The sequence below is a fragment of the Aethalodelphis obliquidens genome, unplaced genomic scaffold (assembly GCF_003676395.1).
Source record: "Aethalodelphis obliquidens isolate GAN/ISIS:26980383/991018 unplaced genomic scaffold, ASM367639v1 scaffold28, whole genome shotgun sequence".
NCBI lineage: Eukaryota > Metazoa > Chordata > Mammalia > Artiodactyla > Delphinidae > Aethalodelphis > Aethalodelphis obliquidens.
In genome coordinates, this window is record NW_020837972.1 from 7,825,248 (window position 1) to 7,894,680 (window position 69,433).

Consider the following 69,433-nt stretch of genomic DNA (forward strand, 5'->3'; position numbering starts at 1 on the left):
GGTCCATAAAATGGAAAGACCAACGAACAATCTTTCCAATGTTTATTATTCAGAGTAGTCTAGCATATGTTTCTCAAGACTGGTCTGCCAATCCCTCTCATAGAAATCACCAGAGAAGTTTGGTCAAATAGATTCTCAGTATCCATATCAGATTTACTGATCCGAAATCTCTGGTATTTGGGGCCCGGAAATGTGCACTTTAAGATCATGCCAAGTGATTCTTTATGCACGCCAAGGATTGCGAGAATTGAACCCGTAGTATTAGCCTTTTACCACACTGTACCTCCGTTTGCCCTCTTCTGCACCAGAAAACAAGAGTTACTCAATATCTTGGAAGTTAGTAGTACGGGTTGGCAAGATGCAGAGACGTGGCCTCTGAGAAGTGATTGGGGGTTCTCCCTAGGGTCCGCTCATTCCTGGTGAATTCTATATTCAATTTGGAGAGAGAAAGAGAAAGGGATTTCGGGTATTCAAAGACTAAATAGCCTCAGAACCCCAGGGATCCTGCAGAACTCCTTAATATCAGGTTTCAGGACGCCTTCAGCTAATAATGTCTCTGGCCGGCCGCCGTCAGCCATCTAGTGAGGCAACGCGACATCCTGTCTGGCGGCGGTCACGCGACTGTCAAGATGGCGGCCCCCAGGAGCTGGGTTTTATGGAGCTTCTGCTGCCGTGGGTCGTCGCGGGTGTTGCTGGGCTGCAGGCTTCCCGGGCTTCGTAGCTCCTGGCCCAGGGGCCCGCTGGGTGCGCGGCCCTTGTCCCAAGAGAAGCGGGCAACCGAAACGCACTTCGGGTTTGAGACTGTGTCGGAAGAGGAGAAGGGGGGCAAAGGTGAAAAGAGTGAGAGGGTGGAGGGGGGGAAATCTGACCGTCTGCGATCTAGTTTCTTCCGCCCATATTAAGAGTTGATTTAACGTCCTGTCGGCTCTGATGCATTATCTTCTTTATCTTCTGCAGTCCTGACCTCCAAGGAGTAGCCCCAGCCTAACCCTGCCAAACTGAGACGCTACCTCTTTTTAAGTAATTATCACAAAACCCCATCAGTTGAGCGTTTATGATGTGCCAGGCAGTGTGCAGACCTTGTTTACAATCTCATTTCAACTTCCCGATGATGAATATTGCTATCCCATGTTACGTAAGAGGAAATTGAGGCTTAAAGGTTAAGCAAAAACTTGCCCAGTTTAATATAGCTAGTGAGTGGTGGAACTAGTATTCCAACCCAGTTTGGCCCGACTACAGAGCCCAAGTTCTTAATCTCTTGCTAAAGGGATAGGCCATCTTTTATACAAAGAAAGAAGGAAACTATTTTCTGTGTGCTTCAGCTTCCAAATTTGCCCGATAGGAATAATAGTAACTTTTTTCATAGAGTTCTTGTGAAGATTAGATTACTTCATACACTGAAGAATTTTGAATAATGCCAGGCACTTCATAATTGCTCAGTAAATGTTAGATATTTTTGAGCAGTTTTTTGTGTTCACCATAAGCATGGGAAAGGAAAAGAACTTTTTTAAAACTCCAACTGTACCATTTGTAATGGGGAAGGTATTATGCCCATATTACAGATGGATAAGGTGAGACTCTGAGAGGTTCCTTAACTTGGCCTATGTTCACCCAGGAAATAAGAGAAAGAGCCTACAACTGAATTTCCATCCTCTTACAGACTAGCACGTTGTATTACCTCTCACCTGAATCTTAACTAAATATTATACATAGCTCTACTGTAACTCTGATTGTTTTGTTTTGTTTTTTGCGCTACGCGGGCCTCTCACTGTTGTGGCCTCTCCCGTTGCGGAGCACAGGCTCTGGACGCGCAAGCTCAGCGGCCACGGCCCACGGGCCCAGCCGCTCCGCGGCATGTGGGATCTTCCTGGACCGGGGCACGAACCCGTGTCGCCTGCATTGGCAGGCAGACTCTCAACCACTGCGCCACCAGGGAAGCCCTTGTAACTCTTTGAATACTGAATTTAAATTAACAGTTATTTCACTGTGAATCCCCAGAAAGCTAGGATGGTGGCTCATTCACGTCTGTATCCTCAGCACCTGATGCACATTGGGAGCTTGATAACTGATTGTGGAGTGAAATAAATGGAGCCAAGTAAAACGGTAGCAAACTTTTATTGAGGCCCTGAAACCTTTTAAAAATATTTTACATTAATTCTTATAAATACAAGCGTATGAGGTAGGAACTCTTATCCTGTTTGTATAGATGAATAAACTGCTGATAAGTGGCATAGCTGGAATTTGAATACACATGGGTTGCTTCCAAAATAATAATAATGCTTAACCTCTGTATTGTGCTTTACAATGTATAAACAACATTTCACACAATGACGGGGGAAGAGTTACCCACTAAGCTAAATACGACTTCCAGATTGGGACCCAAGATTGAAGTACAGGCAATCTTTGCACAATGATGCAGGACAGTAAAAATGTCCATGCAAGCTGAAATCATGACAATGATCTTAAAGATCAATGGGGAAAATTGCGATTGTTCCAGAACCTTTAAAAATTATCAAACGTCAAAAACTCTCTTAATGTCAGTTATAAATATATAAGGAAATGAAAAAATAGTAAAGTTGATATTTATTTAGCACACTGTCATTTAAAATTAAATTTAATTAATACAATTAGAATTTTTAATTTTTTAAATTTAAAATTAAATTAAAATCTAACAAAAAATTAGAAAGATTGAAAATTAAGTTGTTTTAGTCCTTTGTAAAAAATTTACCACGAGTAGTTTAAACAGTATTTGCATCCTTTTTGTCATATATTTTACAGTAGGGAGTGAGCACCTTCTCCATGCCTCAGCAAACGGCCAGACGTGTTTCTAAGGTTCAGTCAGCTTCTAACATTTTATCCTTTCACTTTCAATGTCATGAAATATAGCCAAGAATTCCTTTAATGTGAAATTTTTTGCTGGCATCATTTTCTCTGGGACATCTTCAACCTTTTCATCACAACCACATTCTCATTTACATCCATAAGTTCATTTTCCCAAAGTTCCTCTGGCTGCATATCTAAAACCTCTCGAGGGGCAGCAGTATCAACATTCCCATGGTCATGTTTCTCCTGTAACTCCACTGATGTATTCAAATTTCACTTCCAGGGTTTATCACTTTTCATTATTTTGTTGCACTTTCATTTCCATTGGCCAGTTTCCTCTTTCAGTTATCTAGTTTTGTAAAATGCCCCAGAGATTTACAGCTGAGATAAGAAGATAACACAACTACATGCTTTGTTGTCTGCATGTGAACTGAATAACTGATGTATAGTGACCAACCAGCTACAAACTGTAAGAGAAGTGACATTGTTGGCTTCTGATCATGATGCATATCTGTTATTTATGTATGATTTGTGGACTGAAGAACTACTAGCAAAATGTGTACTTTATGTAATTAGTCACAGTTAATATACCACTGGATTTGAATGATGTTGCTAGAGGACTGGCATTATTGAACTAAACCACAGTAACTGAAATTCTTGTATATTAGAACCATATAAAGCAAGAAGGGCTTATACTTAGTGGGTTGAGCCTTAGTGTCCCTCTAAGTACCCCAAAAGATGTTCAAAAGCAAAAAGCAAGCTTATAGGATCCCAAGGTTGAGAATAGACATTCAAGATTGAGTTAAAGGAGGGGGCTCTATAGTCTGCTGATTCAGCAGAGGACAGTAATATTTTGGGTCTAAGCAGCACATTTTATCTGAGGAACTCAACGTGTCTCCCCTTCATTACCTAATTCAGCCTTACGGCAGGCAAGTAGGGGGCTGGCGCTGATATTCTCATCTCATGGGCAGAAATTGAGGTGCAAAGAAGTTAAATGTAGCCTGTACTTTAAAGTGTATTGGATAATAAATTCCTTAACTCTTCAGCTAGCCCAGATTCCACATTCTGCCTTAATCCTATGTTGGGTCATGAGGACCCTCTACAGTGTGACTTGGCCCTGATTCACATCCTGCCATCCATCTGCCCACCAAATTGTACATGAGGTTTTTCTCAGTGATGCTGGCAGAGATGAGCTGAGGTCTTCCCATCCATTTGTCGTGTCTTCCTAAAGGATTTTGTTGTCTTTTATTATAATAATATTAGAAACATTCCAACCCCCTCCCTGCCCCTTCCTCTAAGAAACAGAAACTGGGGAATTCCCTGACGGTCCAGTGGTTAGGACACAGCGCTTTCACTGCTGAGGGCGCAGGTTCTATCTCTGGTCAGGGAACTAAGATCCTGCAAGCCAAGACGTGTGGCAAAAAAGAAAAAGAAAAACAGAAACCTATTTAGTACTTAAGTATGTGCATGACATTATTACAAGGTAATGGCCCTAGGTAAAGCTAACTAAGATAACATAAAAGAGGTTGACTTCTTTCTTACATGATGTAATTTAAGCTTTTTTTAGAAGGGGTAATGTTAAGGTGAAGATTTGGGCATCAAGCATTATGACTTGGCTCCACCTTGCAGACAGTTAATTTCATGGGGGGGAAGCTTTCTCCTCTTTCATTTAGGACTTTTCCAGGTTAATCTTATGAATAGTCCAATCATGTTGTATTTCTCTGAAGTCTATCAGGTGTTTGAAAGTGTGGCCAAGAAGTATGATGTGATGAATGATATGATGAGTCTTGGTATCCACCGTATTTGGAAGGATTTGCTGCTCTGGAAGATGCGCCCGTTTCCGGGGACCCAGCTGCTGGATGTTGCTGGAGGCACAGGTAACATACAGTTCTGTATCCTGGGGTACCACTAAGCTCCTTTTATAAAACTTAGTGTCTCTTGGGACTTCCCTGGCGGTCCAGTGGTTAAGACTCTGCACTTCCGCTGCAGGGGGCACAGGTTAGATCCCTGGTCGGGGAACTGAGACCCCGCAGCCTCGCAGTGTGGTCAAAATAAATAAATAAGTAAAAAATAAAAATAAAATAGTTTAAAAAAATTAGTGTCTCTTGTTAGAATGAGCTAGCTCACCTACCATTAGCCTGAAAATAGTAATTGACAATCAGTACACTTCTCAGAAAGATTTATTCTTTCCTTTTTTAACTGAATGTCAGTCAAAAGCACAGAATATCAGCTTTGTGCCTGTCACTTTTCTAAAATTCAGAGGATTACAAAGTAAAACGACCAATTTTTAACTCTAGTGGTATTTCCCCATCTAAACAACCGTTTTACCTTCTATTTAACCTTTATCCCACTTTCCCTCTTTCTTTGGTGTGGGAAAGGGGGAGAGCTTTTATCATGTTATGTAAGCTTTCTAGGCAGACTTTTCTGCCTAATCTACTATGATACCAGATATCAAAAGCTCATTTATTTGTGCATGGTCCTTTGTTATTTGGTACACACTAGGCATTTGGAGAGAAAAATGTCACAATGTGTAATATAATGTAATAATGTCATAATCTATCCTAATAGGATAATGTATAATAATAAATTACAGTAGAATAATGTCCATGTTTGAAACATGTTTATGTGTGGCTTTGTTGGTGTGGCCCTCTACCCAAAAGGAAGCACAGAGGGCAGTATGGTGGAGGACAGTTTAGCAGAATCTATCAAAATCTAAAATGCTTACAGTCTAGGATCCCACAGTTCCAATTCCAGACATCTAGTCTGAAAACAAAAACAAAAACAAAAACTTGCACAGAGAGATAGCTACAGAAGGGGGTCAGTTAGAGCTGCTTCCATCTCCAATGTACCCCAGCCAGTAACATTACCACATGCTGGCAACTGCCCATTTAGAAAATGCAATTGAAAAGTAATCCCATATATTTAAAAAGACATTGAAAAAGTAGAGCTACAAATATGCTCACTGCATAATTTTTAGTCATAGTGAAAAATTGGAAATAACCTATTTCTACCTCAATAAAGAAATGGCTTTAGGGACTTCCCTGGTGGTGCAGTGGTTAAGAATCTGCCTGCCAATGCAGGGGGCACGGGTTCAATCCCTGGTCTGGGAAGATCCCACATGCCGCGGAGCAACTAAGCCTGTGCGCCACAACTACTAAGCCTGCACTCTAAAACCTGCAAGCCACAACTGCTGAGCCTGCGTGCCACAACTACTGAGCCTACGTGCCACAACTAGTGAAGCCCACGAGCCTAGAGCCCATGCTCCGCAACAAGAGAAGCCACCGCAATGAGAAGCCTGTGCACCGCAATGAAGAGTAGACCCCATTCGCCACAACTAAAGAGAAAAGCCCACACACAGCAACGAAGACCCAACACAGTCAAAAAATAAATAAATATATTTTTTTAAAAAAGAAATGGCTTTAAATTAAGATACATCAATACTATAAAATATTAGGTAGCTATTTAAAAGAATGAGGAAAGCCTAGAAATACCAATGGAATGGCCTCAAGGACATATTAAGTGGGAAGAAAAAGAAAAGTTGTATACAATGCATATAATATGATCCCCATTTATGTTTTTAAGTTGTTTTATATGAGTACATATAATTATATTTAAATATATAGGAAAGTGACTAGAGAATACCGAATTGGATGGAGAAAATGGAAAAACTTAAGGATATATTTCTTACAGTGTAAGAAAAAAACAAAACAAAGACAAGGAAACCGCATTGTAAAAAGGGAAATGTGATCCCGGAAAGCGCTGGCTTTGCCCAAACAATATTTACCTGGTCACAATAATGTACACACTTGATTTTCAGCTTTTAGACTCAAACCATCAACAAAGCACAGAAGACATAGCTATAGAACAAATAAAATGTTATCAGGCTTGACGGAATAAAAATATATATATGATGGAACGCTGAAGGGAGTCAAAAGAGATACTGTCTGTAGTTGGTGGAATAAGAAATAAAATACTGGGGTGGAGGGATAAATTTGGAATTGGGATTAACAGATGTATACTACTATATATAAAATAAACAACAAGGACCTACTGTATAGCACAGGGAACTGTATTCAATATCTTGTAATAACCTATAATGGAAAAGAATATGAAAAAGAAAAAAATGTATATATATGTAAAACTGAACCACTTTGCTGTACACTTGAAACATTGTAAATCAACTATACTTCAATAAAAAAGTTAAAATTAAAAAAAATATATTGATTAGTTTATTACTTTAGGTTACAAAGGTATCTGTGAGGAATTATGAAAAGTGATAAAATATATTGGGAGGATAAAAGCAAGCAGAGATGGGGGTGAGTAAAGAAGTAGCTGTAACCAACAGAATAAACAGCTAAAGGAGTTGGGAAGGATGGTCTGTGGGGAACTGAACCGGGAGTAGGAAGTGGTGTGGCAGGGAACTGTTGCTTGTGACTGTACCTTTATGTTACTGTCATAAAAATTATTAGAAAAAGGCTAGAAGGATGCACACTAAGCTCTTAACACTTGTTATGTCTGGAGAGTGTGGACAGAGAATGCAACTTTCATGTTTTATTCTACATGTTTAGGTATTGAGTCTTATAGTAAGAATGTGTCCATGCATTACATATGCAATTTTTTAAAGGTTTTTTTTTTTTTTTTTGAGGTATGCAGGCCTCTCACTGCTGTGGCCTCTCCTGTTGTGGAGCACAGGCTCCGGATGCGCAGGCTCAGTGGCCATGGCTCACGGGCCCAGCCGCTCCACAGCATGTGGGATCTTCCTGGACCGGGGCACAAACCCGTGTCCCCTGCATCAGTAGGCGGACCCCCAACCACTGCGCCACCAGGGAAGCCTGAGGTTTTTTTTAAAAAAATAATTAATTAATTTATAAATAAATTAATTTATTTTAAATTAAATTAATATAAATTAATTAATAAAATAAATTTATTTATTTATTTTTGGGTCTTCATTGCTGTGCACAGGCTTTCTCTAGTTGTGGCAAGTGGGGGCTACTCTTCGTTGTGTTGCACGGGCTTCTCACTGCGGTGGCTTCTCTTGTTGTGGAGCATGGGCTTCAGTAGTTGTGCCACGTGGCCTCAGTAGCTGTGGCGCACGGGCTTAGTTGCTCCGCGGCATGTGGAGTCATCCTGGAGCAGGGCTTGAACCCGTGTCCCCTGCATTGGCAGGCGGATTCTTAACCACTGAGCCATCAGGGAAGTCCAGGTTTTTTAAAGAATCTTAGACGTTAGAAATTTACTGTTAAAATAAAAAGTTACTGGGCTTCCCTGGTGGCACAGTGGTTAAGAATCCGCCTGCCAATGCAGGGGACATGGGTTCAAGCCCTGGTCCCCGAAGGTCCCACGTGCCGTGGAACAACTAAGCCCGTGCACCACAGCTACTGAGCCTGCGCTCTAGAGCCCACTAGCCACAACTACTGAAGGCTGAACACCTAGAGCCCGTGCTCCGCAACAAGAGAAGCCACCGCAATGAGAAGCCTGTGCACCACAGTGAAGAGTAGCCCCCGTTCACCGCAACTAGAGAAAGCCGGCGCACAGCCAGGAAGACCCAACGCAGCCAAAAATAAATAAAATAAATAAATAAAAATAAAAATTAAAAAAATAGTTACTGTTGAGATGAGTACAAAATTCAATTTTCATACACTCCTCAACCCCTGTACCTTTGTTGCTCCTTTGGGGTTTAAGAAATGCTGGGTTTTTGTTTTTGTTTGTGTTTGATCTTTCCTCCTGTTGGCTTCCCACAGGTGACATTGCATTCCGGTTCCTTAATTATGTTCAGGCACAGCATCAGAGAAAGGAGAAGAGGCAATTAAGGGCCCAACAAAATTTATCCTGGGAAGAAATTGCCAAAAAGTACCAGAATGAGGAGGATTCTTTGGACGGTTCTCATGTCATGGTCTGTGACATCAACAAGGAGATGCTAAAGATTGGAAAACAGAAAGCCCGTGCTCGAGGATACAAAGCTGGTAAGTCCTGCAGAAAATGGACCCAGAGGAGATGTTTATATGTTTATAAAATAAAATGGAATATGTACAATGCTGAAATGCTTTCTTTCCAGGTTTCAAAAACTTACAGGTAGGTAGGAGTGGAAGATAATTTGTGTGGCTGCGTCCAGCATGTGTGCTGTTATGTACATTATTTCAGCAACCCAGGGAGTTAGATTATCAGCCACATGTGACAGGGGAGATAACCCAAACCCAAAGAGGTTAAGTATCTGCTTCAGCTAACACAATTTAAATGGCAGATCCGGAATGGGGGCTGACTCTTTGGATCTCAGCTCTTGGACACTGAGACAAGTTTGGCTTTTAATTCCCAGCAGCTCCCCAGTGACCCCCATGCCCTGTTCTTGAGCCATTTCATCCCCCTCCCAAAACTAAGCTCTGCTTCAGCTTTCAAACCAGGGGGCTCCTGGGGCCTGGACATTTCCCACGTGGGGCTCTTTTCACAGGCAGTCTTTGCTCCAGAGCACCTCCACCCCACCCCCGCCACTGGGTGGGCTGAGACTTTCTCAGATCTTCATCCAGGTCTAATGGCTTTGTTTTTTGGGGGAGCGGGGGGGGGGGCGCGGGGTTGTGATTTATTTATTTATTTTTTTAATACATCTTTATTGGAATATAATTGCTTCACAATACTGTGTTAATTTCTATTGTACAACAAAGTGAATCAGCCATGTACACACATACATCCCCATATTCCCTCTTGAGGCTCCCTCCCACCCTCCCTATCCCACCCCTCTAGGTCATCGCAAAGCACCGAGCTGACCTCCCTGTGCTATGCTGCTGCTTCCCACTAGCTATCTCTCTTACATTTGGTTGTGTATATGTATGTCAATGCTACTCTCACTTCGCCCCTCACCCGCTGTGTCCTCAAGTCCATTCTCTACGTCTGCGTCTTTATTCCTGTCCTGCCACTAGGTTCATCAGTACCTTTTTTTTTTTTTGATTCCAAATACATGCGTTAGCATACGGCATTTGTTTTTCTCTTTCTGACTTACTTCACTCTGTGTGACAGACTCTAGGTCCATCCACCTCACTGCAAATAACTCAATTTCGTTTCTTTTTATGGCTGAGTAATATTCCATTGTAGGTCTAATGGCTTTTCCCACACAGCCTTGCTTCCTCTCCTTTTTATTTTTTCCAGGTGTCTCCTCTCACCCCCTGCCCCCAAAAAAGAAAAAAACCCTTTTGCCCTCCTACCTCTATTTCATCGTGGGTTTCTCAGAGGGCCCAACTGATGCAGTTGAAGAATCACCCGTAAATGGTACTCCTCAAATTTCCCTAGCACGGTACTCTCAACAGCCAATGGGAGAATGCCTGGGTATCTCCAGGAACCTGTTGCAGCCTCCAAATAGACAGTTTCTGCTCTAGCTTAGAGATATACATTTTGCATTTGGCTTTCTGTTTGTTTTCATATTTTGAAATACTTTTGCCCCCAGTTTTATGCCCCAGTAGTAGTACTGATCTGGCAGCTGCAGCATGTTTACCCAGCTCTTCAGAGCCGCTGCACTGCCCTCTTCCACGCTGGCCGAGCACTGCAGGCAGCCCCCATGAGAGGCAGCGGTGCACAGCAAAGGAAGCCAAGTCCCTTGGGTCCATGTCAGCACTTCTCCCCTCCCCCACCCCCACCATGAGTGTCTATGGTTATTTTAGCTCAATTCTGCTTCCTCCTCCTCCTCCCACCCGCAGAATGAGCTGCCTAGACGAACTGCAGCCCACTTGGCCCCCCAAATGAAGGGCTCTTTTGTTAACCATCAACACTGATCAGAAGGCTGACAATCACTAGTGTTTCTAGACAAAGGCACCGTGTTCTTACTCCTACTGAGAAACGTGTTTCCCTTCTCTCTGGTGCTTAGCCACGAAGACTGGAGAACAAAGATGGAAATGATGGGTAATGTTCCACCTCTTGAATCATCTCTTCCATAGCACAGCTTGCCCTTCAGGCTCTCCTAACAGCCAAGAAATCCACCTGCATAGGAATCATTACATGCTGCATAGTATGGTTTTATCTTTCCTCCTTGCTTTATCAATCTCCAATAATAATGCCTTTGCAAAAAATATCATGCAAAAAAAATTTGAAACTAAGTAGGAAGATCCTAGAAATGATTTAATAGTTTAAAAAATTAATGTGTAAAGGCATTTTTTGTGTGTAGTACTATTATGTGTTTTACTTACATGTAGCACTTCCTCCCAAAATGGAAGCTTGGAGGGCAGGAACCTTAAAAAGATTATTTGATGGTTTATAAAAGTGATATATTTGGGAAAATTTTGGATATTAGAAATCAAAAATTTGAAAAGGTATTAAGAAGTAAATATTAACCAGAGTTTCAGCATCCAGAGATGACCCTCAATATATTTCCTTCCTAGCTTTTTCCTAATCATGTTCTTTTTATAAAATTGAGAACATCTTATGTATATAATTTAGTATCCTGCTTTATTTAATTCAGCATTGTATCATGAGATTTTCCCATGTTATTAAAAACTCCTGGGAATTCCCTGGCGGTCCAGTGATTAGGACTCCACACTCTAACTGCTGAGGGCTCAGGTTCGATCCACGGTCAAGGAACTAATATCCCACAAGCTGCATGGTGCGGCCAAAAAAAAAAAAAAATTTCCTTAAAATCATTTTTTATGATATTCTCTCATATGGATGTTTTATGATTTGCATAACCAATTTATGTAACTAGTTGATCTTTCATTTTTTTCTGATGTTTTTGCACGTAGCACAATGTTGTGACATCCTTATTTGTAAATTTTTGCATGCATCATTATTTTCTTTTTACTGACAATATATTTGGACAAGTGTTCAGGCTCTCTAGATCTCAATTACCTTATCTATAAAATGTAGAAAATAATAACCCTTCTCACAGTAGGAGGTACTATCCCATAACTGTTAAAAACACAGGCTCTGGAATAAAACTTACTGAGTTCTAATCCATCTGTGTGACCTTAGGCAAGGTACTTCAATCTTTCTGATACTCAATTTTGTTCACCTGAAACATGAAGATGATAGTACGGCTGTCTCAGAGTCGGTATGAGGATGTGAGAAGATAGTGTATGTAAAGTGATAAAACAGACCCTGCCATCATGGGCTTAGTAAGCAGTAGCTTTGATGATGATGTCATTAATGTCCTCCTCCTAAAATTCAAATAGCTGGGTCAAAGGATATACTTATTACTAAGGCTCTTGTTAAATACTGCTGGCATGCTTTCCAGGAGGGTTATTTCCATTTACCTTCCCCTATAGTGCCTTCCTTCTATATCATACTTTTTTTTTTTTAAGTTCCATTGAGACACCGAACGTGACAGTGCTTTTATTTAATTTATTTATTTATTTAAGGAAGCCAAGTGTTTTATTTTATTTTAAATGTATTTATTTATTTATGGCTGCATTGGGTCTTTGTTGCTGCGCGCGGGCTTTCTCTAGTTGCAGTGAGCGTCGGCTACTCTTCATTGCAGTGCACGGGCTTCTCATTGCGGTTGTTTCTCTTGTTGTGGAACACGGGCTCTAGGCGCACGGGCTTCAGTAGTTGTGGCACACAGGCTTCAGTAGTTGTGGTTCACGGGCTCTAGAGCACAGGCTCAGTAGTTGTGGTTCACAGGCTTAATGGCTCCGTGGCATGTGGGATCTTCCCAGACCAGGGCTCGAACCTTGTCCCCTGCATTGGCAGGCGGATTCTTAACCACTACACCACCAGGGAAGTCCCTATATCATACTTTATGTCTGATTCACTGCAAGTTGAATAATATTAAAGCCAAATCAGGATCCTCAGAGGACATAGCTACCCTGATGGGGAGCTCCCTTGGGTGTTTTCTGAATTCATGACCAGATTTGCAGTCAAGACACTTTGCTTCTCTATGACTCCAGTAGAACCAATATAATTATACTAAATTACGTACTTAGAATACTTCCAATGACTGTCTGAAGTAGGTACTATTATTGACTCCATTTTACAGATGAGGAAACAAAGTAGTTTATTAAAGATTATATGGCTAATAAATGGGGAAGCTGGAATTAGAACACAGGCAACCCCAGGACCTGGGCTCTTAACCACAGTGCTTTACACAAAACACCTAGTTGGATAAAAATTGCTTAAGGGTAAGGCATAACTAAGTAACCAGTGTCTACTCTGAGAACCTTGGGGGGACTTCCTGCTAAACTTCAAGGGCGCCAGCTTCACATTCTCAGGACTGGAGGACACTGTGAATACGGTGGCCAGGAATCCACTGGAGAAGGCAGGTGTGTATTTTCTGACACCACTTCAGATACCACATGTGTGATGTTTGCCCAGCACCAAACAGCTCTCCAGTTCTCCAATGTCAACCAGCTGTCCAACAATTTAGTTCAGTTCTGACACTAATTACCCAGAGTTAGCTCAGATTCCACAGGTTTAAGGGCTAATTGCCACAGGACTGTCCCCACTTCACAAGCCAGCCGCAAACAGGGTGTCCACGGTACCCACAGTTCTGTCTGGCCTACTGAAAATTCAGGGTTTCCCATGACCCCCTCCTCAGGTTTGACAGTTCACTGGGTGCAGAGGAGACAGTTGTCCAGACTGAGGCCAGAACTGCTTTTCTCTTTCAGGACTTGCTTGGGTAGTGGGAGACGCTGAAGAACTGCCCTTTGATGATGACAAATTTGATGTTTACACCATTGCCTTTGGGATCCGGAATGTCACACACATTGATCAGGTAATGAATGGCTGCATCCGCTTGCGTGACTCAGGATATTAGTTCTCCTGGAGTGGCTCCACGGTGAATGAGGAAAGGGAGAGAGTCTTCTCTGGGCTCAGCTCCTGAGTTGAATGTTTCAGGCTTAGAGGTCTTAATCCTTTAAATTGCCCATTTTCCTGCCCACAAAATTGAAAAAAAACCACAGAGCAGATCCCCACAGAAGCCTTTGTTGCTTGGGTTGGTATTTACATCCTTAAAAAAAAAATTATTTATTTGGCCGCATCAGGTCTTAGTTGCGGCGGCGGGCTTCTCTCTAGTTGTGACATGCGGGCTCTAGAGTGCGTGGTCTTAGTTGCCCTGTGGCATGTGGGATCTTAGTTCCCCAACCAGGGATCAAACCCGCGTCCCCTGCATTGGAAGGCGGATTCTTAACCACTGGACCACCAGAGAAATCCCAGTATTTACATTTTTGAGACTGTCAGTCTTGCTCTCTCATTTCATCTGCTTCCTCCTGCTTGTGAAACCACCTGACTCTGACACTGCAGATCAGAGGGATTTCCAAGGCTGACAGAGAAAAAGGCACTCAAACCCTATTTTGGCAGAAGGTAGCTAGATTCATGGTTCCTCTGTAGGAAGAAGGGAAATGTTCAGCTCTTAATCTGATGCAGCTCTTCTTTATTTCTGCTTGAACATTCTGTCCAAACATTTGAAGATGGTAAGCAAGGCACCCCATTTCATTTCTGTAATGTGGACTCCAGTTGCCTAGTTGCCTGCTTTGGGTGGGACATCCTTTATGGTGTACTTTAGCTTCATTTTTATGACCTGTCCTATGTCTGTAGCCAGTTTATTATTCCTTTTAAATTAAAAAAAAATAATAAATTTTAGTAGATTCAAAGTTCAAAAGGCACAAACGGATATATCAGTAAAAGTCTTCACCTTGTGTCCCAGCCATTCAGTGCCTCTTCCCCCTGCAGTCACCAATTTCTTAATGTAGCTTTGCAAAGATGTCTTGTGCATATTAAGTGTATTTATTTTCTTTCTTTTTTTGTACAAATATTAGCATATGAAACATTTTGCCCATTGCTTTTTTTTCCCTTAAAAATATACCTGCAGGGCTTCCCTGGTGGCACAGTGGTTGAGAGTCCGCCTGCCGATGCAGGGGACACGGGTTCGCGCTCCGGTCCGGGAGGATCCCACATGCCGCGGAGTGGCTGGGCCCGTGAGCCATGGCCGCTGAGCCTGCGCGTCCGGACCCTGTGCTCCGCGGCGGGAGAGGCCACAGCAGTGAGAGATCCGCGTACCGCAAAAAAAAAAATCTATATATCTATATATCTATATACCTGCAGACTTTTGCATGTCAGCACATAAAGAACACTGGCTCTTCCTTTTTTTAATAGCTGCATAGATTCCCTTTGTGTATATATTCTGTAATTTAGCCAGTCTCTCATTAATGGTTAAGATGCTTCTAATCTTGGTGCTGTTCAAATCGTGCCATAATGAATAACCCATGTCGTTTCCACAATAGAAACATTTCTGTAAGATAGATTATTTGAAGTAAAATTGCTGGATCAAAAAGGAATATCCATTGTGATTTTGAGAAGTAATTCAAAAATTGCCGCCTGTGGGGCGTTGTACCAATCTGAGTCAGTTTAGATTACTCCAAGTAACCTTCTCTAGTCACGGGCAGCAGAATGCCTATTTCTGCTGTTACAGCTTCCCAGCTGAGAGTGAACACGGGATCTGTGGGAAATCACTTTTATAATGCCCATAGAAGCTGACGCCGCCTCAGCCTCCCAGAGCTGAATGAGGGCTGCTGACGAGTGTGTTCTGTCGTTCCTGTCTTGCTCAGGCGCTCCAGGAAGCCCATCGGGTCCTGAAGCCAGGAGGACGGTTTCTCTGTCTGGAGTTCAGCCAAGTAAACAATCCGCTCGTATCCAGGTTGGTATTGTTAACAGGGCTTGATTTTCATCATCTAGCCAAGGGTTTCCCATCCCAAAGTGGAAAGAAAATAGCCAGTAAGCTACAAGCATGAACCTCATAGTTCAGTGTCCCAGAGTCCCTGAGGGACAGTGCCACCTCTGAGGTCTGAATGACAACACCTAGGCTAGAAGGGTCTCAAACCAGAGACTCAAGTGGGCCCACGTATGTATTTTGTTTGACTCATGGTATTTTAAAAATTGACTTAGATGTCCATATTTTAAAATCAGGAAATTTTACATAAAAATCTAGATTTCCAGCTTCACTTGAGAAATCAGATATATGGCAACCCTGGTTAAGCCCATATTCCCACATGGCAATAGTCAGGGCTGAGTAGTAACTGCCCTTTCTCCACTTTTCTGGTACTTCCTAACTGTGCCTGTCACCACACCTTCACTACTCCCTAGGCTTCTGCACCTGGCCCACTTCACTTATTTCAGGTACTTGCTTGACCCTTATAGGCATTTGAGTTTATAATCCCAGGCTTAGACCTTCTTGCTTATTAATGGTCACGTTCTAATCTTAATCTTTTGCCTTTTTGTTTAGGCTCTATGATGTATATAGCTTCCAGGTCATTCCTGTCCTGGGAGAGGTCATTGCAGGAGATTGGAAGTCCTATCAATACCTTGTAGAAAGTATCCGACAGTTCCCATCTCAGGTAAAAAACTTCTATAGCTTACAACAAAGGCCCTACAGTTGAAATCCAGGCGATTTTTGCTGTATCCTTCTTTGTGTTTTAGGAGGAGTTCAAGGAGATGATAGAAGATGCAGGTTTTCAGAAGGTGACTTATGAAAATCTAACATCAGGCATTGTAGCCATTCATTCTGGCTTCAAACTGTAACTCCTTTAAGATCCTGGAGTGTGAACCAGTCACATCCTGTCAAAAGGCTGGAGCCGAAGGATAATGTGGTTAGTGAGACCAGCACAACATCTCCTCCTAAGGCTGTGCGCCTTGGACTCATGTTCTGATGTGACCAGTCTCAGAGTGAAAGAAACAAGCTTCTGTCACTTTATTGCAGCTTTCCTTTGGGGCTGCTTCAGGCCTTCTCCCAGAGGTATTTAGTCTGTACTTTTTGCTTAACTCCTACTAATTTTTCTTGGCTCTGTAGTATGTGGTTAAGGAAAACCAGCACTGAAACTCAGTTTTGAAGTGTATCTGTGGCTTCTCTGCCAGTGCTGCCTACCAAAGGGATAATGAATCATTAGAACCCAATGATGATTTGAACCAGAAAACTTCCTAGCTGTACCCAAGTCCATCTTTCAGCCTAGGACTAAGTCTGGGGCCAAAAGCCAAGGCCCAAATTAGAGGGCTAAGGATCACAACTAGAATTGTGCCCTGAAACACTAAAAGAGTTTACAATTTTCATGGGTTTTGTCATTTTTTTCTTGAGGGAGGTGAAAGAAATACACTTTCATCATTATTCATTCAGTCCTCTTCTACCAAAAGCCACTATTGTGTCCTCAGTGCCTGTCATGAAGGAAACTTGACAAATCCTTGTTGAAGGAATAAATGTACCTGATTTCACGTCTTACAAAGAGAGCTTCTTTGTCAGGATACGTTTGAAGTCAGGATCTTATAGCCAAAAAAAAAAGTTTGATAACTATTTGTCTGGCCAAACCCCCTCCAGTACTCAGAAGAGCTGGACAGAGCTCTTGTCTCCTTAATACAGTCCACTCTTTGATGTTAAAATGAGACCATAAAAAAAAAAAAAAAGAGACCATAAATATTTTCAGTGCAGATGAAACTTAAGGGTTTTTTTGGGGGGTGGGGGAGGGTTGGTAAGAAATTGCAGAAATCAACCTGTGAGTTGGCTGGCAGTTGAATTGCAGAGACCTTAGTTCAAGGCTATTTGAAAAGTCTTCAGATATGCTGCCTCTCGCCCCAGCACAGAAGGGGTCATTTACCCCTTCACGTGAGTCACGACCTTCACTCACAAGATTGTGCCCTTGTCACTGAAAAGCTTCCAGATACAGCACTCTATATACACCTGTCTCAAAGAACAGCACCTTAGAACGATTGATAAAATGCTAAACCTTAGAAAAACTTATAAGTTTTGTTTTCAGCCAGCTGGCGCCTCTGAAATTAACAAGGAGCAGGCAGTAAAAAAACCTTCATAGGTCATCAACCCAGTCCTCCCTCAGTGGCAATGTGATTCTCATATCTGAATCAAGAAAGAAAAGTTAAAAGCTGTCACTTCCTGGCAATAGATATGGGCCTGATGAAATTAGAACTCCCATTGTCCAGCCGTTTGTGGCCTGAAGGCAGCTGGAGACTGGAAGTAGAGCTAAAATCGACAAGATTGATGCAGCTTTGAAAGCCAAACACCTGTTGGGCTTCAAATATAGCCAGGTCACAAAAGCGGAAAAGGAGGTAGAAAAAAGATGTATTACAGGAACATTCTCAGTCTGTTCATGTAAATACAAACCTAAACGACTGCAATTGCAGTCCCGTTCCACAGTACCTCCTGCTCCTCTCCTGCAGAAAGCAGGGGAAAAACTTCTCCCACTTGAATTGCCATAATAGTAAAACAATTGTTTGCCCCTCTACCCTGAAACTTTCTCAGTCCTAACATTGATCAACTTCACTAGAACTTTTAAGACCCCAAGTTCTGGTAAAGAAAAACAACCTCCCAAAGATGTTACAGACCTAATATTGCTCTCAAGATGGAATCATCAGTCAATTCAGATCTATCACCCGCTCTGTGTAGCATTAGCCTGGCTGCTCAGACACCCTAATTGTATCTCATGGATCCAAGGTCTAAAACAAAAAGGCTTACCTCATGTGAACACTGAAAACAAAGGGGAACTTAAAAGCCAGGACCTTCCTTGCAGCTTCCCAGGATGGGCGTGGGTTGTCTCAGCCTCTGGAATATTTCCTATCTACAAAAGCCAAGTCTGCCATATTCGCTTTTATTCATAGAAAAGATTTGTCTTCCTAAAATTGATAGCAGGAAACCTTTAATGAAGTTTACTTATCCAGTTTTAATTGGGTCTTTTAGTGAAAGCTTCAATTCACATGTGAACACAGCTAGTTAAAGCACAGCACAGCAGGCTTATAAGTTTAAATTCCTGCAGACTTTATTAGAATCACATGGAGGGCTGCCTCAAAAGATTTCCCTTTTAAGACCACCTTTAATCTTTAGAATATACTTTGGCCAAGGCAGGGGAGGGGAAATTAGTCTAGAGGCCAACTTTCTTATTAGCGTATTTCCATTTTACAACCATGGAACTACTATACATTCATCACCACTTGAGGCCTAAGGCCCAGAACACTCTATAGCAGTATCTTTTAACAAAATGAGCACTTAAGGAAAGCATCAGATTAGGAATAAGAGTTAATTCAGTAGTTTCTCTGCCATGCATTTCTTAACATGCACTTCTGAGTAGTATTCTTCCATGCATAACAGTAGCAGGATGGGCAAGAATGAAACTCAAGAGCGTTGAATAGGCTAGTCTGTTATATCCCACAGAAACTTCAAGGAATCAGCCCCACCAAACTACCCAAGATCAAACAATAGGCCATCTTCAACCCTAGATTATTTGAACAAATCGTTATTAACGCACACTTCTCCAACACATTTATTTCTTTTAAGGAATGGATTTTGAAGAGAAAAAACATGGGACAGAGAGGTATGGAATAGAAAATAAATACAAATGTAAGCTGTTTTGCTAATTGCTTTATAACCACAACAACCTAGTACAGAGAATGCCCTGTACAAAACAACACAATAAAGATCGAGGTTTTCCCTTAGGCAAGGCTGAAGATTTCAGTCTCTGGTGTTTGGAATTTAGGCTGCAGTCCTTGTTTTTGGATGGATCACTGGGTGTGGCACAGTCCATGCTTTTAACCAGATTTGAACAGGAGAATGGCCACTTGGCCCAGGTAGAAGTAGATGAAGTGTTTGGTTTCATGTGTCACATAACTACCGAAGTTCCTCCCCACGATGCAGTGCCAGGTGGGGTTGTATTTCTTGTCAAACTCCTGGGGGAAGGGGAGGAGAAAAAGAACACAGAATTTTAGTGCTAAACCAGAGGTCAGAGTTTGCCTCCTAGATAAGCAGAGCAGAAAGAAGGAACGTCAGCATCTGCAAATTCTTAGAATGAAAGAATGTTCCTCAGCTCCAAATCGCCTACATGGTGCATTAATGCAAACATACTTGCAATCTGAGCTAAGCTGGGAATGGGGGCTGGGGAGGTAAAAGTCAGAAAGGGCAACGTCAGAGACAGAGCGCTTTGTTATCATGGCAATTACACCTTCATAACTTCTAGAATATTCTTATTCATTAACAGCAGGTGACATCAGTTCTAGTTTATCCTCTAGTTTTTAAACAGAACTAAACTATCCTCCTATTGTACGACATGCACCTACAAAAGCCAAGAAAATAGTAAATATTTAGCCCAAAATACCCCCACTATAACTCATTTCAGTATTATTGAAACAAAAGACTTCCAAAAGAACAAAGCCTCAATGAGCTTCTAAACCACTGTGGATCAAAATTTAAACGGACAAGACACTTGGCACTCCACTGTCCCTATAAAAAGAATGCTGGAAGCAGAACCTGACAGCTACCTGGGCAAATTTTATCTTTCTGTCAATAGCCCTTCTTCCCACATCTATCCTAACAGTGCTAATCTACCACCTGGTCCTCAAGGAGAGCAAACTGCAGTAACAACTTTTCCCTATTTTCCCCACCCCCAGAGGCTCTAGGTTTCACTGGGTAGCTCTAGGCAGGGGCCAAAGCTAGTCCTTCTCTATGAAAGTACTACAAGTCTCTGGTGAGTTAGGCAAAATTTGGCTACTATTGTATTGTACACAGCAAGAACGTCTTTTAGACTAAGGGGAATAAAATTCTTACAAACTAGACCAACGCACTGCTGCTGCCTCTGTCAAAAAGGTATTTATTTCTGCTCCATCCGAAGTCTTTCATCTTCTCATTCTCGACTAGAACCCTCCCACGGCTTAGGCTGCCAGCTTCCTTCCCTTCTAGAAAACATAGCTCGAGAAGTTGGCAGGCCTGCCAGCTTTCTACAGACTGCCATTTACCAATCCCCCAACCTAGTACCCAGCCCTCACTACCACCCACTTTCCCTCAACTGCCGACTGACTCCCCACTGAAGGCTGGCAAGATCTCCCTTCGGCCCTGCTGGAAACACCCACGCAGCTACCCCCCTCTCGAGCACCCAGATGGATCCTGGGCGCAGCAATCATGCAGAAGGGGGGGAACCGCTGCTGCCTGATCCTAGAAACCGTTACTAGGTGGCGCTTTCCCCGTGGAGCTGGGTAATTAAAAAAAAAAAAAAACTTCGAACGCTGAGGGGCCGATCTTCAAGAGAAGCGCAAAATTCATTTGCGTCCTTTTCTGGAAACCTCTACACCCGCGCTACTTTGCGTGCCCCCAAGTATCTCTGCCATTGCTCGGGGGACGCAGGATCGAGGAGAAGGAACTAAGTTGTGACTCGCCCCAGCTGAGCGCAAACTGCCCGAAACCCCACGCCCGCGCCCTGTCCTCACCTTCTTGATATGGGCCGCAATGTCCTTCTCTATATTATACTTCTCCAATGCCTGAGTAGCACACTCCACCGAGTCCTGTTGCATCTCCTCCGACATATCGGCATTTTTGATCACGGCCTTTCGGTCACACATGGTTACCTGGGGGGGGCGAGGCCCGGGCAAAGGGTGAGGAGTTGGGTTATGGGCTGCGCCTGCGAGACGCCAGCTTCCCCAGCCCGTTCCGCCCGCCCCACGCCACCCCGGGACGACCCCCAACCCCACTTCTCAGGAAGCGCGGGCCGCGCGGACCGAACGGCGGGATAAGTCCGGCAGGGGACGAAGCCAGATAGTGGAACCCCCCCCGAGTCTCTCACCAAAGAGCAGGGGCTGGCCGACTGCAACGGTCTCCTGGGGGAGGGGCTGGCGAGGCTCAGACCGGTCGAGACAAACGGTCCCTACTAAAGCCGTGGCGCATCTATGGAGCCCCACGCCACCCGCCGCCGCCTAGTACCTAAGCCCCGCCCTGCTCCCGCCGGCCCCGCCCCCCACCGAACGTCCCTATTGGCTTGACACAGCCCCAGAACTCTCCCATTGGTCCATGGACTGAATGGTTCCCTCAGGATCTTTCTCCTGCATTTTGTTGCAGACCACAATGCACCGCTCTCGGCGTCGGTTGCCCCGGCAATGGGCCGCACGAGATGAGGCCAAACACCCCGAAGGCGGTGCTGGGGTGGGGTCGCGAGGACCGCCCAGCGGCTAGAGAGGTGCGAAGTAAGCTTCCGCCCAGGTCAAGAGAAGTGATTCCAAATTTACGGAGGTTGTCCCAGAGTGTGTTCTAGAATAAGTATTGTCTTTGGAAGTTGGGTATCCCACGTCCCTTCCTCCCATCCCAGGTCGGAAGGATTTACCCTTTCTGACTGAGGTAGCCAATCGCTTCACTAGAAGGGTATCTCTTAAGCAGGGCTGGCTTCGTGGGCAAGTGATCCGTGCAGTCGCAGAAGAGGAGCCCCAGGATTTGGTTTAATGCTCTGCTGTCTCATTGTTGAAATTCGTATTTTTTTTTAATACAAGGGACGCCACATTTTCATATTGCATTGGGCCATGCAAATTATGCAGCCGGACCTCCTCTGAAATATGGGAGTGCGGGTGTCAGAGGTCCTCAGAAATGGGAGAGGGTTTCCTTATGAATTAAGAGATTATCCCCAAGAGTGGGGTCTCCCTGCTGGGCAATGCAGACCTCATTTAAGGGGGTGGGGAGCCCTCCGGGTGGATTTGGGAGTGCCGATCCCGGTGGTGTGTGTCCAGGGTGGGGCTTCTTGCTCAGATGAGGCAGTCTTTCCTGTGTAGGAGTTTCTTGGTGGGGATTTACCTCTAGGGCGGAGGTGCCCTAATGAATAGAATGGCATCCCTTAGAGGTATTTCCTCTGGTTTAGGGAGACTAACCACTAAGTGGATAAAAAACCAAGGACTTGGGGTGGGGTTGGGGAGCAGGATCAGATCTGGATTTAAATATTTAAATCCTAGCCCTGTCATTTTACTAGCTGTTTGAACCTCAGTTTTCTAATCTGTAAAGGGATTAAATATAAAAGGAAACCACTTCATAGGCATGCTGGGAGTATTAAATAAACTAGTGCATTTGAAGTTCTCAGCACAACTTGTGGCACATAGTAAGGGTTGGAAGAATCTTACCGATGGCTGTCAATTTATGGAACTGTCCCAAGAGTCATGGCAAGGTTTTGAACAACCAACCCTTAAATACCTAAAATGTGTTTTTGAACTTGCATAAACAAGTTATCAGTTTAATCATGTAACCAGAAGCTTTCTGTTTACATTTCTGCCTGTTTCTACTTGACCACCCACTCTCATTAATCCAGAGCCCCTTAGACAATTTGATCAGAGGCACACAATGCCAAAGAGAAACCAGCTGGGAATAATGAGAAACTCCGGTACAACATATGCATATCAATTAAATCAAATTAAGAGACTTTTCCCAGTTTCAGGTTTCCAGTGGTGGGATTATGGGTTGGAGGAGTTAAAGTAGTTCTACACAGAGTCGCTGTTGGGGAAGAAGTTGTATTGGCAACAGGAGTGAGTCTGGGTTAGTGCTTCTACCTGACTTGCTGACTTGGATGCAAGATTCAGAACTATGGAATCTAACGATGATGCTAGAACCTGAATCTCTCTTGGGGGCCTTTACTTTTCATGTATATAGTTGGTTTTTTTTTAACATCTTTATTGGGGTATAATTGCTTTACAATGGTGTGTTAGTTTCTGCTTTATAACCAAGTAAATCAGTTATACATATACATATGTTCCCATATCTCTTCCCTCTTGCATCTCCCTCTCTCCCACCCTCCCTATCCCACCCCTCCAGGCGGTCACAAAGCACCGAGCTGATATCCCTGTGCTATGCGGCTGCTTCCCACTAGCTATCTACCTTACATTTGGTAGTGTATATAGTTTTAAACCCTCTGATCTATGGCTTGGCCAGCTTCTCCTTGTTTGAACAGAAGGAGCTGAGAGTCGTTAAAGGGGATGAGGTCATAAGAACAGCAGCTGTGTATTGAGTGGTTGCCTATCACCAAGTGCTTGGCATTTACTCAGTTGCTCCTCACAACAGCTGTGCCTGGGACCCCTTTCCTCCCATCTCCCTCCTGGCATAACTTCTGCTCATTTAGATTTGAGCTCAGATGCCTCCTTCCCTAAAGAATCATCTCTACTTACCCCCTACCACCACACTTCAGTTACTCTCTACTGAAGTAACTTTTTTATTTCCTCCATTGTACTTGCCTCATTTATTCCTTCAGAATAAATTCACATGAATTATCTCATGTATTTATTTGCTCAGTTATTGTCTATTTGTCCCTGCCTGTCTTCATCACTGCTGCATCTTCATCATCGAATTCAGCATCTACCACATAGCATGCACTGACTTAGATATGCATTGAATTAAGAATTCCAGGTCTTATATCCCCAGCTTACAGATTAGGAAATTGACTTTCACAAGGTCAAGCTGTTAGTAAAGGAAAAAATTCCAGGTCTGGATGACCCTAAAGTCCATTCTCTTAACTTCAATATTACTTTAATACATTTAGCTGAGGAGACAGTGTGCCTTCTTCTTATTAATAACTTTGAAGAAAAGGAGTTTGGGACGGGATGATGTTAAGGTTTTCTAACAAATAAGAGGATTTTGCTCGATAAATACCTGTAGGTTTTTCTCCATTTGTAGCACCTGCCTTCCTGAGCATCTTCTGTGTTTGCTGCTCATCTCAACCAGCTCTTGACCCTAATTATTTTCTTTAAAAGTGAAGGAAGAGGGACTTCCCTGGTGGTCCAGTGGGTAAGACTCCACGCTCCCAATGCAGGGGGCCTAGGTTTTATACCTGATCGGGGAACTAGGTCCCGCATGCATGCGGCAACTAAGAAGTCCACATGCCACAACGAAGATCCCACACACAGAAACTAAGACCGGGCACAGCATAAATAAATAAATAAATAAATAAATTTTTTTTTAAAAAAGTGGGACTTCCCTGGTGGCGCAGTGGTTAAGAATCCATCTACCAATGCAGGGGACATGGGTTCGATCCCTGGTCTGGGAAGATCCCACATGCCATGGAACAACTAAGCCCCTGCGCCACAACTACTGAGCCCACGAGCCTAGAGCCCATGCTCCGCAACAAAGAGAAGCCACTGCAATGAGAAGCCCACACACCGCAGCGAAGGGTAGCCCCCACTAGTCGCAACTAGAGAAAGCCTGCGCGCAGCAACGAAGACACAACGCAGCCATAAATAAATAAATAAATATTTAAAAAGTGAAGTAAGAGCACTATCAAAAACTCATGCTGGGACTTCCCTAGTGGTCCAGTGGTTAAGACTTCGTGTTCCCAGGCTTCCCCGGTGGCGCAGTGGTTAAGAATCCACCTGCCAATGCAGGGAACACAGGTTCGAGCCCTGGTCCAGGAAGATCCCACATGCCGCAGAGCAACTAAGCCCGTGCGACACAACTACTGAGCCTGCGCTCTAGAGCCTGTGAACCATAAGTACTGAGCCCACGTGCCACAACTACTGAAGCCCACACGCCTAGAGCCCATGCTCTGCGACAAGAGAAGCCACTGCAATGAGAAGCCCGTGCACCACAACAAAGAGCAGCCCTTGCTCGCCGCAACTAAAGAAAGCCCGCGTGCAGCAACGAAGACCTAACACAGCCATAAATTAATTAAAATAATAAAGACTTCGTGTTCCTAGTGCAGGGGGCCTGGGTTCGATCCCTGGTCGGGGAACGAGAGCCCACATGCCGCAACTAAAAGATCCCGTGTGCTGCAACTAAAGATCACGCATGCCCCAACAAAGATCCTGCACGTGGCAACTAAGACCTGACGCAGCCAAATAAATAATAAATATTAAAAAAAAAAAAGAAACTCATGATTTTCTGGCCTGTGTTTAACCCCAAGAGACATTTTGGGGATATTATTTCTAGGAACCAACGGCCTTTTTCATTCTGTTACCACTTATTTTTGCAGAATCATTTCTCACTTCCTATCTGCTTATCGCACAGTGAGGCAGGTAATAAATATCCGCTAGTTGTAAATGAAATGTCTGTTCAGGATTTGGATGCTTGAAATATATACCCAGAGTCAGTTACAGCCCCATCCTCAAGGAGTTTCTAGTCAACAGTAACCTAATCTTTCCAATATCATGGGTTTGGGGGTTTGAAAGGGCTTTAGAAGTACAGGAGCCCAGCAGGTAACATTAATGAGTGAGGTGAGGTAGGTGGTACAATAGGGAGTGGAGGGGACTGTGGCAAATAGAAAAGCCCTTTTTTAAAAAAAAGTATTTATTTATTTTGGGCTGCGTTGGGTCTTCGTTGCTGCACGCAGCCTTCCTCTAGTTGTGGCGAGCCGGGGCTACTCTTTGTTGCGGTGTGCGGGCTTCTCATTGCGGTGGCTTCTCTGTTGCAGAGCACGGGCTATAGGCGCGGGCGTCAATAGTTGTGGCATGTGGGCTCAGTAGTTGTGGCTCACGGGCTCTAGAGTGCAGGCTCAGTAGTTGTGTCGCACAGGCTTAGTTGCTCCATGGCATGTGGGATCTTCCCGGACCAGGGCTTGAACCCGTGTCCCGTGCATTGGCAGGTGGATTCTTAACCACTGCACCACCAGGGAAGTCCCTAGAAAAGCCCTTTAAAAGGTGCCCAGGCAGATGTTGCCATTTGGGATTGTTGACCCAGTGTTGCTAAAATCATCTGATTTTCAAGAGAGACCAGAAATCTGAATTATTTTTATGGGAAATATCATCATTTTAATGTTGGTCACAAATTCATTTCTTAAAACACAGTGCAGTCTAGATATGGCCTATGGGCCTCCAGTTGGCAACCTTTTATTCAGCTGAATACTCTCTTTTTGTAACCAGAAGACAGACTCAAAGAAGTATAATAGAACATATATATATATATATATATATATATATATATATATATATGTATGTATGTATGTATGTATTTGGTCTTTGTCCAAAGATCCAGGCACAGAGCTCTTAAACCCTTCAAATTATTTGAGTTATAAGAGAATCTTTTGTTATCATAATGAGTCTCTATCAACTACACTGGAGTTTAGGTAACGAGGTGACTCTTTGGGGGGAGGGAGGCAAGATGCCTTCAGATATACAGATAGTTTCAGATATCTAGATAGCTGGTCATCAGAGGAAACAACCATATGATTAGAGGGTTGAAACTTTCAGCCCCCTATTCCTACCCATGTCCCCTTCCCCTACCTTCCCCATCTCCTGACCTCCTGGGAGGGGAGGGGAAGGGATTGAGTTCAATCCCCAGTGGCCATGCCCATGTAACAAATTCTCCATAACAACTCCAAAACTATAAAGTGCTGTGCAGGTGGTGCACCCTGAGAGGACACTGAAACTCTGCATCCCCCCACCCCCCAATACCTTTTGCCTTATGCATCTCCTCTATTTGGCTGTTCCTGAGTTGCATCCTTTATAATAAATCTGTAATAGTAAGTAGAGTACTTTTCTAAGTTCTGTGAGTCATTCTAGAGAATTATCAAGCCTGAGGAAGTGGTTGTGGGAACCCAAATTTATGGTCAGTTGGGCATGGTGAGGGTAACGTGGGCACCCCATTTGCAGTCTTGTGGGTCTGTGCCTTTAGCCTGTGGGTCTGTGCTAACTCTGGGAGTCAGCGTCAGAACTGAATTGTTGGACACCCAGTGGATGTTGGAGAATGGATGTGGAAAAATAAGTATTTGGTGTTAGAAAAACAAACAAACAAACACAGTATCAGAAGTGATGTCATGGAATTCACTGGTGGTCTAGTGGTTAGGATTCCGAGCTCTCACTGCCGAGGGCATGGGTTCAATCCCTAGTTGGGGAACTAAGATTCTGCAAGCCGTGCGGCTATGGAACCAGATTTCTAAGATCCTGGTCTGTTTGACTCCAAATCTAGTGCTCTTTCCATCACCTCAGACAAGTTGGCTTTACCCTTGGGTGCTGGGGATTTCACACTTTCTGGGCGTGAATGGATCATGGCCTATGCTTGCTACTTGGCACATGGTGTTTGCTGAATAAATGAATGGGTATGGCACCAAAATGCTTGCACTTAGATCTGCATGAGGACAGTATCTGGTGTAGTTTTGATTGGCAGCAGGGAGGGTTCAGCTCATCATAGGCACTAGGGGAATTCCATGGGAAGGTAAGAAAGTGGAGACTCAACAGCATTTTTGGTTGGTCAGAACCATGCCATCAACGTAGAGAGCCCCAAAATAGGTCATTTCCAGGGTCCTCTGGAAATTCAGATGACGCTAAAGTAAACCCACCATGACTCCACCAAGGAGAAACCCCAGAGACATTTCCCAAATCGTCCTCATGGTTTTTGCCATACCTGCACCCTACCTCTACTATTATTTCTTCAATATTTTTCTTCAATTAAACTCCCTATTTTTAATAAGCACTTTTTAAAGGCAAATTTATATTATTACCATAAACAGAAAACTAGTCTCATTTATCATAAATAGAAGGTACCCATAAAATATAAACAAATATTATAATATAAAACGTTTTGCCCTCATATTGCTAAACTGATCTGGGACCCCGCCAGTGATATGTGTCCCACACTTGGGAAACGCTGCCCTAGCGGAGGGCTCTTAAAGGGGGTCCGGTGGATGGATTGCGAAGGTTTTACAAGTCCCCAGGAATTATGCACAAGATGTGTGTTGTGCTCACAGGCATTTTTCCAGGGAGAGGATCTATACCTTTCATCAGAGGCACAGAGGGATTCAGAACCCAAGGAGGATAAAGAGCAATTGCTCTAGAATAACCTATACTCTTGGAATGAATGCAAGATTCCCTCACCAGGTCCCACTGAATTGGCCCATCAATTGGGTTCTGTAGCATCACATGTCTGGGCAACTCACTATATTCCACTCCTAGCTGCTAAGTTTTCTTGAGAACCCTTCTGAGCCTGAAAACATGCATTTTCTATTCTTATTACTGGAAATCATCATGAGAGGGAGGCAAAGCTTCTGAAATCATAGGCTTTGGAATGAGACAGACTTGGGAAAAACCTAAGTTGTGTGCCCTCCTACGAGTTAGCCTCTCAGAGGTATAGGTTCCTGATTTTTAAATGGAGATAATACCTTCATTGTAGGGTGGTGGCAAGGTTTATATTAAATAATGCATCTAAAGACCTAGCTAGGGACTTCCCTGGTGGTCCAGTGGTTAAGACTCCATGCTTCCACTGCAGGGGGTACGGGTTCGATCCCTGGTCGGGGAACTAAGATCCTGCATGCCGCGTGGTGCAGCCCAAAAAAAAAAAAAAAAAGACCTAGCCAAGGTCCAAAAGATGGTAGCTACTGCTGTTATGTACTGAGAACTTACTATGTGCTAAGCATTTGGGACACATTATCTCCTTGACTTCTCACAACTCTATAAGGTGGATGTTAAGAGCTGTTGATCTCTCCATTACATAGATGAGGAAAAATTAGGTGCGGAGAGGTGAGGTCCCTTGCCTAAAGTCACAATGCTAGGAATGACAAGGCTGGAATTTGAACCCTGCTCTGTCTGACTGTACAGACTTACGTGGTCGATGAAACCTCTGAGCTGCCTCACCTCCCCAGACAAAGGGAGATGATGTGTGTCCCCGGAGACTCTCAGCATCTGTGGCTCCTGGTGGGAGCTCCCTAAATATATGTTGGATGGATGGATAGATGAATGGATGGATAGATGGACTGAAGAAAGAATGGATTTTTCAAACTAATTCAGAGTTGTTTTCTCTCAAATTTGACCCCAGATTTGTCCTTGACTGTCTTGATCTTCCCTGAACAAATTCTTTGCACTTTAGCCATCATACTTTCCCAGGGCCCTCAGAAAGCCCTTTGGATTTGTTCACAAGCACACTGAGGGATTTCTTGCAGGGACTGGAGGTCCCAAAACAAGACAGAAAAAGCCACAGCCTGCACCCTGCCACTGGCCCAGGACTGCACTCTTCCCAGCCCTGTCCAGCAATCACTTTCCAAGATTTTCTGGGACCTCAAGCACTTTCTTGGACCATGAGTTCTGTCACCAACCTAGCAGCTCCAGCCCTCCCTTACCTGAAAGGAAGTGTGAGGAATGTGACCTTGCAGTCCCCAGGGTTGATTCAAGAACTCCTGTACAGAAAGGAGAGGCTCAGTGGGAGAGTGTGCAAGGCCTAGGTCTGAATCTAGAAGCTTTCTTCCCATGGAGAAGGGCTGGCACTAGCCTGGGGCTGGCAGGGGAACTGAGTTGTGGAGCCAAGAACTGTACTGCAGTGCAGGGAGAGTGAGGCCAGACAGACTGGGACAACTCAGGGAAGAAAAAGCTTCCCTCTGGCCCATAGCCAAGCTTCGCCTGAATGGACAGATACCTCCGAAGCCTGATTGCTCAGCCCCCTGTCCGGGGTGCAGCAGATAAATTCAGGCACGTCCAGAGAGGCCTAGTGGGCCCCCCTCAGCTCCCAATCAGTAAGCAGAAAACCCAGAGAAGAGGCTAAAAGCACAGACTTTGAAGCCAGGCGGACCTGGGTGTGCAGCCTTACCCTGCCCCTACTAAGGTGTCTGAACTTAGGTAAGTGACTCTACCTCTCTGAGCCTCAGTTTCCTCACCTGTAGAATGGGGATTGTAATAGTCCTTGTTTCTCAAGGACAATTTGGAGATTGAGATGGTGCATATAAAGTAGGTGGTATAGGACTTGGCACATGGCAAAGGTCAATGATGCTGGCTACCAATTATCATTAATGGTACCCTAAACCAGGATTCTTCAACCTCAGAACCAACATTTTGGACCAGAAAGTTTTCTGCTGGGGGACTGTTCTGTGCATTGAACGATGTTTAACAGCATCCCTAGCCTCTACCCACTGGATGCCAATTGCACCGCACACCCAGTTATTAACCAAAAATGTCTCCAGACAGGGAATTCCCTAGCAGTCCAGTGGTTAGGACTCCGTACTTTCACTGCGGAGGGCCCGGGCTCAATCACTGGTCAGGGAACTTAGAGCCCACAGCCAAAGATAAATAAATAAATAAGAGTCTGCAGACAGTGTCAAATGTCCGCTGGAGGGTGAAATTGCCCCCTAGTTGAGAACCAGTGCCCTAAATAAATCTAGGATGGGACTTCCCTGGCAGTCCATTGGTTAGGACTCAGCGGTTTCACTGCTGAGGACGCGGGTTCAATCCCTAGTCGAGGGATTAAGATCCTACAAACCAAGCGGTGTGGCCAAAAAAAAAAAAAAATAATAATCTAGGATGAGTCTGAATGCCACAGATCCCAGACTCACAGCCCTGTGTAAGGACCACAGGGCAGGCAGGCTTACTTACAGACAAAGGGATGGGATGTCCAACAATTACAGAACAAGTTCCCTCCTGCATAGACTAGGAGGCAGGACTGGAGTCTGCTCTAGGAGCCCCCTCTGACTCACTAGGTGACCTTGCTGTCACTCTTTAATTATATGCAAAGTGGCCCCAAGTTAAATCTCAATTATTCTAGGGCCCCAGACAAAGGAACAAGCAGTTGGTATCTGATTTCCGGCATCTCCACTCTTACGCACTGACTGGAAGAAAACCTGACTCTCCAGAACTCAAGAGTTCATTCAGACCTTCATTCATGATTGCTGAGAGAGAACCAGATGTCAGTCACTGTTCTGCGTGCTGGGGATTGTGACATTACAATTTATGATAAGAAATATATATTATAAACATATATATATATATATATATATATATATATATATATATATATCTTGTTATATATAAATATAACACGAGCAATGGGATCATCTTTTGTTATAACATTCGGTCTCTTGTCCTCAGTTCCTGAAATCACTTCAGAGCTATAAAGGTGAAATGAGTGTTTTGTTATTCATAACAAGCCCCTTCCCACCACAACTGGGTTTCTGCTGATGAGCTGACTTTTGGAAAGCACCTAAGGTGGGGCTGGTTGTCAGTGGAGCCAACCATCAGATTAAAGGCTTAGAACTTTCAGTCCCACCCCTGGCCCCTGAGGTGGGAAGAGGGGCTGGAGAGTGAGTTCAATTACCAATGACCAATGACCAATGATTTAATCAACCATGCCTATGTAATAAAGCCTCCATAAAAACCCAAAAGGACGGTGTTCAGAGAGCTTCCAGGTTGGTAAACACATGGAGGTTCAGGAAGGGTGGTGCGCTGCAGAAGACATGGAAGCCCCCCACCCTTTCCCCATACCTTGTGTCTCTACCATCTGGCTATTCCTGAGTTACAGCCTTTCATAATAAACCAGTGATTTAAAGCAATTATACTCCAATAAAGATGTTTAAAACAAACAAGCAAACAAACAAACAGTGATTTAGTAAGTAAAATGTTTCTCTGAGTTCTGTGAGCTGCTCTAGCAAATTAATTGAACTCAAGGAGGGGGTCGTGGGCACCTCTGACTTATAGTCAGTTGGTCAAAAGTACAGGTAACAACCTGGGCTTGGAACTGGCTTCTGAAGTTGGGGGAGGGGGCAGTCTTGTAGGACTGAACCCTTGACAGTGGAATCTGATGTCATCTCCAGGTAGATGGTATCAGAACTGAGTTGAATTGTAGGACACCCAGCTGGTGTCCAGAGAATTGCTTGTTGGTGTGAGGGAAACTCCATTGTGATTGGTGATCAGAACCCTATTAGGGATCCACAAGAGAACAAAACTGGCAAAATCCCTTCTTCATGGGACTTACACTCTAACAAGAGAATAAAGATAATAAGTAAGCAAAAATATGTCTGACCCTGCTAAGTTCAATGGATAAAAATAGACTAAGGGAACCAAAGGGGACAGAGTGAGAGATCTTGTCTTAAATAGAGGTTTCCAGGCAGGTCTCTCTGAGAAGGTGCCATTTGAGCCAAGACTTGATGACCTGGCTATTGGGTGGAGGATAGAGTGTGGGGAAGCCAGTGGGAGCAGAGAGGCCAGGAAGAGCCTACTGCAACAGTCCAGGTGAGAGGTGATGGTGGCTTGGACCAGGACAGTAACAGCAAAGGTAGGATGAGAGGCGGTTGGATTCTGGATATATTCTGGAGGTGGAGCTACAGATTTGCTGATTAATTGAATGCAGGGTGTGGGGGAAAGAGAGGAGTTAAGTATGACTCCAAGAATTGTGGCCTGAACAATGAGAAGAATGGATTGAGATAGGGAAGGCTGGCCAAAAGAGAAACAAAAAGTTGTTTTGGCTATGTTAGTTTGAGATGCCTATTAGACATTCCAAGTGGAAATGTCAAATATGCAGTTGGATATATGAGTTCTGGGAAGAGGTCCAGGTTAGACCTATAATTTGGGGAGTCATCAGATTACAGATGACACTTAAAGCCATGGGGCTTGATGAGATCACCACCAATGCGAGGAGTACGTGCAGATATAAGAGGTAATGCTTATTCAGCTAGCAGCATTCTCTGAGCTTTCACTGTGCGCCAGGCCCCGAGCTAGGTGCTGGGTACAGAGATGTACCTCCCTCAGCACCTGCCAAGAGAAGCTCCATTACTTATTTAATTTTTTCTTGCCTAAGTGCTTTGGCCCATTAGAGGATAAACACTGAGAGTTCCTGCCCTGTGTCTTAGTCACTTGTTCATTATTTCACGAGATACTTATTGAGCACCTACTTGGTACAAGGCCCCCATCTAGGCACTAGGGACATGAAAGGGAGAAACTCAGACCTGGCTCCTGTCCTCATGGAGTTTACATTTTGTGTGTAGAGGAAGTGGACACTGAATGAGATGCACATGGTATTTTGTTGTAGGAGCCTGAACAGACTAAGACACTTCCCATTCACTCTCCAGTCCATTCCACCAAAACAGCTTATCAAGGTTACCAGTGACCACCACGCTGCTAAATCCAGTGGCCAGTTCTCAGCGTCCTTCATTGATGTACTTGTCACAGTTGCTCTCCTCCTCTCTGAAGCTCATTCTTCGCTTGGCTTCCAGTATCCCCAGGACTCTCCCTCTTCTCCCGGCTCACTGGCTGCTCCTCCTCAGCTTCATCTACTTGCTCCACCTCTTCTCCCTGGCCTCTACAGGAAGAAGTGTTCCGGGCCTCAGTCTTTGGACCACTTCTCATAGTTTCCATTTTCAAGGCTTTGAATAACACCTCCATGCTCATGACTCCTGTCTTAGTCTGTTCAGGACGCTGTTACAGAATATTATATAGACTGGGTGGCTTATAAACAATAGACATTTAGTTCTCACAGTTCTGGAGACTGGAAGTCCAAGATCAGAGTGCCAGCATGGGCAGGTTCAGGTGAGGGCCCACTTCCTGGTTCATAGATGGCCACCTTCTCTCTGTGTCCTCACATGGTAGAGGGGGTGAGGGAGCTCTCTGAGGCCTCTTCTATAAGGACCCTAATCCTATTCATGACCTAATTATCTCCCCAAAGCCTCACCTCTTAATATGATCACATTGGTGGTTAGGTTCCAACATATGAATTTTGGGGGATAAACAGTCTATAGGAACCCCAAATTTATAGTCAGCCTGGAAGAAGTGTGGGTAGACTGGTAACCCCATTTTCAGCTGGCATCTGAACTGAGGGTAAGTCTTATGGGACTAAGCCCTTAACCTGTGGGGGTCTGCACTAACTCTGGGTAGTTGTGAATTGTTGGACACAGAGCTGGCGTTGGAAAATTGGAGAACTGGTGTGGAAAAACGACACATTTGGTGTCAGAGGTGGTGTCAAAAAAAGACACTGCAGGTATTCCCTGGGTATCAGCACAGTGCTACAGATTTAGATTTCAAGAAATATAAAAATTATAAGCCACAAATAGGAGAAAAGAAGAAAAAAGATGTGAATAAATAGAAAGTGATACCAAACTTCTGGGTGGGAGGGCCAAATACAGCAAGAATGGAAAAATTTTCCCCATGTAAATTTATAGATATAACACCATTCCAATGAAAAAAACTAGAAGATGCCATATAGAACTTGATAAAAAGATTCTAGAATGTGCTTAGACAACTCAACTGGCAAAAATACTGAGGGAATGAAAGGAGCAGTAGGGGACACCTAGGCCTTTCCAAGGTACAAAGTGGGAGGAAAGCTCTAGGCTGGGGTCACACAGGTCTTGGCATCACTGAACACCAACTTACTAAGTCACGGACATGAAGGCCAAGGAGGGTTTGGTCAGGCTAAAGACTGGGGAGGCAGAGGTGGAGAAATCAATGTTCCAAGGAGAAGAACTAGCCCCTGCAACACTTGGTACAGGCTTTCAGACACAGCAGATCCTGGAGAAGTTGGCAATCTGGGAGTAATGGGAGATGAGGGAGAGACTGGTGGAGGCAAATCACAAAGGCCAAGATAAAGGGGTGCAGATGGGTTCTCTCTGGGAGGCAGACACTGTCCCCTCCACCTCTGGCGCCCTAGCATCTAGCACAGTGCCAACAGTAGGCATTCCATAAATAACTTGCACATCTTTTCATAACTACGTATAGGGACTTGCTCTTTTTCACATCTGCATGGTATTCAGAACTGCACGTTTCCCATGTAGCAAGTCCCCTCTGGGTGGACCTTGAGGGTACTTCCAATTCCTTAGGGAATTATAGTTATTAATAAACATCCTAGCATTTTGAATACAGCACCCCCTGCGGCCCTTCTTACTCAGGCCCAGGAGGGATCGCTGGATTTCTGCTTGGTTCTCTTCTGCTTTCCCTCTGGCTTCCAAACAAGTACCCTTTCGCTTTGCACAGCTCCCCTAGGAGACTGTGAGACTATATTCCCCTCAGGCTCTCCCCTCCCTCCAGCCTATCTCATCCCCTTTACAATCATCCTAGTCAGGGATATACAATAAACATTTGTATGAGCAGCTGAAATACTTAGGATTTACATGTATAATCTAACCCAGCCAGGCTCTGATTTACATTAGGGCTTCTCACCCTAAATCACTGGCGGCTGTAGAGTGAGAAAGAAAGAACACTCTTCAGCCCCACCTAACTGTGCTGAGCTTCCCCAAAGCGACAGAAGTCGTCCCAGCTTTCTTTGCACATGCTTTTCCTTCTGCCTGGAATGCTTTTCTTCTCTCCTCAGGTACCTGGTTAACACCAGCTGGTACATCAGGTCTCACTCAGCTCAGAAGCCACTCCCTCCAGGAAGTCTTCCCTGAACACCCCATTCAGCTCTGGGTTAAGAGCTGCAGGAGCACCCATTGCCATTGTCCCTTTGTCTGTGAACAGTGGTCTTTTTTTTTTTTTAACAGTGGGGGTCTTGATAACTCTTGTGTCCCTGGCGCCCAGCACAGAGCCAGGCTATTCTGCGGCTCAGTAAATACCCGGTGGAATGAATGAACAAATGTCAAGTGGGCAAGGAGTGGGGAAAACCACCAAAGTCCCAGATGCCACATACACAAGCCTGGGCTTTTAGAGCTGGGGTCAGAGTGTTCCATGAGGGAAAAAACCCTAGTCTCCTGCAGGCACTGTCAAGGAGTGTGCCATGACAAGAAAAACTGGCAGCCCACGAGAAGGAGGGAATAACAAAAGAAACTGGTCCCCAGCTGCCTAGCTCCAGGGAACGTTTGTCAATGTGACATTCACAGAAGCCCTGCACATGTGCTGGCTGAGGGGGAGAGCCAGCCTCAGCCAGACAGAAGGAAATTTAGCTACTGTGCACATGTTAGCACAGGGGGAGGTACAGCTTGGAAGGTTGGGGTTTTTTTTTGTTTTTGTTTTGTTTTTTACTTTTATAAAATCTGCAGGTACTTTCCACATTTGTTTTTACCTTTAATGAATACGTTTACTTTTGAGGTGCTGTTACCTAATTATATCGATGCAGTTCATTAAAAATCTGCTTAGTACAAGATTGAGTACAAAGCTTTAGGATTCTATTAAATCAGTGCCTCATCTTGCTGCATCAAAAAACATTATCAGCACTGTTGTTAATCTTTTCACACCCCTTCCACCCTTGCTTGTGCTTCTGGTTCGCTGTGCCATAAAATAAGTTTCCAAGGTATGTGACAGAGTGGAAGATGTTTAGGGAAAAATTTTGGGTAGAGGGTAAGGAACTTAGGGCTTAGAAAATAAAACTTGGTGAAACTGAGAAGACCATTTGTCATTTTGTACTTCAGCTCCCTTTTTCTGGAGCTAGGGCAACTCTTCTTTAAGTACTAGTTAAAAAATTAACAGGTGTTTATTAAACACTTACTATGTGCCAACACAACAGGGCTATAAAGGGATTGGCCCTACTGGTTCTTAACTTTTCTGGGGGGTAGTTTTTTTGGGGGGGTATAGTTTTACAGACCTTTGAAAATGATGAACTGCACTGTCCTGTATGGTAGCCACTAGCCACATTTGGCTATTAAAATCAAAATTAATTAAAGTTAAATACAATTAAAAGTTCGGTTTCTCAGCTGTAGCAGCCACGTTTCAAGTGCTTAAGAGCTACATGTAGCCACATGGGGTTACCATATTGCACTCAGATAGAGAACGTTTCTATCATCATGCAAATTCTATTGGATAGCACTGCGTGAATATTCTTCCAGAATCAAGACTATCCTGCTCACGTGCAATATTTTGCATCCAACTTTACAACTTTCACCACTGGGCGGGGTCGTGGGGGGGTTGGGAGGGGAGGCAGTGCTTCACTGACCCCTGCAGCCCATGGATCCGAGAAAAAGCAGCCCTGACATTGACAAGCTATTTGAGGCCTCCATCTCAGAATACAGCAAGTTGGCAAAAATGAAGCAATGAGGCTGCTACAGATTCAGCACGCTTACTGCTTTAGATGTACCTCATATGAAACCAGACCCTCGTGTTCCTACTTGTCTGGCCACATTCAAAGAAACATCAGGGCTTCCCTGGTGGCGCAGTGGTTGAGAGTCCGCCTGCCGATGCAGGGGACGCAGGTTTGTGCCCTGGTCCGGGAAGATTCCACATGCCGCAGAGCGGCTGGGCCCGTGAGTCATGGCCGCTGAGCCTGCACGTCCGGAGCCTGTGCTCCGCAACGGGAGAGGCCACAGCAGTGAGAGGCCCACGTACTGCAAAAAAAAAACAAAAAACCCAAAGAAACATCAGTTCATTACCCCAAAATAATTGAAAATGTTACCGATTTTCTGCAGTCTCTTAAGAAAACACCAAATAGTCACAATGTACTGCAACTCTTCTTGAATTATCTTTCCCATCTTTCTCCTCTTCTCATCCACCTACACATGGCACTTGCTTCCCTAAAGCTCTCTGCACCCCCTTCCATACTCTCTCCAGATCTCCTAGTTCTGCTGCTGCTTGTCCCCTTCCTCTCCTGCACAGCTCAGTTCTTAATTATGTAGCTCTCCAGAATGTTTCATTTTACTCTATAGCACAAATAAAGTGGCAAAGAATGACAGAAAGCTCCTAGGGTACAGTGGCCAGAAACACATTCCACAGCGACCCAGCCCAAGCCTTCTCTGCCAGCCTGGACCAGTTTCTCTGAGATGACTCATTTTCCCACCGATGGTTTACTCCCCCATCACTTCCTCTTCTGCCCACTGCTCCCAAGGGCCAAGGTCTGGGAGAAGCTCATGACTGAGGCTGGCAGAGAAGAAAACATTTTGCTTGGATGCCAGAGGGGACTGATGTCATAGGGAAAGGGAGGAAACCAGATGGGCAGGTTCGTAGAATGTTTTATCCCCAGTGTTGCTTTATTATTTTTTACTGGGCACTGCCCTACTCCCTAGTAGGGAGTAAACGGCTTGCTGTGGGAAATGCATTAACTCTTCACAGTCTGCCAAGGCCAAAGGTTTCTTTTCAATGTGAAGACAATCCCACTGGTGCCATTCTTATCATCATATTAGGAATAATGAACTTTATTGAGCTCCCATACAGCTTAAGTGAAAGCCCCGCCCTGTGGGAAGGGCAGGCCTATCCCATGTATCAGAGGACTCCAATGTCCATCCACCATCACCTGGTCATGCACCTGGAATTCTGTTCTCAGAGAGGGCACGTAGAGCCTAGAGTCATCACACTTCTTATCCTTCCTTCTTACCTCCTTCACACGTATCTGAACTCATCGTTGTTCATCCTCTTGCAGATCAGTTCCTTCTGCTTTATTCCCTGTCTCAGAATGATACCACTGCCTAGCCAGTACCCCAAGCCAGAAACCTGGCAGTGAACCTGGACTCCTCCTCCTTCCTCAGCTCCCACGACCAATCTATCTCCAAGTCCTATGATTTTTGTCCTTGGAATATCTCATCTCCTTAGCATCTATCTCTATCACCTTACATCAGACCACTGGCATCTCTTACTTGGATGACGGCAGTGGTCTCCCCATTGGTGTCTCCCTGGACCCAATCCCATGTTACATCCCCATGTAACCTGCTAGTCAATAGGCCACCCAAGGCTATCCCTGTTCTTACCTATACTCACCTCTGGGCTAATCTGAGCACACTGTCATATCTTCCCGGAACAATATGAATCCAACTCTAAAATCATTAATGTATAATGCAGATTTTTTTTTTTTTTTTTTTTTTGCGGTACGCGGGCCTCTCACTGCTGTGGCCTCTCCCGTTGCGGAGCACAGGCTCCGGACACGCAGGCTCAGCGGCCATGGCTCACGGGCCCAGCCGCTCCGCGGCATGCGGGATCTTCCCAGACCGGGGCATGAACCTGCGTCCCCTGCATCGGCAGGCGGACTCTCAACTACTGCGCCACCAGGGAAGCCCGATAATGCAGATATTTTAATGAAGTCACAGGAGGGGGCTTACACTGCGATTACACAGCAATACTTCCTACACTGACCCTTTAATTATCTCTCCTCTTTCCCCAAGTTTCCCTATAATGGCAGCTGCTGCCACATCTCTCCCTGACTCCCTTTCCTTTCCCTACTATCCTGCAGCTACCCTCCATTCAAATTAGCTCTCAGTCTCCTCCCCTACTCGTTATCTCCCGTCCAGTCAGCTGCCACTTCCTTCTGAGAAGGTCTCATCCCAACATAACTCCTTAAAACCCTTCAATGGCTACTCACTGCCCTCAGTAGAGTCCAAACTCCATAATACAGTCTACTAGGCCTTGGCGGCCCCGGCCCCAGCTCCTTTGCCCTCCATTTTCCTACTTGAACTCTTTGCCCCAGCCATATTGTAGGGAGGTGGGGTTCGCCCCTGGTCTACCATAATCTCATGATCTGAGCAATTGCTCATGCTGTCCTTTTTGTCTGAAAAGCCTTCTCCTTCCCTACGTTTAACTCCTACTGGTCCCTCAGGGCTCAACCTAAATATCTCCTCCTGGAAGCCTCCCTTATAATCTCTAAAACTGCATTAGGTGGCCTCACAGCAGTTTACCCTTATCACAACTGTGCTCTAAATTGACTGTTTGAATAACAACTTGAATATAACACCTTGAGGACAGAATGGTATTACTGCATGCAACCAGGGCCTAAATTATAGCATGCACTTGATGACGTTGAATAACCAGATGGGCAAAAGCTCAAAAGGGTGACCCTCCTTAGCATCTGTGGCCTTAGTAGAGAATGGAGTGCATGGGCCTCTTTAGCATTACGTCCTAATTTGGGCTTCATCTGGGTTCTAACTTGCAAAGGTTAGTACCTGGGCTCACAGAAACAAAATCCACCTTTGGGGTTCCCTGGATGATGCCTCCTAGCAATTTAGCTGCCTTCCTCCTAATCCAGAAAGGCTGTACTTGTCATATCCCCAGATCTGGGCACATTTTCTAGGCTACATATGAACTTCTTTGGTGATCACAAGCTGCAAGACTTTGCACCAGACGAGTTGAATCATTACTATTTACACCTAGAGTTCTGTTAGGTCACTTAGCTGACTCCACCTCTCTCTCCCTAGGAGACTACCCAACTGCCTCCATCTGCATATTCCAGGCAACAATCAGGTAGGAGTGGCAGGACTCAGAGGGTGGTGTTAGTACACCTAAGCACCCCCCCAAATGAGGAGGCATCTGGACTTTAGGATGCCTTTAGGATACATAAGCTCCTATATACTCTGGCCAGGGCTCTTTCCTGCTTGCTTTCTGAAGGCCAGGAAAGAACAACTAGAAGTTTTACATAATCCAGAATACAACAGATGGTTCTGATTGTTTTATTTTAGAAATAATTTATTTTTTATTCCAATTATGAAAGTAGTACATGCTAATTACAGAGAATTTCATAAACACAGAAAAGCACAAATAAAAATATAGAAATCAGGGAACTTCCCTGGTGGCGCAGTGTTTAGGAATCTGCCTGCCAATGCAGGGGACACAGGTTGGATCCCTGGTCTGGGAAGATCCCACATGCCGCGGAGCAACTAAGCCCGTGCAAAACTACTGAGACTGCGCTCCAGAGCACCTGAGCCACAAATACTGAGCCTTGTGTGCCACAACTAGTGAAGCCCGCGCTCTGAAACAAGAGAAGTCACCACGATGTGAAGCCGGCGCACTGCAATGAAGAGTTGCCCCTGCTCGCCACTAGAGAAAGCCGGCAAGCAGCAACGAAGACCTAACGCAGCCAATAAATAAATAAATAAATTTACAAATTAAATATTTGGTTTTATTCTCTTGCTATTGCTAGCACTAACAGAGTTTGTTTTTGTTTCATAACTCCCCCCAACATTTTATTATAAAAGTTTTCAAATATACAGAAAGGTTGAAAGAATGGTACAGTGAACACACTGAATACACCCACCATCTAGATTCTACTAGTTCTACTAGTTAACCCACCATCTAGTTAACGTTCTACTGTATTTGCTTTCTCATGCATCTACCCATCCATCAATCCACAGAGGTTTCTTTTTTTTTAAATAAATTTATTAATTTTATTTATTTATTTTTGGCTGCGTTGGGTCTTCATTGCTGCGCGTGTGGGCTTTCTCTAGTTGCGGAGAGCGGGGGCTACTCTTCGTTGATGTGCACGCGGGCTTCAGTAGATGTGCTCGCGGGCTCTAGAGCGCAGGCGCACGGGCTTAGTTGCTCCATGGCATGTGGGATCTTCCCGGAACAGGGCTCGAACCCATGTCCCCTGCACTGGCAGGCGGATTCTTAACCACTGCGCCACCAGGGAAGCCCCAGGGGTTTCATGTTTAACATGAAAAATCTTTTTAGATCAAGACTCTAGATGCAAGACCTCATTCTTGTAACGTCCCCAGGTTCAATGCTCTGCCCTGAATGTAAATGCATTCAATGGAATGTAAATGTGGAAACGTTCCAAGGTGGGAGTCTACCTGAGCTCCGGAGCTTCTGAAGGACCCAGTGCATAGGCTGGAAGCATGGCTCTGGGTTCTAATTCTGACCCAATTATGATACCTCCGTTTTCTCACCTGTAATATTGGAATCTCTCCATACTGCGTGAGGATTAAAAGCACAGTTCGCGGGAAGCACTCTATAGTGACAGTCGCTACAGTTATGATCCTTTTTTTTTTTTTTTTGGCCACGCCGCGCGGCTTGCAGGATCTTAGTTCCCCGACCAGGGATAGAACCCGTGCCCCTACAGTGGAAGCGCGCGCCAGGGAATTCCCAGTAATGATTCTTTTACTCCCTCCTTGTCTCCGATAAATTTCAAGTCCAGCTATGGAGCCCATCTCAGGTCTCTTACATCCATTTTAATCCACCTAACACCCTCAGTTCTAAGCAACTGCAAAACAGGGACAGGGTGGCCCAGAGGGCTACAGACCTGAGGCAGTCGAGGACTCCTTCAGTCCGCTGCGGCGTCAGCCTGAGGCCCTGGCCGACTCCCTACGGAGCCCTGCGCGCGGAGTGACGGCCCGCGGGGCCCACCCTGAGCGCTACACCCGTTTCACCTCAGCAAATGTTCACAAAAACCTGTGAGGTAGGCAGCGCTACAGAGAGAGAAAACTGAGGCCCAGGGAGCCTGACTCACTTGCCCAAGTCGACGCAGCTGGCGAGTGACTTGCCTTGGGGAACTGACTCCAAATCGCCTGACTCCAAGCTCTCTCCCTGTTGTCGCCCCCCGACCCCCTTTGCACCTACAGGGGGCGCAAGCGCACGCGCAGTCGTCGCAGCCGCGTCCCCTTTAAGAGGATTCCTTTTGCCTCCTCCGACCCTTTCGCTTCCGTTCCTGTTCCCACAATGCTGTGCGGCTGAGCGCCTCCGAGCCCGCTGGGACGCTGCGGGGGGACCCCGGCTGAGGCTGCGGCGGGGACGTGGGCTGCGGCAGGCCCGCGGCGTCGCGCGGTGCGGATGTCGGGCTGGGCGGACGAGCGCGGCGGCGAGGGCGACGGACGCATCTACGTGGGGAACCTTCCGACCGACGTGCGCGAGAAAGACTTGGAGGATCTCTTCTACAAGTACGGCCGCATCCGCGACATCGAGCTAAAGAACCGGCACGGCCTCGTGCCCTTCGCCTTCGTGCGCTTCGAGGACCCGCGGTGAGGGCCCCGCGCCGCCCGCCAGCCCGCCGGCCGGCCCGACGCCCCGGGCCCCCGCCTTCTCTCCTCTCCCCGCTCCTTTCCAGGGCTTCCCCTCCCCCCTCGCCGCAGACCCCTCACGGCGCCCCCGGGTGGAGGCTGAGGCCTCCTCTCGCCGCGGGGCTCCGGGCAGTCCTTTGCTCTTTGCTCCGTCACTTCCTCTATAATTTTTTTTTTTACTTAGAAACACAAAAGCCGGGTCTTGGGAGGGCCCAAGCCCACCCAGACCGACCTCAGGGATGGTACAGATGCCCGTTCTCTCCCTCGCGTCAGGACAGGCACCCTTCGGAGAAAGCGGCCCAGGGCTTGGGAAGCTTGGCCCCTGAGCCGGCCCGGAGAGGACTGGGTGAGGAGGGAAGGGTCGCCCTCCCTGCCCACTCCTCCCCGCAGCTGGGACTCGCCATTGTGGGGCGCACAGTGCCGGGGTGTGGATGCCTTTGGAGGGCGTATAGGGGGGCTCCTTGATGGAACGGATCTCCATCCACGCGCGCCCCGCCCCACACGGCCAGGGCCTCGTTCTGATAAAAGCGTCAGGGATTTGGGAAAACTTGTAAAACAGTCTGATGGGGGTCTCTGATTTCACTATTCCTTCTCTAATAAGGGAGGCACCGCTAGATGCTAAGGGCCCCGAGGATGTGGAAGCTCTAGATCCCGAAACCGGCTCGAAGGGGGTCTTTGTGACTTTGCAGAGTGTCGGCCCTTGCCCCAGAAAAGGCCTGGTAACTTTCAACACTGCGCTTGTTGGTTCGCACTGTGTTGGTTACTAGACTCGGGGTAAATTGGAGCCCGCTCGCTGGTTTCCAGCACTGGCAGAGGGAGCGCTTTGCCTATTCTGCGCCCTGCGGGCTTCACTAGGAGGACTGCTCGTGGGGTGTCCTGCCCATCTTGGGTGATACGAGGCAAGGGGCAGCGTCTGAGGATGAGGAGGCTGGATGTACCCTGAGGCTTTGATGGCTGAAGACTCTGACGGAGCTCATTCCTAGTGTCTTGCCATTTGCCTTAAAAAATGGAACTAGGCATTTTCACACACCTAAACTGGAAAAGGTTGTTCTATTAATTAGTAACAGTTCCCGTGTTTCTTAAGTTGCTGTGTGTCATGTGCCATACTATGTATTATTTAGCATTTTCAACAGTCTATAAACTAGGTGCTACTAATCACATTTTCAGATGAGGTAACAGGATTTAGAGTTGATGAAAGGGAAGGGTACTAGGGAAGGTAGGATTTGAATCTACTGCCCTGCCGAATACAAACTTACTGTATGGTATGTCGTCTTTTCCTCATTCCTTTCATAATGAAAAGCTATCTTTTGCTATCACTAGATGCCAAGTTTCAAGCAAAGCACTGCACACGTAGTATCTTATTTAATCCTTACAAAAACCCTGTGAGACAGGCATATTACATTCACATGTAAAATCTTGATCACATACTTACCCAGAGACAACTCCTAGTACGTAGCAGGAGGATGATTTGAACTGAGGACAGTTTTTATCAGTCTTAAACCCTGGCAGTTCTGCCTCTCTCTCACTGTATTATGAATATAGCTAGGGTTGAACTGGATGTGGTCCTCCTTGCTCTTAATCCTGGGACTGGAATCTTGATTAGTGTTTATGTGCCTGTGACAACTGAATGCTGCCTTCATTAGTATGTCTTCAGCTGTTTGTCCTCTCACCCTCTGAGGGCATTCTCTCTCCTATCAATATTGGAGAACCAGCTTGGTGTTCCTAACTCTCCTAGAGCCCTAGGAAAGACTTTAAAGTATTACTTTATTGGATATTTACCTCTTTTGATGAAACTGTACCCAGAGTGGTTTTGACAACTTAGTCCTCCAAACCATGCTGAAAAGGTACACTTGAAGGAATTCCATATTCCTCACAAAACACTAATTTGCATTTGTCTTTTGAGCCTTACCTCTTTTTAAATGGGTTTTTCTTTCTATAGACCTGAATGTACTAGGCCTTGAGGAAGAATATTAAAGAACTAGTGTGTGGTGTGCGTTTTGAGAAACAGCTCACCAAGGTTAGAGAAACACTTTTATTGGCAAAATCAGTCATCTGTCAACAGTTTATTTTTTTCTGAATTAGTTCTCTTATCTGTTTATCTATTCATTATCATTTCATACCTAGAGAACCCTGTGTGTGACAGCTGTAAAGTTTAATTCCAATATCATGAAAGGTCTTCAAACCAAAGCAGTAGTGCATCAAGTTCCGGGTTTTTGTTCTTTTGTTTGTTTTCTCACTTGAGGTTTTCTTTTTATTCTTGTTACTCATGTTCCTCACTGGGAAGTCAGTCGGCCCTCCTGAGTAGCACTAACTCCAAACTTTTCTTTGCAGAGATGCTGAGGATGCAATTTATGGAAGGAATGGTTATGATTATGGCCAGTGCCGGCTTCGTGTGGAGTTCCCCAGGACTTACGGAGGTCGGGGTGGGTGGCCCCGTGGTGGGAGGAATGGGCCTCCTACAAGAAGATCTGATTTCCGAGTTCTTGTTTCAGGTATGTTCCTTTCAAACTAAATAAGATGATGCATGTAAAATACTTAGCACAGAGTCTGGCCTCCAAGAAATGTTAGCTGTTATTCTTCAGTGCGTGGGATGTGTGGGGTTTTCTTTTCAACAGCCCATGCACAGTGACAGTCTGAAGCCCTGCCAGTGAGGCAGGTACCTTGCCAATGAAATTGCACTGATAGTGCAGCCTTGATAGAACATAAACTTTCTTCTTATAATGGAGTTTTCTAGTGTTGAAAGGGAAGATGGCAAAACCCCTTGAGCTGGAATTCTAAAGACATTTTCTTTTGGAATGTACCCTGGTGTTGGACTTGCTAGAAAGACATTGCAGAAGCCAGATTTGAACAAATTACCTAGCCTTGGATCCTAAAATAGGCCATATTTTGTGGTGGTTTTGGAATTATGTAAAAAAGAAACCAAAACTACAACTTGGGAGTCTTAGTGATTGTATTGCAAAGTATAGAACGAAATGTCTAGTGTTGACAAGTGATGAAATGCTAAGCTCAGAGGTTTATGCATCTTTTTGAAATATTAACACACTGGTAAAAACCTGGGGCCTTTTGCACACTGCAGGGGTGTTTTAGGGCCCTGGTGGAGTGAAGTGTATTGAGGAGCTTGGCACTTAGATGTGAATGTCACACAGTCACATCAGACTCCCATGGTGCTTGAGAGTGATACTGTCAGTATCTGCCTATCTGTGTCCCTTTGTAATTTTTTAACCCCAGAACTCTATTCCCTCCTTCAGGATGTCATACATATCTTTTTTTCTCTCCATGCTGCTCTGAAATCCTGCTTAGAAAACTATTAGGAAATGGCTGCAGTCCTGAGCTGTGAGCGGTAAACACAGCCTTTGAGAGCAGGAGCACATTTCCCTTTCATGACATCAGGTAGGGTTGTATGACTCCCGACTAGTTTTAGCGTCTGAGTCTTACCTTTTCCCCTACTGTATTGAAGAGTGTTGGTGATCTTTTAAGAGGTACTTTGTCTAGTTTGTCAGTCATTCACACCTACAAGAAAACAAACTTTAGATTTTTGTTGTGTTACTTCAGCTACACTTTGGTTATTTTATTGGATGGTTTCAAAATTCCCATGTCCTGGGAACCCAGTCAGGCAAGAAATAATTGGTACCGATAAATTTCATAATGGAAAAAATTAGAACTCAAAGTCTTGGGAGTTTGTTATTAATTATGAAGGACAAAGAAAGAGAGGCTCTGAATTCTTAGAGGTACTAAACCTATAACGGGATGAACTTCTTGGTCTGTTGGAAAGGCTTGGTCTCTGGAAGATTATCCTAGGACCAGCTTCTTATGGTGGTTTACCACACATACTTTAGTGTTCTTCTCTGGTTTTGTGTCCCTTATTAAAATTGTGATTTGGGGACCCTCAGGATTTAAAAGTAGTGATTGATGGAGAAGGGACCCTAGGTCTTGATGGCTCTTAACATAGATGAAGGATATGGCCTCTTTTCTTATGTTCTCTGTGCCTAGGACTTCCTCCATCAGGCAGCTGGCAGGACCTGAAAGATCATATGCGAGAAGCTGGGGATGTCTGTTACGCAGATGTGCAGAAAGATGGAATGGGGATGGTTGAATATCTCAGAAAAGAAGACATGGAATATGCCCTGCGTAAACTGGATGACACCAAATTCCGCTCTCATGAGGTGGGTCCCCACCTTCTGTTGAGGAGCTTGTACCTAGACCACTCCACCTGAAGCTGACCTAGCAGAAGTAGCAACAGGCCATGCGTTTGCCATTTGAGGACCTCACAATACCATTAAAGATCTATCTTACGTGGACAAAGCCAAGGAATTCATCATGCCTAAGCCCTGCAGGGTCATAACAGAGAGAAGTCTGCAGTCATAGTATTTTTAACCTGGAAAGAATACTGGTGCAGTCTGTCATAATGTGGTGAGCTATTCCATGATAACACCCTTTCACAACTGGCTTAATCTGCAGTGTCCCTCCATGAACCTAATTATTATGGCTCTCCCTCCTTTGGGTCTCGTCTGGGCTCTGCAAGCCAACCTCATCATCTCAGCCCTTCTAGGTACTGCTACTGGGGCTGAGTTGTCACTTCACTGTGTCTTTCCCAAAGTGATGCAGGAGCCTCTTTGAAACCTGAGCCCTTGGCATTTTCTTGTTGTTCATCACCTCACCCTGGGGACTTAGTTCTTCATGTACTTCCTTTCAAGTAGGTGGCTGCTGCTTTGGATCTCAGTCTGATTCAAATGGTGACTATTCCTCTGATACCACTGAGACCAGATACCAGACCACCAATTGGACATTTTTTCTGGTTATCCTGTCCTGACTTGCTATGGGGTTTAGGGATGTCTGGGGACATGAATTTCTGGGCCCATTTCTTTTTCTAAGGATTCATATAATTCCCTAACTTTATGGCTTGGAGGCTGCCTGGGTTGACAGTGCTTTTGCTCAGACTGTCCTCTAAGACTTGAATTTGCAGCAGAAACAAAACAGCACCTGGTTGTCAGTTATACTACAAAGCAGGGTCTCAGTAAGGGTAATCAAATTACTGACTTCACTGAGGGAAAAAGCATCTGGCTTCTTTCATCTTAGGGTCTTTAGATCTGAGAATGCTGGCTGAGGGCAAAGGGCCTGGAGGTAGGCCTGCCTGGACATGACTTCTCTGCTGCTTATTAAAATCTTAGCCGACCTACTCCGAACCCTGGTTCCTCTATATGCAAAATAGTCACAATAATAGCATTATCTTAAAAGACTTGCTAGGGGCTTCCCTCGTGGCGCAGTGGTTGAGAGTCTGCCTGCCAATGCAGGGGACTCGAGTTCGTGCCCCGGTCTGGGAAGATCCCACATGCCGTGGAGCGGCTGGGCCCGTGAGCCATGGCCGCCGAGCCTGCGCGTCCGGAGCCTGTGCTCCGCAACGGGAGAGAGGCCACAACAGTGAGAGGCCCGCGTACTGCAAAAAAAAAAAAAAAAAAAAAGTTGCCAGGAAGCTAAATTATGAAGATAACTAAGCATCTAGCCCAGGTCAGATTCTGGGGGTTAGTGGCAGGAATTCAGATATGTTAACAGTAGTAGCTAGTAGCTGAGTTATTTACCACGTAATCGAGTTGCCATTTATTTGTGTCACCTTGGACAAGAATACCTACCTCCTGCACTATTGCGAGGGTTTAATGAGATAGCATTGTGCCAAGCAAACAGTAAATGCTCAATACTTAACTATTATTGTTAGGCAGCCATGTTAGGTGTTGGTGTGCTTTATTCTTCTGGGTCTTATTTTTTCCTTTACCTTTTGTTTGAATTTCAGGGTGAAACTTCCTACATACGCGTTTATCCAGAGAGAAGCACCAGCTATGGCTACTCACGGTCTCGGTCTGGGTCAAGGGGCCGTGACTCTCCATACCAAAGCAGGGGTTCCCCACACTACTTCTCTCCTTTCAGACCCTACTGAGACAGGTGATGGGAATTTTTTCTTTATTTTTTAGGTGAACTGAGCTGCTTTGTGCTCAGAATCTACATTCCAGATTGATGATTTAGTGTCTTAGGACATTTTTTTAATTTTTTTTTTTTTAAGGAAATAAAACTACATAATTTCTACCAGGGCCATATTAGCAGTGAAACATTTTTAACTGCGGAAATTATGGTTTTGGTTCAGAAACAAGTTGTATATTTTTCACCCCTGATGATGGGAAAAAAAACAGTGCTGTATCTTTGTGGGTTGCTCTTCTACGGAGATCAGCTGTTACTGTGACTTAAGTCGGCCCATTCTGTTTAGAAATATATTTTAAACGTTTAGTAATTGACATGTGTGATTGTCCTTAATTACGTTCATAGATTTCACCAAACAGGCACACTGATATAGTAAAAAAAAAAAAAAAAAAAAAAAAAAAAAATCATTGAGTTGTAGTGGCAGCTTATACCCAGCTGGTAAGGAGCAGGAGTGGATTACTTTATTTGGGGATAAAGATGTTGCTCTGATGGTGGTCTGAGAACTTCAATCCCAAGGGCAGGTTCAGGGTTCTCTTATAATTCAAGGCCAACTGTGTAAATTAAGCTGCTTTAAAGAAAAGAGGGCGCATTGCAGATAGGGGAAGGGAATGGGAAGGCTAAAAACAGACTTTTAAAAGTGGGCACCAGCATAAAGATCATTGGGAAATTCTTAGCCAAAACCAACTTTGGCAGTTGGTTAGGGAAAAAAAAAAAACAAAAAAGTTTTGGTTCTATCACTTTCACTCCTAAATTTGTCTCATTTGTCCCTGGTATCTGAGCTTTAAAAAACAAAACAAACCCCCAAACAAAAAACCCCACTGTCTTGGGATTCTGTTCAGTTCAGTAATCATGGGGCAGGGGGCCTACCTTGTCACAGGCCCAGGACTAGTTTTTTTTTTTAGACCACTTTATTGAAATACAGTTGACCTGTAAAAAGCTGTACATTTAATGTATACAACTCAGTGAGTTTGGGGTTAAGTATACACACATGAAATCACAACCATGAAGGCCATAAACATATCCATCACCTCCCAAAGCTGCCTCCTAACCTTAGCAGGAAGTCAGCCCTCTGCTTGGAGCAAAGTGGGTACCCAAGAACAAATTTAAGTGTGTTCAGTAAAGATAAAAGGCTGCTCAAGTCAATGGAAGCAGCAACTGAAAAGGACAACTCAAGTTGTCACATAGTGATCAGATGCAATGTCTAACAGTTACATAATAGAAAAATTCACTTAAATGCAGTTTGGTAGACAGTCTTTTGGGGAGGGGATAAAATCTTCCATACAAAACAGCCTGTGAGTACACTTGATCCATTTCCTTGGAAACTGGCAATACCTTCTACTTCCGTTGGCATCAGGGACTATTTGCCTTATTTTGGCTAGATCTTTCCCAGTTCTGTCTTCAAAAGAGTTAGTTACTAAGAGATACTTAACCATCACTTTTTTCAGGTGACTGAAGGAAGTGGGAACATTAGTGTTCGTAACAAAATAGTCATTGCACTTCCACGTTTTTAGAGGGCACCCCTTCCCAGAATAGCTACTCAGCAGTGTGAGAAGGGCTCTTTTTCATCCAGCTTTGGCCAAGAGATATTACCTGTTTGAAAACAATAACAAAAAGGAATGTTATAGTTGAGCCTGCTTTCCAACTGGCTCTACACTGAGCTAACTGGTTTGTTATGAAAAATAAGCAGTGGAAATAAGTGTAGCTATTACACTGTTTTTCTAATTACGATCTGAAAGAACCAGTTATAAGTGAAGCGTAATCAATGCACACTTTTCAGTAAGTAACAGAGACAGGTTAATTGGACATTTATATGCATATGGGAGAGGACGGAGAGACTATGACTGTGAACTCAGTTTTTCCCAAGAAGCAAAGTCTGACACAAGGTTCTATTTGAGAAACAGCACATGTGATCAATGGATGTGTCTGCTGAAACAGCAACAACTATCAGACACTGAGATTGAGAGATTATAAAATCTTATTTCTCTCCACAGTTAACTGAGGTGGTTCAGTTAATCAGAGGCATGAGCTCAAAATTTTTTTTTGCGGTACGCAGGCCTCTCACTGTTGCGGCCTCTCCCGCTGCGGAGCACAGGCTCCGGACGCGCAGGCTCAGCGACCATGGCTCACGGGCCCAGCCGCTCCGCGGCATGTGGGATCTTCCCGGACCGGGGCATGAACCCGTGTCCCCTGCATCGGCGGGCGGACTCTCAACCACTGCGCCACCAGGGAAGTCCGAGCTCAAAATTTTTTTAGCTTTCCTTCCCATCCTTGCTTCAACCAGAGCTTTTCTTTAATTGGTTGGTCTTGATCAAAGAGGTATTCCCTGAGCCAGAGGACTGATGTTTGTCTCTGGAGGCTGCTCACGATGGTTCTCCACTGAGGGACATCTTCTGAACTTGAAGCTGGCACTTGGAAAGCCATCTACCTGGAGTGCTTAGGCTAGTCCCATTCCCCAATGTCCAGAGGGGTGCAGCAGCTCTGAGGGCTCACCTATCTGCAGTTCAGCTACCCAAGGTTCTGGGTTTTATTATTGGCCCAGAGTTTTAAAATAGTTACAGTGAGGTTTAAAGATGCAAATCTCCACACTAGGGGTTGCAGATTGATCACAGGATGCACCTGGCTTGCAGCAGGTATGTTTTATTTTCATGGTATTTTTTTAAATCTTGAATTAACACTTAAAATTTGGGAAATAGCACACAAAATGCCAGATGTCCAGGTTCTCTGGGAAAATGGGCTCCCATTCTTGCCTGGCACTGAATGAGAAGCAGCCCATGCCAGCTGCCCCTTTAGGCATAGCTTGAGCTCCAGATTTGCCACTCTACGCATCTCTCCCTGCCTCGGTCCTGTTTTTGTTTTGCTCATTCCTGTTAACACCTGGCCCCTAGAGGTGAATGTGACCCCTGGAATCTACTGCCACCTTAGTGTCACCACCTGTATATACTTTGTTTTTTGTTGTTATTAATACATGTATTATTTTTTTTTCTAGAGGGTATTAAATTGTTTATTACACATGATAATGGATGATACACAAGCTTCACTCCCATCTATATCTGGTACCATAATCCAATTTAGATATATTGCATAGGGTGTGCCAACAATCATATATTAATAATCAAAAAACTCCATGACTTGGCTTGGGTGACCCTTTTCATGGTGAACTCCAGGTCACAACACAGTAACTGTCAGTTCAACTACACCAAGGTTTCGGAAGACAGTAGCTTCTCCACCAAAGCAGGTTGTAAATAAATTTTGAATGGAACCTGGCATCACCCTGAAGGAGCTCTAACTTCACACTGTTGGGGTAGTTTTACCAAAATGGCTCCAGGGTAGACTAACTTCACAGCACATTAAAAAAGACGCGTTCATTCAGCGTCACGATCAGACTATTACGTTTAGCAATCAACAGCATGGGTGAAAAAAAAAATCTACATTAAAACCCTTTGTTGGAATGCTTTGCACTTTCCACAGAACAGAAACTAAAATAACTGTTATACACTTAGTCACAAATACAGTCGTCGAGTTTTTTTTGCCCATACACGTGAGTATTGTCTAAAACATGTCTTCTTTGTAGCAGCCAGGCCCTGCCACCACTGTGCTTGGCTGAGCTCACAAATCTGTTGTAACCTGTAGCTTCCCTGTCACTTCTCTGGCTCTCCTCTCCTGCTAAGCTTTGTTTCCTGGCAGTAATCAAAACCTTCTGCCACTGCCATAGCTACTGCTGCTGCTGGAACCACCATAGTCACCTTGGTTTCGGGGTTTGGCAAAGTATTGGCCTCCACCACCATAGGGGCCAGAACTTCTGCCTCCAAAGTTTCCTCCTTTCATGGGTCCAAAATTTGAAGATTGATTGTTGTAACTGCCAAAATCATTGTAGCTTCCACCACCTCCAAAATCGCTTCCATCATTACCAAATCCATCATAGCCATCCCCACTGCCACCATATCCACCACCACCGCGGCTGCCACCAAAGCCACCTTGACCACTGAAGTTTCCTCCACGACCAAAGTTGTCATTCCCACCAAAACCACCTCCATGACCACCACCAAAGTTTCCAGAACCACTTCGACCTCTTTGGCTGGATGAGGCACTAGCCATCTCTTGCTTAGATAGGGCTTTCCTTACTTCACAGTTTTGGCCATTCACAGTGTGGTATTTCTGAATGACAATCTTGTCTACAGAGTCATGATCATCAAAGGTTACGAAAGCAAAGCTTCTCTTTTGCCACTGCCTCAATCAGTCATGATTTCAATCACTTCAATTTTCCCATACTGTTCAAAATAATCTCTTAGATGTTCTTCAGTGTCTTCTTTAATGCCACCAACAAAAATCTTTTTCACAGTTAAGTGGGCACCAGGTCTTTGAGAATCTTCTCTTGAGACGGCCCTCTTTGGTTCCATCCACCTTGTGTGGCCTTGCATTCATGGCCACATCCACCTCCTCCACAGTGGCATATGTGACAAACCTGAAGCCTCTGGAGCGTGTGGTGTTTGGATCCCTCATTACCACACAATCTGTGAGCGTTCCCCACTGCTCAAAATGGCTCCTCAGACTCTCATCGGTTGTTTCAAAGCTCAAACCTCCGATGAAGAGCTTCCGCAGCTGTTCGGGCTCTTTGGGTGACTCTGACTTAGACGTGGTGGGGGAGACGTCAACGATGCTTACTCGGCGGCGTCCACAAGCAGAAGGGAGTAATCTCCATGTGTTTTTTTAATTTCCAGTTTTATTGAGATAATTGACATACATTGTATAAGTTTAAGGTGTGTAACACAATGATTTGATACATGTGTATATTGCAAAATGATTACCATGATATGATTAGTTAACATCCTAGAGTCACCATGCTGTACATTATATCCCTAGGACTTATTTAACTTATAACTGGAAGTTTTTACCTTTTGACTTCCTTCACCCTTTTGCCACTTTATACTTGTCAAAGTGCTTTCACATAGCAAATCTGGGCCTCACAATTCTTACTGCATTCTTAGTTTAGTGTGGGACAGTCTGTTAAGCCATTTTGGGCAACACATACCTGGGGGAGCCACAAAATACTCCTCCACAACGCGATGGGAGTTTTGTAGTAGTTCTTCAGCACAGTTGCCTTCTACCACATTGTCGGATCTCAAGTACAGACATCTACAAAACCAGAAGTTTAAGGTTACCTTCTCAGAACATGGCTTCTAGGGCATGGGTGGAGAGGGTCAAGTACGGGAGAACAAGGGAGCAGCATATTCTTGAGTTATAGTCACTGCTCAAAGATGGAGGAGTTGTACTCAACAGCAGACCAAATAACAGCCTACCATTTATAGATTCTCCCAAGAACCCTGTGAGGTAAGTGGTAATTATTCCTCAGGATTGATATGTTTAATATTTTTTATGATTACTATGGGTAAGTTGCTTTTGGCGGAGATAGGTAAGAAGGCAATTACAGTATAATATATTAAATCTAACAGAGGTAAGCAATGCTCGCCAAGGGACTAGATAGGGGGACCTAACCCAGCCTGGGTGAGAGACAGGTCCTCAGAACAGGTGATGTCACTCCTTAACCATGATCAAGGAACAGCTGGGTTAGGACTTCCCCGCTGGTCCAGTGGTTAAGGCTCTGCGCTGCCAATGCAGGGGGCCCAGGTTCAATCCCTGGTCAGGGAACTAGCTCCCACATGCCACAACTTAGAGCCTACATGCCGGGCTTCCCTGGTGGCACAGTGGTTAAGAATCCGCCTGCCAATGCAGGGGACACGGGTTCGAGCCCTGGTCGGGGAAGATCCCACGTGCCGCACAGCAACTAAGCTGTGTGCCATAATACTGAGCCTGTGCTCCGCAACAAGACAAGCCACTGCAATGAGAAGCTCACGCACCACAATGAAGAGTAGCTCCTCAGTGCAACTAGAGAAAGCCCACGCGCAGCAACAAAGACCAACGCAGAAAAAATAAATAAGTTAATTAAAAAAAAAGAAGAGCCCCCATGCCACAACTAAAGATCCTGCACACAGCAATGAAGATCCCATGTAAGACCCGGCATAGCCAAATAAATAAATATTTTAAAAATATGTATACACTTTAGGGTTCCCTGCTGGCGCAGTGGTTGGGAATCTGCCTGCCAATGCAGGGGACACGGGTTCGAGCCCCGGTCTGGGAAGATCCCACATGCCGCGGAGCAACTAGGCCCGTGAACCACAACTACTGAGCCTGTGCGTCTGGAGCCTGTGCTCTGCAACAAGAGAGGCCGCGATAGTGAGAGGCCCGTGCACCGCGATGAAGAGTGGCCCCCGCTTGCCACAATAGAGAAAGCCCTCGCACAGAAACGAAGACCCAACACAGCCAAAAATAAATAATAATTTTTAAAAATATATGTATACACTTAAAAAAAAAGAAACAGCTGGATTGGGGGGAGTGATGGGAAATAAGCAAGGTGCAGAAACTTGCTCAAGATTGGTTATAAATAACCTAAGCTGCTAAGTGACAGGACTGGGATCCGAGCCCGGTTCTGGTACCCCTAAGATGAGTGCTTTTTTCATCGCAACCACCTTTGTGGATGTAAAAGTACCTGCCGTTGCAAGATGTACCACAAACATAGCTCAAGAATCTCACACTGTTTTCGGGGCTTAGTGGTTTCATTAAACTATCCAGATGGCAAACTAGTGAAACCAAACAGGAGTTGAACACATCTGTGGGGCTTCACTACTGTTTTAAGGTTTAAAAGTGCATGACAAGAGGTTTGAGTTGGCTTCCAGATACCTGGGCTGAAAAATAAGCAGTCTGCTCAATCACTAAGAGGGTAGCAGCCAAGCTCTTTCTGCTCTGAGCCAGACATAGACTGCAGGCTAAACCTAATGGGACAATGGCGCAAGGGTGTGACATGAACATCTGGGTAAAGGCTGCATAGAAGGCCAAGTTGTAATGGTAAGATTCTTTTAGGAAAGGATTGGTTCTTCTATTTCTTTGGGGCACCCAGCCCTGGGCAAGACACGATAAACACTTATTCATGGTGCAAAGAGTGGAAAGCTGGACTCTATTCCAGGACTGGCACCGTCTTAATGCGTCACCTTGAACAAGTATGATCTTTCTAAGACCTTAAGCTTCTTGCCAAAAAAAGTGAAGGTCGCACTAGATTTTTTTTTTTTTTTTTTTTTTTTTACCATACAAGGATTATGCACTCATACTCATTCAAGGAAACTTGGAGAACAAAAATAAAAGTAATCTGCAAAGGTGACCATTGGACTTTCTGGGGTTTATATTTCTGTTGGGCAATATAACAAAATGGCTAAGAGACTGGGCTCCTGAATCACTGCAGAATTCAAACCCCAGAGCTGCACATGGCCTGTATGCAAGTTACTTATCCTTTCCATGTATCAGTTTCCTTGTTTGTAAAATGCTTCAGAGAATTGCTGGGACAATTAAATGAAATGATGTTTAAAAAGAAGGTCTGGTAATGCTGGGCTTACATTCTTAGGGCAACAGAAGGTGGGCGCTGAATAGCACCTGCTCTTTTTTCAAAAAGAGTTTGTACACCCCGGGTACACCTCAGTCGCCACTACTCATTCAGAGAATACCTATGCACTTAACCTGCTATAATCACTCACAACCCTCCCAGTCCATAGGGACTGGAGGCTGCTAATTGTTCCTGGGCGTTTGGAGATTTTGACAAAAAAGACTATACTACTGCCAAGAGGTGGTTAAAAGCTACTGCTTCCCAACAGTAGGTAGCAATTGATCTGTTCACTCATTTGGTAATTGGGTTTCCTATTAAGTGACATTTCCAGAAAGACAAAATTCACCTCTTTAAATATCACACATTTCCACCTAATTACTATTTAAGATGGAGTTGTTTGTAGAATAAATCCACACCTCCCTATTTTCTTAAACACAGGCTACTGAACACAGGGTCTCTGAGGGTGGCACACCAAGCAGACCCCTCACTTGGCAAGTCGCTTAACTTTTCTTGACCTTGGAATCATGCATAAAACACCAAACAAGACCAGATGAGCTCTTTAAGTGCCTATCAATTATAACTGACTGAATGTCTACCTCACCTCATCTTTCTCAGTCAGGGTTCTATTATAAGAGCATTTAGTCCAGATACGTAGGACAACTTCTATGCATCTGGGCTACTTGTTAGTTATGTACCATCCTTGGGAGACTTGAAAAAAGAGTCCATTGATCTTTCTGTGTCCTCAATCAGATGAAAGACCCCGGTTGAGAAAACTTTTGACTGTGAATTAGAAATCCCTGCCCTCTAAAGCTCACAGACAAGGCACTTAAACCAGTAATTGAGGGAAATGCATTTAATTTCATGGAAAGCACTATGGCAGCATGGCAGAAGAAGTGCCTCTGTTGGCCCTTGGGCTGACCAATGGAACAGTTCTGCTGTTGTATTAGTTTCTTTCTGCCTCTTCCCTGCTATCAGGCTGCCAGGAGTTGTTTCTCTGGGCACCACTCTACTTCCATCTACAAGCCTTTTAATTTATTTCTAGTTTCATGCGGACTGAAATGAGCGCTAATCGATTTGGCAAATAAGGCTCTGAGGGACGTCCTAAGCATTGAAGTTATTTGGCTGCAGTCAGAGATGTCACCTGAGTCAGTCTCTGGATCTGAGATGAAAAAGGATAAAGTTTCTAGGGGCTGACTTTATTATTGATTGATTGACTGATTTTTTTGGCTGCGCCACGAGGCTGGTGGGATCTTAGTTCCCCGACCAGGGATTGAACCCGGGCCCCAGCAGTGAAAGCACCGAGTCCTAACCACTGGACTGCCAGGGAATTCCTGGGGCTGACTTTAGAGGGCATATCTAGAGCAGTATTTGAGAGAAGCTCTGAGTTCCAAGTCCTGGATTCTCCTCGTAATACCTGTGAAACTTTGGCGCAGGTTACATAACCTTTCTGAGCCTTGGTTTCTTCATCTATGAAAGAGATACTAGTATTTGCCTTTCGGGATTATATGTGATTACTGAGATATAACGCATATAAAATCTTAGTGCCTGGTACATAAGCATGCTAATGCTTTTTAGCTCAAAACAAATGATAGGTTATTAATGGGCCAAGATATTTCCGTTAGCCAGTCAGGACCTTTACAGCTAGTGTGGCTATCACCTAAAACCATTTAACACTTGTCTTCACTTAACTGGGTTCCATTTCAAATGTCAGTGAAGGCAGTACATTCAAAACATGAAAATCCTACAAATGTCACATCTAAAATGGAATCATTACCCCAAACTGGTTTCCTAATTTATGGCAAGACTGCAAATCACTGAATACTAAGTCACTATTCCAGTTACCAGAACCAAATCCCTCTTCATCTTTTCCACAAACTCTTCCCTGAATAATAGTTGCATTTCTTTATAGTTACCCTCTAGATGCCTTGGGAAATTCTGACTGCTCTTTGCACTCTATTCCCACCTTTCCCATAGATAATAAAGAACATTCAACAAACATTTACTGAGTGTCTGCTCAGTGCTAGATGAAGATGAGCAATAACAGACATGCTTCCTGTGAGGTGGACAAGCAGTAGGAGAGGGGCAGAGAATCAAATATCAATTAAATACATGTATAAATACATGTAAAATTACAGCTCTTTTGAATACCATGAGAGCCACAGGTCCTGAAAGAGAACCTGACTCAATACAGAAGAATGAAAACTTCCTTGAGGAAGTGGCAGTTGAAATCTGAAGAAAGGAAATTAAGTAGGCAAAAAAAAAAAAAAAAAAAAGGAATGTGGGGACTTCCCTGGCAGTCCAGTGGTTAAGATCCCACGCTTCCACTGCAGGGAATACGCGTTTGATTCCTAGTCAGGAAACTAAGATCCTGCATGCCGCACAGTGAGGCCAAAAAAAAAAAAAAGGAATGCATGGGCTGAGATGGGGGTAAAGGCAAGAGCCCAGAATTCTAACAAGGGGAAAGAATGGAGAGCTCTGGGAAAGCAATGTCTTGAAGAAGTGGGCAGAAGCTTGGTTAAATGATGCCCCACAGGCTATGGTGAAGCTTTCCTTTTTATCCTAAAGAGCACTAGGAAGCCACCTGAAGGGCTTGGGTAGGAGAATGACATCAGATTTCTGTTTTGAAACACTGTAACTTTGGGCAAATTGGTTAACCTCCCTAGACCTAAGCATCAAGATTACAAAATAGAGGATTTGAAGGAATCAAAGACTGGAGTGAGGGCTTCCCTGGTGGCGCAGTGGTTGAGAGTCCACCTGCCGATGCAGGGGACACAGGTTCGTGCCCCAGTCTGGGAAGATCCCACATGCTGCGGTGCGGCTGGGCCCGTGAGCCATGGCTGCTGAGCCTGTGTGTCAGGAGCCTGTGCTCCGCAACGGGAGAGGCCACAACGGTGAGAGGCCCGCGTGTATCGCAAAAAAAAAAAAAAAAAAAAAAAGACTGGAGTGAGACCACGAGGCTAGCAAGCACTTTACATGAAGGTTATGGTTACAGATAAGTGTGGCTCTCCCTACCGGCATTGACTAATGGCAGCTTTCTTTCTCCCACCTGTACCAGGAGTTTATTTTTAAAAATTCCATCAGAAAAAGGCTAGGACAGAGTTGTAGACTGCCCATATCTTTATAGGCTACATACGCATCCTTTCTAAGAAGCTGCAGTCCCAAACAGCAAACAAGTCTGCTTTTCAAAAAAGATCATTTTCTTTTAAAATGTATTAAGATTTGGCAAAAATTGGTAGAGGTGGGTAGAGGCTGCACCCTTTTAGTATTCATAAGCTGCTTTGTCAAAGACCCACCCCTCCCTGTTTCATTACACTACTTCACTACTTGGGTTATTACTCTGCCCCCTTAGGCATTTGTGTTTTGGGCCCTAGGTGTAAAATGAAAAGTTAAAACTTCCCTCTAGGCTTCCCTGGTGGCGCAGTGGTTAAGAATCCGCCTGCCACTGCAGGGGACACAGGTTTGAGCCCTGGCCCAGGAAGGTCCCACATGCCACGGAGCAACTAAGCCCATGTGCCACAACTACTGAGCCCGCGTGCCACAACTACTGAAGCCCACGCGCCTACAGCCCGTGCTCTGCAACAAGAGAAGCCACGACAATAAGCCACGCAGCGCAACGAAGAGTAGCCCCCGCTTGCCACAACTAGAGAAAGCCGGCACGCAGCAACGAAGATCCAACACAGCCAAAAAACAAACAAACAAAAAAACTTCCCTCTGCATTCCCATCTTCTTTAACACTAACCATCGTTAATAGTTTCTTGCATGCCCTTTCAGGGAACAAAACAAAACTTAATGCATACACCAGAGTATATAAAATAGATTACACATAAAGTATCGATAATACCATACACGATGTCATGAACTTTGCCTTTTTTATTAAGTATATCTTGGAGACCTTTCCATATCAGCATATAGTTATTTCATTATTTTTAACTGCCAAATATTCCAGTGTACTATGATGATGTATTTAGCCATGAAGGACACTTAGAATGTTTCTGGGGTCTGTTTCTTTTCTGTTGTTTTGTATTATAAACAGATTTGCATACCCTGGGTGCTTGTGAACACATCTTGATGCACTTTCACAGATATTTCCATAGGGAACCACGAGGTCAGAAAATATGTACATTTAAAATTTTTGAGACAGGAATTCAGCAGCAAGGAAATCAGACATGAGCTCACATTCTATTAACAAGAAACATTACAAATCAACAAAAATAAGATTATCAAGAAAAATATTAGAAGAAAACCCTGGGACTTCCCTGGTGGTCCAGTGGTTAAGACTCCGCGCTTCCACTGAAGGGATCGCGGGTTCGATCCCTGGTCTGGGAACTACGATCCCGCATGCCGCACGGCCAAAAAAAGAAAACCAGACAGGATAAGGAGTTAATGCAAAGATCCTAGAGGAGCAACGAATCTGGCGTGTTGGAGAAACGGTAAAGAAGCCAATGTGGTTGGAATGATAAAAGCAGTACTTCGGTGCGGTAGGGAGGGACTCTAGGAAGTTGGGCCTCGAAAGTGAAGCTTAGCAGTTCGGATTTTGTTCCTAGTTACACTGGGAGCCATCGAGGATTCTACAAGGGAGGGACAGGATCCATAATGAACAAGGGAAAGAGTGAAAGCACCCGCGGGGTGACCGTGGGCAAGTTCTCGCATCTCGCTTCTGTGAAATGAGACACTAATCCTCATCTTAACTGGGAGCGAAGGCGCCGCAGGCAAGGCTTGGAGGGCCGTAGTCGCGAGCTTACCTGTCCTCCAGAACTGACTCCATGGGCTCCACCCCGTCCGTGTCCACGGCGCGAAGCCGGTCGGCGAAGGCGATGGCTTTCTCCAGCCGTGCCACGGCCTCTTGGCTGCCGAAGTCCACAAGCGCTAGCCGCTCCAAGTGCTCGATCAGCTCGGCCGTGACCCGGCGGCTTCCCTGGGGGAGGATGAGGCGGAGGGCTTGGGTCACAGGTGGGGCCTGCTCCGCCTCCCGCCCCGCTTCGGCACCCGCCTAGACGCCCCGGCCTCTACCTGAGGATCGGCCTTGGAGGGGAAGCCCCGGCGCCCGCCCGCCGACGCTCGAAGGCCCAGCCACACTGCCCGCGTCCACATTTCTCTCCTTCTCGGCCCCCGTAGTGCGTCCTCTCGTAAAGCCTAGCGACGCGCTTAAAAGTGATGACATCCGAGAGCGCCGCCACCGCCGACGCCATGAACAGTGTAGGGGAGGCTTGCACCGACATGAAGCGTGAGTACGACCAGTGCTTCAATCGCTGGTTTGCCGAGAAATTCCTCAAAGGGGACTGCTCCGGGGACCCGTGCACCGACCTCTTCAAGCGCTACCAGCAGTGTGTTCAGGTGAGCTGAGGCCCGGGTCCTCTCGCCTCTACCCCAGGCACCGGCTTCTCTCTACAGTGTCCCTGGCCTCACGCATTGTATCTTGAGGGCGTTGGGACTGGTAGGGTGAAGAAAAGCCTCGATGAGACCAGTGACAGTAGTTCTCTCCCCTACCGTCACCAAGGCTGCCTGGTATCTCTCCGAATGACAAAGTTAAATATTTTTGCAGCACTTTACTTTTTACGGAGCCCAGTAACATTCTTTGGTTCATTTGGTGCTCAACCTGAACTTGCAAAGTGGGTATAGTTATTCGTATTTTATGCATGGAACACTCACGCCCAGAAATAGGAAGTGATTAGTCGAAGTTCACTAGAATCAAGTTTCCTTGGATTTTGCGGTGGTGCACTTTTCCAATATTGCTGAGGGATAAGGAGGGGTGTTAGCCTCTCTGGCCTGTTAGACATTATGGAGGATCTCCTTTTGTTATATTCCCTTCATTGGCCTATTTTATTCTCTCTTGACTAGCCAGAACATCTGCATTCCAGCCCAGTGAATGTGAAACTGATCTGAATCGTAATAACAGCCCTGGGCAAGGCACTCCCAATTAGTTAACTTAAAAAACATCCTCAGTAATTCCAGGTGGAGCTGCTGTCTTTACCCAATATAGATAGGAAAGTTAGGCTTGATCAAAGTTACATAGCCAGTAAGTCCTGGGACTGATTTGAACTTGTGTCTGTCACAATAGAGTGGTGATACTGTTTAAATTCCACTTCTGAATTTTGATGTTAACTCTTTCCAATCTCTCTGGTTTTACAGTTAATTTCTTTGTAATCTTACTTATGTTAAAAAGCATGGGGTTTGAATCATGTTTGGTAGTCCTTATGGTCCAGTCGGATTTACTTTTGTACCATCATATTTATAAAGTTTGGTCCTCAGGCTCCATGTGGACCTTTATCATGTGTTTTCTTCCATCAGAAAGCAATAAAGGAGAAGGAGATTCCTATTGAAGGACTGGAGTTCATGGGCCACGGCAAAGAAAAGCCTGAAAGCTCTTCTTGACCTTGACAGTCACCTTGAAAATGGACTCCTCAAATCAGGAAATTGAGGACTCTGGATCGTGCCAGTTAAAGCTGTGAAGATAGCATCGATTTGATGAATGTAGGAGAGAGGAGTTTCCTGTCCTCCTTGATATTTTTCTCTCATTTGTAAAAGATGATGAAAAAAATCACTCTATGCTTTGAAATTTCTGGCTTTGGCATCAGCAGGAACTCAATGTGCTAAATAATGGGATTATGGTTGCAATACTTGGTCTGGGATCGGTTTTAAATGTATCTTGTATGTAAATGCTGATAAGGTTGTCAGGATGACCAAGGTTGCCTGAGTTATGCTTCGAAGGGCATTACTTGTAAACTGTACTGGGGTTACTGTTCATGGAAGCAACTGGTTAGGATCTCCCTTTTCTCTCACGGAGATAATGCTTTGGAAAGGGTTCCCAGCACAACAGTTTTGATCAATGCTTGGGAGCAGTTTTATTTTTATATAGTAACTTAACTGTTAAGATTGCTGATGGACTGGGTTAGCCAAGAGGAAGACAGCTTTTAACAGTTCCCTACCTTAAGAAGAAGTGTCAGATCTCATAAGAGGTGAAAGCTTCAAGAACACTGTGAACACCATCTCAGAGTTCATGGTGTAGTTCAGCAATTAAGATCCTTGGAGTGGCTATGCAGGAGGATCCTAAATTGCAAAGATTTGCTGTTGCCAGCTTTCAACTTAAGTAAATGAATTACGTCAATCTGTGTATCATAAAAATGCCAAAATGCTGCATCTGGTTAAATGGGGAGAGAAAAGAGTTCACTTTATTTGCCTCCTTTACCCACCCTGCCCTGTAATGCCTGTAATCATGAAGATGGAACAAACTGTAACATTTAGTTTCTATCATTATTTGCCCCTGAAACTCAGTGCACTTTATGGAACTACCACCCTGTAACCCCACACATCCCATATATACACTGGGGGGAGTTTTTTTTATCATTTTAAAATGAAGATTTATCTAAACTAGGTAGTATCATATAGCAAATGGAAACCACTGATTTCTAAAATTTCCACAGTAAGCTACACAGATATCTTAAAATGTTTATATAATGGCACCCCAAAAAATGTCAGCATCAGGTGAGCACTTACACACTTTAGAATATCATGTAGTCTCCACAATTGCATATCTTGAGTAATGTGGTTCAGTTTTTTTTATGTGCCCATATAGTATGAAACTTGATTTACAGAAGTCCTAGATCCTATTATCTCTTCTCCACTTTACCAATTAATAACTTCATATTTAATGTGACCAGTCCTTCATGTCATTGCAATACATTCTGCATTTATATTTTGACAGGTTAAGGTCCATTATACAAAAGATATCTGGAACCCAGTTGAGGGAGTCCAGGCAGCAAGCTGGAGTTAAGTATAACTGTCCTGAAATAAGCCTGCCCACAAGCCAGTAAAACCTTATAGGCTCTTGAATCTTACCACAAAACTGTCTGGTTGAGCCTTGAGAATAAAACAAATGTTATTATAATTGCTACTGAGGGAATAATTTTTTTCTGATTGTTCCTCATGCTATTTTGACTTTATCCTGCCCATAAATTGGCTCCCACTATTTCAACTACTTAAAAGGTTTTAAATTTTGAAGAGGAAATCTTAATTGGTCTTTAATGGTGATCTCTCCTAATTCCTATGGCTACAGGAAGGTTTTAATTCCAGAAACAAAGCCAGTTCTATATGCAGAAATGTGTCACACTGCCTTTATTTCTCCAAAAATTTCTGACCCTTCCAGCCTTCCAGCCTTAAGGGAGCTGAGAGATGACCCAAGATGAGAACTTGACATCTTTGGAGAAACTTATCTGACTATAGGGAGAATTCTTCAGCAAATGCTGGTGTCTTTGCCACCTGAAGTCTTCCAGGACCCAGTTTTGACCCTTAATTAGCTTGACTTGTGGTATCTGCTTTACCCACCCCAGGCACAAGAAACCAATGCCAGGCCTGTTACAAACATTGTTATTTGGAGGCCTGAATTGGACCTGAAACATGGTAAACAGCAGCCGCAGACCTTCACTGCAGAAATAGAAATAACATCAATGTTAATTTCTGAGGGAAAAACACCACCAAAGAATGCAACTCTCAGCTCATGACTAAATTATTTATTTAAGCCATCTCCTGCCATAAGCAAAGGGACGGAAGATCAGTATAATGGTCATCAAGTATAATGGTCATCACTGGATACAAGAAGGTGAGCTTAAGGTCTCGAACACTTTTCTGGTCCATGTGTGCAGAGTAATGGTCCAAACCAGTGCTGTGGTCCCCACTGGGTAATGGCCCAGGTTCTCTTTATTCGTCTTCATAGCCAGTTGGAAGCGGATTCACGTGAGGGTTATGGAATAGGGTATGGTTACCATCTCCCCAGGGAAAGGGCTGTGGAGTGAAGATGTCAATTAAGCAATTCCAGAAAATAGTTCAGAAACAACACTACCACGAACTGCCTAAAGTAGGGTGAGTAACAGATAATACATAAAAACAAAATGGAAATTAGTCTTTTAACTACTGGCATATTTCAGCCCTCCCATAATTTAAGGGAGCTCTTATAAATTCCAGGGGAGCCCGTAAAGTAGACAGTATGAAAAGCAAGCTCAAATTCGTTACTCAAAAGCCTCTCGCTGGTAACTGTACATCAGTGCTGTGTTTCTGAAAGTGCAATCCTCCCACCACCTGTATCAAAGTGGTAGAGGTGGGTATGGGGGCAGAGATGCTTACTTAAATGCAGATTTCTGGACCTGAAACAAATCTCTGGATTGGAAACTGCAACATACCCTCAGTTATTCTGCATGCTACTTTTGAAAAGCATTGCTCTAGGGCAGTGATTTCCAGCCCAGGATGATTCTGCCCCTGTGGGGACGTAAGCCAGTATATGGAGACATCTTGGGGAGAGAAGCGTATACTACTAGCACCTAGTGGTTAGAGGTCAAAGATGCTGCTAAACATCCTATAACTCACAGGACAGTCCCTCCTCACCCCAAAGAGAATTATCCAGCCCCAAATGTCAATAGTACTGAGATTAAGAAACCTTACTGCACGGCTTCTAATTCTATTGTACAAGGGTGGGAGTGGCGCTCAGACTCAAAAATTCTTTCTGGATCTAAGGATCCTGCTTAATTTTCCAGTCCTACCTGGGCTAAGTGAGGTAATAACTTTATAATATATCTGCATCAATAGCCAAAGGATGACATAGTTGGGATGATAACTAGCACAGAGGTGAACAGAAGCTGTCAATCTCTTCATTATGCAGCTAGTAGCTTCCAGATGCCCAGGTTTTAGAAAGGTGAACCGCCTTCCGACTTCGCCAGTCTAAGGGAGTTTCCCAAATCTCCAGGTTTTGTACCACCGACAACTGTTTCAGAACAGTATCAGAAGACAAAAGGTGGGATGACTCGGAGAAAGGAAAACTGAAGGGCACTTATTGTACGACCTTGAAGAAGAAAGTGAGATATGACCGGAGAAAATAAAATGAGAAAATTAAATGAGAAACTACACGCACGGCACCCACGCTTTTAGAGAATGAAGAACTTGGCATTTGGAATGAAAAGCGAAGAGACACTCGAACAGACTACAAGGGGTACCTTGGACCTGATGCGGAGATGGGGGTAGGCGACGAACTCGGGTCTCTCCTCCTCTCCGTGGCGCGACTTCAGGAACACGTTCAGCATGCTCACTCCCACCCCGGGGAGCGCCACTAAGTAGGTGAGGGACTTCCACATGCGAGCTGCAGAGGGGGCACGACGCTCAGGCCTGGCGGTAATACGCCCGGGTCTCCTCTCCCTCCCCCAAGGCCTCAAGCCAAGGTCACAGTCCCGCCGCTCTTCTCTCCAGTGGGGCCGAGGCCCGCCCTGCGCACCCAGTCCCAGTACCTGAGCCCTCCTCGCCGTGGGCGCCACTCGACATAGGCCGGCTCAGCAGCCGGGAACGACCTAGCAGCCCAGAAACCCTGGGTACACCTGCCGCCGCCATCTTCGACCAGAACGGCCGCAGCGCCGGAAGCGGAAACAGAAAAGTTGGCTGTGGGGGCGGGGCCAGAACCTCAAAAGGAAGTTCCTATTGGGCGGTGCCTTTTAACCCGAGGAGGCTGCGCACTGTCCTCCCGGCCCGCAGAATCCTAGCCTGAAAGCTCGGAGCCGCAGAGCTAGAGGGAGCATGCGCTCCGCACTCCTGCGTGCACTCCCTGCTCCCTAAGGTCAGCATCCTGCTGAGGTTAAGCGCAAAAGAAAGGTTTGTGGAGGACACCCTGGCATCCGGGGTCGCTCCCTTCGTTGAAGTCCGTAGACAGCAACAGGAGGTTCCGAGCACAAACCACTCTATCTAAAATGCCATTTCCCCTCCTCCCTATCCTTTGACTCTGCGCTATTTTTTTCATGGCACCAGGACATAATAATAATTGTCATCATCATTATTACAATATTTTGTCGGCATCACAGAGTTTATGTTCTATCAGGGGAGTCAAAAGATTTTGCCACTGCAGCATCCCCAGACTCTGGAATCGTACCTGGCAAGTAACAGGTGCTCTACACAAATTTGTTGAATGAATGAATAGCAACGGGAAACAATTGACATCTGTTATATTTTATCTCTACAATTCTTTCCCACCCCTCCTGTCATTTTTCTTCCTTCTACTCATCTAAAAACAGTTTTAAAAATAAAAGTTAAAAAATAGATACATAAGATAAAATGAAAGTAAACTTTTTGACTATAGGTTCCTTTAAGGATATAATGAAAGCTATGAATCCTTCCCTCACAAAAAATGCAGCTGCTCCTAAGCACACACAGTTTAAGTACACAATGTTGGGGGAAGAAGGTACTATAAAGTACATCCGGACACCCCCTAAGAGTCCTGTGCCCCAGGTTAAGAACCTCTACTTAGAGGAATAAACAGGGACTCTGGCGTGGTAAGACTGGATTCACATTTTGTTTCCATCCCTCACAGCCTGTATGACCTTGAGCAAGTTAGATAAAACGAATGCTTTAAGGTTCTGCAGTTTCATGAAAACAAAAATTTAGGATCATATTACTAGAGCTTCACAATCTGATCTTTCTTTCTCTGAGTAGCCTGGGTTTTTGCATGTTATGGTGAAATTAGGATTGTCAAATCCCTAGGCATCCTCAAACACAGCCAGAGGGGCTGTGAAGCCCCACCGTGTAGCCATGGAAAGGGTCCAAGCTCAAGGATCAGGAAATTCTGGGTTCAAATCTGGTCTGCCCCCAACTGTTCCTCTTCTCTAAAATGGGAAGGTAATATGCACTTATTCATCCCTTTATCTGACAAACAATAATTTAAGACACAGCCCCACCTGGGGAAGTTACTCACCCTCTATCCATAATAATGATGGTTCATTTAATAAATATTAACTACGGTGACTACTATGTGCCAGGTGTACACAGTAGTATGCAAGAGCTATAAGATATCTCTCATGCAATTTACAATTCAGTGTTAGAGACAGGATTAAGTGAAAAATGCCCAATGCCTGGGATATGTTAAAAATTCAACAAATGTTTATTTTCTCATAGGACTTTCATACATCTTGCAGGGTGGTAGTGCTAGGTAAAGATTCTGTCTGTCATATGCTTGGCCCACAGTACATTCTCAGGCATGATGCCTATGATGTTATTGCCAGGTATGCTCAGCATTTGCAAAGCTTTGGGTGACTGAGTTTAGACAGCCCAGGAAACCAAAATCATCAATACAACAAATAGTTGATATTTACTAAGCACTTATTTCATGCCCTCATCTATGCTAAACACTTTACATAAATTGTCTTCTCCACCTCAGTAAATGGGCACTCCATTCCTCAAGTTTAACACCTTGGAATCACCTTTGATATCTCTCTCTCTCTCTCTCTCTCTCTCTCTCTCTCTCTCTCTCTCACACACACACACACACACACACACACATTTTCTATCCAGAATCTGACAGCTACTTACCACCTACTGCTACCAATTTAATCAAAGGTGTTATCTCTCACCTGGGCAATTGCAACAGCTTCCTAACTGGTCTCCCTGCTACCTGGCCCTTCTACAGCCTATTCTTACGTGGCAGCCAGGGGAAAACCTGTCAGATCATCTTCTTCCTCTGCTCAAAATCCTCAGTGGTTCCCATCTCAGAGTAAATGCCAAAGTCCTGACAGTGGGCTGCCAGGTCCTACACACCTTGCCCCCAGCCACCTCTCTGACATCATGTAGTCTACCTGCTCCCTTGCCCACTTCACTCCAGCTACATTGGCCTTCTTGCCTTTCCTTGAACATGCCAGGCATGCCCCTGCCTCAGGACCTTTGCACATGCTCATATCTCTGCCTAGAAGAGTTCCCCCACCCACCCAGTAGCCGCATGAATTGCTTCCTTATTTCACTCAGGACTCTGCTTAGAAGCCATCTCTTATCAGAAAGGCCTTCCCAGACCACCCTGAAGTGAAATAGCTCCTCCCCGCCCTGACACTCTATCCTCCTTACTGCGCCTTATCTATCTTTGTGGCACTTGCCACCATCTGCTGTATTAAATATTTATTGGTTTATTGTCTGCCTTTCCTCACCACATACCATGGGGGCAGGGACTATATTTTGTTCACTGGTGTGACCACTTGGCACATGATAGGACCTCACTGAATATACATTAATCCCAACCATGATCCTGTGAGCTAGATACTATTCTCCCCATTTTTCAGATAAGGAAACTGAGACTCAAAGTTGTGAAGGAAATTGCCCAAGATCACAAAGCTTTAGGCAAGTTGTGGACTCAGGCAGTGTGGGACTCAAGCCAATTCTTTTAACCTCAAAGCCATACAGACTTTGCTTTAGGTAGAATGACACCAACTCCGAGAGGTCACCCTGT

At 44.8% G+C, this 69,433-nt stretch overlaps 6 protein-coding genes and 1 pseudogene across 7 annotated transcripts; 3 read left to right on the forward strand and 4 right to left on the reverse strand.

Moving 5' to 3' along the window:
• The first annotated feature begins 592 nt into the window (after nt 1-592).
• On the forward strand, nt 593-16,999 carry COQ5 (coenzyme Q5, methyltransferase). Of its 2 annotated transcripts, XM_027124560.1 has the most exons (8): nt 615-831; nt 4,551-4,700; nt 8,565-8,786; nt 9,961-10,080; nt 13,401-13,507; nt 15,339-15,427; nt 16,013-16,124; nt 16,207-16,999. In XM_027124560.1, exons 1-8 carry the CDS (start codon nt 630-632, stop codon nt 16,306-16,308), a joined length of 1,104 nt encoding a protein of 367 aa, XP_026980361.1. In that variant the 5' UTR covers nt 615-629; the 3' UTR covers nt 16,309-16,999. The 2 variants fall into 2 exon arrangements, with proteins under 2 accessions (XP_026980362.1, XP_026980361.1); XM_027124561.1 differs by lacking the exon at nt 9,961-10,080 and having other exon boundaries at nt 593-831.
• A 2,029-nt stretch (nt 17,000-19,028) lies between these two features.
• On the reverse strand, nt 19,029-21,487 carry DYNLL1 (dynein light chain LC8-type 1). The gene is made up of 3 exons (XM_027124562.1): nt 21,333-21,487; nt 20,980-21,117; nt 19,029-19,449 (listed from the first exon to the last, which is right to left on the reverse strand). The coding sequence occupies exons 2-3, from the start codon at nt 21,109-21,111 to the stop codon at nt 19,312-19,314; spliced, it is 270 nt and encodes an 89-aa protein (XP_026980363.1). The 5' UTR covers nt 21,112-21,117; nt 21,333-21,487; the 3' UTR covers nt 19,029-19,311.
• A 20,920-nt stretch (nt 21,488-42,407) lies between these two features.
• SRSF9 (serine and arginine rich splicing factor 9) lies at nt 42,408-49,081 on the forward strand. The gene is made up of 4 exons (XM_027124563.1): nt 42,408-42,761; nt 45,132-45,292; nt 46,791-46,963; nt 48,586-49,081. Exons 1-4 carry the CDS (start codon nt 42,574-42,576, stop codon nt 48,727-48,729), a joined length of 666 nt encoding a protein of 221 aa, XP_026980364.1. The 5' UTR covers nt 42,408-42,573; the 3' UTR covers nt 48,730-49,081.
• Nucleotides 49,082-49,656: 575 nt separating this feature from the next.
• Nucleotides 49,657-61,378, reverse strand: GATC (glutamyl-tRNA amidotransferase subunit C). The gene is made up of 4 exons (XM_027124564.1): nt 61,207-61,378; nt 60,939-61,111; nt 53,797-53,900; nt 49,657-50,357 (listed from the first exon to the last, which is right to left on the reverse strand). Exons 1-4 carry the CDS (start codon nt 61,285-61,287, stop codon nt 50,305-50,307), a joined length of 411 nt encoding a protein of 136 aa, XP_026980365.1. The 5' UTR covers nt 61,288-61,378; the 3' UTR covers nt 49,657-50,304.
• Nucleotides 52,234-53,474, reverse strand: LOC113630029 (heterogeneous nuclear ribonucleoprotein A1-like; annotated as a pseudogene).
• On the forward strand, nt 61,329-64,287 carry TRIAP1 (TP53 regulated inhibitor of apoptosis 1). The gene is made up of 2 exons (XM_027124567.1): nt 61,329-61,530; nt 62,485-64,287. Exons 1-2 carry the CDS (start codon nt 61,351-61,353, stop codon nt 62,566-62,568), a joined length of 264 nt encoding a protein of 87 aa, XP_026980368.1. The 5' UTR covers nt 61,329-61,350; the 3' UTR covers nt 62,569-64,287.
• A 396-nt stretch (nt 64,288-64,683) lies between these two features.
• On the reverse strand, nt 64,684-66,621 carry COX6A1 (cytochrome c oxidase subunit 6A1). Its single transcript, XM_027124566.1, has 3 exons — nt 66,465-66,621; nt 66,177-66,319; nt 64,684-64,974 (listed from the first exon to the last, which is right to left on the reverse strand). The coding sequence occupies exons 1-3, from the start codon at nt 66,562-66,564 to the stop codon at nt 64,891-64,893; spliced, it is 327 nt and encodes a 108-aa protein (XP_026980367.1). The 5' UTR covers nt 66,565-66,621; the 3' UTR covers nt 64,684-64,890.
• Nucleotides 66,622-69,433: the final 2,812 nt, after the last annotated feature.

Coding starts and splice junctions, on each gene's coding strand:
- COX6A1 (XM_027124566.1), bottom strand. CDS start 66,564: ATGGCGGCGGCAGGTGTACCCAGGGTTTCTGGGCTGCTAGGTCGTTCC. Junction 66,320..66,464: donor CCACGGCGAGGAGGGCTCAG/GTACTGGGACTG, acceptor CCCCCTCTGCAG/CTCGCATGTGGAAGTCCCTC. Junction 64,975..66,176: donor ATCTCCGCATCAGGTCCAAG/GTACCCCTTGTA, acceptor TTCACTCCACAG/CCCTTTCCCTGGGGAGATGG.
- GATC (XM_027124564.1), bottom strand. CDS start 61,287: ATGTGGACGCGGGCAGTGTGGCTGGGCCTTCGAGCGTCGGCGGGCGGG. Junction 61,112..61,206: donor CCTCCAAGGCCGATCCTCAG/GTAGAGGCCGGG, acceptor ATCCTCCCCCAG/GGAAGCCGCCGGGTCACGGC. Junction 53,901..60,938: donor GAGTCAGTTCTGGAGGACAG/GTAAGCTCGCGA, acceptor CTGGTTTTGTAG/ATGTCTGTACTTGAGATCCG.
- SRSF9 (XM_027124563.1), top strand. CDS start 42,574: ATGTCGGGCTGGGCGGACGAGCGCGGCGGCGAGGGCGACGGACGCATC. Junction 42,762..45,131: donor GTGCGCTTCGAGGACCCGCG/GTGAGGGCCCCG, acceptor TTTTCTTTGCAG/AGATGCTGAGGATGCAATTT. Junction 46,964..48,585: donor CCAAATTCCGCTCTCATGAG/GTGGGTCCCCAC, acceptor TTTGAATTTCAG/GGTGAAACTTCCTACATACG.
- COQ5 (XM_027124560.1), top strand. CDS start 630: ATGGCGGCCCCCAGGAGCTGGGTTTTATGGAGCTTCTGCTGCCGTGGG. Junction 832..4,550: donor AGAGGAGAAGGGGGGCAAAG/GTGAAAAGAGTG, acceptor ATTTCTCTGAAG/TCTATCAGGTGTTTGAAAGT. Junction 10,081..13,400: donor TGAAGAATCACCCGTAAATG/GTACTCCTCAAA, acceptor TTTCTCTTTCAG/GACTTGCTTGGGTAGTGGGA.
- DYNLL1 (XM_027124562.1), bottom strand. CDS start 21,111: ATGTGTGACCGAAAGGCCGTGATCAAAAATGCCGATATGTCGGAGGAG. Junction 19,450..20,979: donor TTGCGGCCCATATCAAGAAG/GTGAGGACAGGG, acceptor CCCTTCCCCCAG/GAGTTTGACAAGAAATACAA.
- TRIAP1 (XM_027124567.1), top strand. CDS start 61,351: ATGACATCCGAGAGCGCCGCCACCGCCGACGCCATGAACAGTGTAGGG. Junction 61,531..62,484: donor GCTACCAGCAGTGTGTTCAG/GTGAGCTGAGGC, acceptor TTCTTCCATCAG/AAAGCAATAAAGGAGAAGGA.